This window comes from Talpa europaea (assembly GCF_964194135.1).
Source record: "Talpa europaea genome assembly, chromosome: 3".
NCBI lineage: Eukaryota > Metazoa > Chordata > Mammalia > Eulipotyphla > Talpidae > Talpa > Talpa europaea.
This window is the reverse complement of record NC_140069.1, coordinates 118,426,459-118,498,547: the sequence shown is the minus strand read 5'-3', so window position 1 is coordinate 118,498,547 and position 72,089 is coordinate 118,426,459. Positions and strand designations below refer to the sequence as shown.

Genomic DNA, 72,089 nt, shown 5'->3' with positions numbered 1-72,089 from the left:
CTTCTGAATTTCTCCTTTCTCCTTAGAAACCTGTTGAAAACTCCTCCTCTGCTAAATCCTGTGATTCCTGCATATAGCAGGATATGTATGTGGTCTTTGTGCAAGTTCCCTGGTTTTAAAATCTCCTCAAATTAATTAGTCCTTGTATAGCCAAGCTATATTGTGGCATTATCCAAAATTTTTTCATTTCATCTCCAAGAGTGTTTGAAATAGTACCTCTCTGTGAAAAGCATTATGTTGTGACAATGTGAAGAACTTTTTCTTTTGACAAAATGCACAAGCTTGCTTAACATAACTCACCCTTCATAAGTAAAGCACCATCAGTGGGAAATCAGCACAGATTTCCCACTAGACAGACTTTTTGTATACAGATAGGAAGATTAGTTATATCTTGTTATATATACCTTTGCATGTTGTGGGTAATTCTTTGTTCTCTTGAATTTCACAATTACTTGCAATTCTTACAAATGCTACAGTAAGCCATTTATTGGTAGAATCTGCTGACTCAATCTAGAGAAAGAAGCTGTGGTCTTTTTGTGTATTTCATAATACCTCTTCAAGATCATGTGAAAAGTCATTAATATTTCAACTTATCACACTGTTTGAAAGTGTGGAACCTTTTAAATTTTTTGTACTGTATCCTGTCTTAAAATTTGATTCACAATAATTGTGCATGATCACATTACTAGGATCTTACCAACTCTGACTTCCTGTTTTGGGCAATAAGTTCCTGGTCCTTTTCACTGAATGGACCTGATTTTAGCAATGTGTTTGCTGTTTATTTTGCAATTCTAATGGCCTTTTAAAGTAATTAGCCCCTGATGAGACTCAACAAAAACAAAGAAAATAATGCAGTCAAAAAATGGGCAGAAGAGCTAAAAAGAAATTTCTCTGAAGAGGAAAGGCAAATGGCCACCAGGCATATGAAAAAATGTTCAACATCACTTGTAATCAGGAAAATGCAAATCAAAACTACCATGAGATACCATCTCACACCAGTGAGAATGGCACATATTAAAAAACCTAGCAACAACAAATGTTGGCGAGGTTGTGGAGAAAAAGGAACTCTCCTGCACTGTTGGTGGGAGTGCAAACTGGTCCAACCACTGTGGAGAGCTGTGTGGAGATTTCTGGACCTACTAAACATAGAGCTTCCACATGATCCAGCAATTCCACTCCTAGGTATTTACCCAAAGGACACAGAAACATCAATTCCAAAGAGCACCTGCACCCCTATGTTTATAGCAGCACTGTTTACAATAGCTAAGCTTTGGAAACAACCCAAATGCCCAGAAATAGATGACTGGATCAAGAAGATGTGGTACATATACACCATGGAATATTACTCAGCATTCAAGAAAGATAAACACATGCAATTTGCAGCAACATGGATGGCGCTGGAAGGGATCATGCTCAGTGAAATAAGCCAGAAAGAAAAAGAAAAATACCGGATGGTCTCACTCGTAGCAGGAATCTAGAAAACTTAAATAAGGGACCAGGAAAAAGAACAACTATAAGAAAGAAAATATCAAAATCAACAAATAACTATGAACCAGAGACAATCTATGGGGTGGGGGGCAGGGAAAGGAGGGCTTGGGGTAAAAATAAGGGGGTTGTAATTGTATGGGGAATATAAAAATAAAATTTAAATTAAAAAAATTAATTAGCCCCTTGTCAGATGGCTTTGACTTTTGTTTAAGTGATTTTTTCCAATTTTGTTGTTGGAGTCATTGCTAGATCTGTAAGTTGCTCAACAGAGGGTGGCAAAGCACAGTCCATAGGCAAATCCTATCAGAGGTCTGTGTTTGTACAGCCCTTAGAACTCTGGTGAGTTTTCCACTTTTAAAGAGTTGTAAACAAGAAGAACAAGGAAGAATATTTCACAAAGACTATGTGGAAAACAAAGACTAAAATATTGTTTGCTATCTCTAGCTGAGATTTGTTTTGAACAACTGAAAGCGTGTATGTGTGTGTGTGTGTGTGAGTGTGTACCTCCAAGAATTCAACTTAATTCAGAGAGATAGCATCTCATTCCACAGGTAAAGGGCCCAGCCCCCCTAAGATTGCTCTTCACTTCAGATACTAAGTCCAGGTTTCCACCTGTGTTTCTGATTGATGGTCTGTGAGTCAGAGTTCTCACAACCCCCTCTCCTTATATTCAGTTTGTTAGAATGGCTGACAGAACTCAGGAAACCCATTAACTCACTAGATTATCAACTTATTACAAGGATACTAAAGGTTGTGAATCAACAGCCGAGGGGAGAGATGATTGGGCAAGGTATGTGGGCAGGGCCGAGTGCTCCTATGCCCTCTCCAGGTGTTCTCCCAGCACCTCATATCTTCACCACCCAAAGCTGTTTGAACCCTGTCCTTTGGTGTTTTTGCTTAAGAGTAATTGATTAAATCATTGGCTTTGGCAATTGATTCAACCTACAGGTCCTTTGCCCTCCCCAGATTTGGAAAAGAAAGATTAACTGGACTACAAATTCCAACCCTCCAATCTCATGGGTTGGTTCCTCAGGCAACTGACCCCCAAACTTAGCTCACCTAGGGGCATTTTAAAAGTCACCTCATTAACATAACAAAAGGCCGTTTATGGTGCTCCTCCCTGAGGAAATGCCAAAGGTTTTAGGAGTTCAGTGCCTGAAACATTTTGAAGACCAAATATGTATTTGTTATTTTAAATCACAATATCACTCTTTGTAAGACAGCTGGCAGGGTTAGACATATTGCCTCTTTCAGAAAAACAGAGTTTTTCTGTCTCAGAACAGATGAAAAGCATCACAGAAGTAGGAAGAGAATGAGGCCCACAGATGGCAGCGTGGTCAGGCTTAGCCAAATTCTCGTTAATGGCCCAAACCACACATGGATAAGAAAAGAGCTTTATATAACCTCTGTGCAGTTCTTCTATCTGTGCAGTCAGGATGAAAAAAACATGACATCCAAACACTGTGAAAGTAAAAATCACTTTCTCTGACAAAAGATAGTTTTTGGTCAAATGCCCAGGTTCCTTCTGAGATGAGCATCTCTGCTCTTGGCCCCAGTTTTCACCTGCAAAGCTGCCTGATCTTGCAGTTCCAATTCAGACTCAAATCCAACCATCCCTCATATTTGCCAACGTGGGAGAAAGATGTCATTTTGGAACTCTTGTGGTGGAGAAGATAAAGCATGAGAGTGGATAGTCAAAGACCCTGCATCGTCCTACTAACATCAAAATGCAGACAGTAAAAAGTTGAGTATCTGGAAATACAAGAATTTTTAAGGCTGGAGATTGTCATGGTAAATTTGGAAATTCAGAGTTAGGAACCTCAGTTGATGTTTGGATTTCGGGAGTCAGAGTGCAGGAAAGAACTGTGTGCTGACAGATGGGCCTTTTATTTAAATTCAAGGGTAAACAGTACATGATTCTTCAGTCTTTCTAGGTAGGTGCACTATGACAGTGCAAGAATACTACATTAAGACGGAAGACAGTTAAGGGCCAAGAGTTTGTCCCCACCTCTCCTGCCATGGGCCTAGAGCTCTACCTGGGCCCACTGTAGTCCCAGCCCTGCCATGCTGGCTACATCTTGGCCAAGAAGAATGGCGTCCCCATCGAGGCCAGCGCCTCAGCAGTGCAGGAGTGGCTTGCTCAAGGCCCCCTGCACCTCTGCTCCTGAGGCCAGGCCCTCCCGCTTACCTTCCATAGCTGCCTGGAAGCCACAATGTGAGCAGTGTACCCAGGCATTTTTTTTAACCACCGCATTCTCTTTCCAGTTTGGGAAATAAACCTGGGCTCAGCCTGAACCTCTACTTCTAAAACCTAGAGAGGAGAGCGAGGGTGATGAGTCCCACTGCTCCCCTGATCGCTGAGGGGCTTGATTGTCCCCCCAGTAGAGGTAGGGTTGTACCTGCTCATCCAAGGCAGTGACTTGAACTCACATGGGTAGTCCTCTCATGTTCCGAAAGCCGTGCTTTTCTTACTTACTGGCTAGTGTGCTTGAGAAATTAAATCAGCGTCTCTTGACAAGACTTTTAACAATTCTGCCACGGCCAGATTTGTTTGAAGGTGAGGAAGCCATTGTTAACCCAAGTTCCTGGCACAGTTTCTAGTTCAGATTGGCCCTCAATGAATGCCTCTCCATGCTAGTGAACAATTTATAAAAGCTACTTAATGATGATCTTGGCTTCATATACTGTGCCGTTACTTTGGAATCCCTGGAGAGTTCTTGTTCTGGCAAAGATATGCTATCTAAAATAGTCCCTTGAAAGAAGTAGTCACCACAAATAGACTAGAATACTTTATAAAGCCTAACTGGGCAAGTTTTTATTGTCTCAGTAATTTAATTTTTCATCTATAAAATACTACCACTAAGGTATTTTAAATATTGGATATAATAACTTAAAGTCCTTAACACAAAGCTTGACCTAATGGCAGCGCTCTGGAGCCATTTAAAATAGAACAAATAAGCTTCTTAAGTTATCATTAAGATTTTAATTGAATATAATTGAGCTTAGGAAGTCATTGTTTGACCTAACTATGAAATAAAATGATGTAATAACAGGTATCCAGGCACGAATCTCAGTGCAGAAACTTAAAAGTGAGAGCCAAAACATAGCTTTTTGTTTCTGTCAACCCACATAATTTTTCTTTCTGGGTTACATTTGACCAGGGTGGTAGAAGCTTAACTCTTGTGTTGAGTCCCTGTTTTCCAAGGTCTGACCTAAGTTCCAGGGACATCAAAGGAAGGAAGGCAGGGGAGATCTTGTCCTCCAGTCCTCTGCTCCCCATGTGTCTGCTCAGATGCCCACAGTTAGGCTCTCGGGTATGGCCCTCGTAGGTGGGGCTGAGAGGCCCCATTCCTGTCCTGCAACTGCTTTCATCCAGCTTTCCTCCATCCTCCTGCCCTGGCATGAGTGGGGCACAGCATCTTCCAGATGTTTGCTTGCCTCTCTGGAGCATGTAACTCTCCCCCAACACTGTCCATGGCTGCCTGTCACTGTCCATGGCTACCATTTCAGCATTTTTCACCTGGGGTCTTACCTGATAAACAGAATTTCTTCTGCTTCCCGATTTTTCAGAGTAGAATGGGCATTCCTCCCGCGCAGTCAGCACCCTCCCCCAGAGACCCTGAGCCTTGCTTCCTTGTGGGCTCAGGAGTTGGCACACCCAAGAATCAGGAGACTCTGTAACTTTTCTGTGAATACTGCTGAGGATTTGCCTGACTAGGAAAAGGGGAAATATTTAGAAAAAATAAAAATAAGTTAAAATCTCAACATTTTCCCTGCCACATAAGCACAGTATCAGCGGTAAATGTGAGTCAATATTTACTCAACTTGAGTAAAAGATTTAGTTAGGATATGATCCGAGGGAGGTGAGTTTTTGAAAAAGTACAAACTTTTTTTTTTAAAGATTTATTTATGTATACATACAAGAATTGGGGTACATGGCCAGAGTTGTGGGGGGTGAGAGGAATCACCAGAGACAGAGTGGGGAACAGAACAGGCAGACTGACCGAAATACACTGCTGAGGGGAGCAGCGGGCGAGTCAGGAGAGGTCTGCCACACCATGTGGGTTGCTCCCTGGCCGGCCGAAGATCGAACTCATGCTGTAGTGTCTGTGGATAGCTTCATAGGTTGCGTCTCAATCCCTTGTGCCACAAGGGAGGCCCTGAAAAAGTACAAACTTCTAAGTGGCAGAGGGAATTAAAAGAAAAAAACCATAGGGAGTTATGCTGGGCCTCAAAGCCTCTCCCAGCAGATTGAAGGACTAGCTGCTACTGCCGCGCCACTGTGTTTTTTAGACTTTGGTGGCAAGTAATGGAAAACCAATGGCTTATTCCAAGAGAAGACTGATGTGTCTAGGAAAGCAAGGGCAAAAACAGCTGGATCTGAGCACAGGAATAATACCGTCAGTAACTGTATCTCATCTCCTTACTTTTCTCTATTTCTTCAGAAAAAGCCTTTATTTCATACATCTTGAGAATGCCAGTGATAGTCCAAAGATCCTGAATTGTACATGTTAGTCATAGATCCAGCTATCCGGAAAGAGACTGACTTGAGTCTTAGATCAAAATCTAAATTACCTAGAAAAGAATAATTCTGGTCCATAAGATCTGGTATACACCCCTGTACCAATAAATTGTGGTTGGTACCTACATTTGAACTGAAATGACCACTCCCAAATTAGTCATGTTGATAAGCAAGGAGAAAGTTGTGAGGGGGAGGAAGCAATACACAGAAAAGGAAGTAGGGGAGTTCTAAGCTTACCGATATGGGAAGTCACTAAGCAACCCAGTAGTAAAATCCTTCTCTTAACTCCAATCTGCCCTCAAACCAGTTTAAGGACTTTGCCTTCAACCCTGGTGAGGAAAAAGTATGATGAGAAATGAAACAGAAACATCTCCTCTTAACAAGAATTAGGAGATCTGGTAGTGAACTTTCTCAAGGCAACATTCTTTCAAATTACAAGGAGAGGGGAAACAAGAAAGAGAAAAGAATTCACTAACTTGAGTGAGAGACAAACTAAGATTTTCATCTCTTGATATCTGGCCAGAGAAACATTTTTTTAGGGTGACTTTGAAGAAATGTATTTGAGAGAGGGATGGAAAATAACTCAGAGAGGTCCTGCCCCAATCCAATACTATTTGCTTTGTTGTGGCTTCATTTGAAAAGACTCAACTACATCGCTAGCTATGCGCTCCTGGAACAGAGGCTAGGAGTCTAATAGGAATGGGTCACTGCCTGCTCAGGGCTAATTTTACAAATTTTCAACATAGAAAATCATAAGAGGGAAGACAAGATTAATTCCTTTCTTATCACTCAAGCATGACTGCAAAAATAAGTGAACAACTTTAATCAGAAATACTAGTTGATATACAAACAACAGATTTGTCACATAAATGTTATGTTATTTTTACTGTTCCTCTATGAAGCTTATCTATTTATTGCCCTTAAAATTCAACAAAATGTAAAAACTTGGCTAATTATTATCTCCAATCATCTTCCTCTTTGATCTCTCCTCACTAGCATTTTCCTGGCTTAGGCAAAGAAATGTTTTCAGTTCACACTGGTATCTTCAGGATACTTCAGCCCAGGTTTTCAGCTCTACAATACATTTTTTAAATATAGCCTTCGGAAAATTCTCTCATTTATCCTTTTTATAAATACCCTATAAACTGTGGTCAATGATATATTTAAAAATGGCCGCACGGATATCCTAATCCATATGTTCTCACCATAATACAATGTTGCCACGCCATTGGGTGTGGGAGTTCCTATGGAAACTGGAGAGACCTGGGACCTTGCTCACATGACTCTGTGACTTCCACGGCTAGGACACAAAGGATGATAGAGCTTCTCCCCATCTCTTTCTCCCTTAGAATATGTGCCTTAGAGCCCTGAGCTCACATTTAAGAACTTCAGGTATCCTGAATTTTCATGCTGGAGAGATCAGAGGGAGAGAGGAGAGAAGAAAGATGTAAGAGAGAGCGAGAAAGAGGGGTGGCTGCAGACCAACAAACCTAAAGACCCCAGCTTCTCCAACCCAGCTGTTTGATTGTTTCTAGCCCAGATACCAGACATGTGAGTGAGCAAGACTTGAGATGATTCTAGCCTGCAGTCTTCAAATCACCATAGCTCATACTGAATAGCACCCAAATCCCTGCCCAAACTATGGCAAAAATACATGTTTTCTTGTTATGGACTATGGTATTTTCTAGTTTTTAACCGTAAAGTGTTGGCATCACTTGTTACATAGCCATACTAACTAGAATAGTAAGTATTGTCACTTTTATGATTCATCTCGGTACAGTTAATGAAGAAGCCAGTTTATACTTGTTTTACATGCTTGAAGGCAAATGTATTATTGACTGACATCCAGAGCTGGTGCTGGCACACTTTTAACAAGGCCCAGAAACTCTGCATCACTGGCCACCCGCTCAGGCTTCAATGTAGGCAAAAAGGTGGGGCAGCTCCAGACATTTAGCCCTGAAGACTGAATTCAGCAGCAGCTTCAACAATCTAACAAAGGTCTTACACTTAATCCCGGTTGCTAAATTTCACATATCCCCATGCTGGGCCATGGAATGTGTGCTCAGCCAACGCTAGTGGTGCAGACCAGACAACCAGGAATGAATGCAAATACACCCAAGTTTAGGAGCTGAGGAGATTTCCCACACAAAAATTTCTGAATACTGATATCAAAAGAAGGGTTAATGGACACCAGTTACACCAAAACCAAACACCCACTTCTCTCCAGACTGTGCATGAGAAGTCAGAGTTCAAAAGCTGTCCTCGGCTCCGGCCCTACAATTGGCTGCCAGCTTTGTCATTTGTTGCTCAACAGTGAGGTGAGTTAGGATTTTAACACATTTCTCTGATGCAGAAGTTCATTTTCCTTCCCCAAATGTGATGGAATAGTATTTCCATTCTCTTCCCTCTTTTCTGCTCATTTATCTTACCTCACAAAGCAGAAGTTAAGAAAATTAAGAAAGAATATCTTGCTGCTGAGACTAGAAAAATGTTGTGAAATCAGAAAGAGGTGGTTTTCAGGTATACTGATTTATTTACCCTTTCCCTTGAACTTTCTCCAGCAGTCTCGTGTTCTACCCACTGGTTCTTCACTGTCAGCCTGGTGTCACTAGCATTGGCTTGTGGGAAAACATCTTCAGAACTGGTTTTTAAGGGATTTATTCTCTATCAGTAGAACAGTGATTTTTCTTCTTTTTTTATAACAACTTTATAAAGCTATAATTCACATATGACAAAATCACCCACTTAAAGTGAATAATTCAATGGTTTTAGTATGTAAATAGAACTTTGCAACCATCACTACAATTTTAGAAATTTCATAACCATAGAAAGAAACCATGTACCAATTATCAGTTACTTCCCACTTCCCCTTCCTGCTCCAACCAATCCTACATCTCTATGGCTTTCCCTTTCCTGGATGTTTCATATAAATACATACAGTATGTGGTCCTTTTGACTGACTTTGTTCATATAGATGATGTTTTCATGTTATAGCTTGCATCAGTATGTCATTTCTTTATTGCCAAATAATATTCCATTATATGGATAAGCCATATTTTATCCATTATCAGTTGATGAACATTTGAGTTCTTTTTACTTTTGCAATGCTTCTATGAATATTCATGTAGAAGTTTTGGGTTGAACATATGTTTTCATTTCTCTTGGCTATATACTTAACACTGCAATGGCTGAGTTATATGGTAACTCTATATTTAACCCTTTGAGAAACTTTTCCAAAGGGCTGTTTTCCAAAGTGGTTGCACCATTTTACATCCCCACCAGCAGGGTAAGAGGTTTCCGATTTCTCCCCATCCTTGTCAATACTTGCTAATACTGTCATTTTAATTATAGCTATCCTAGGTGACAGGTAATATCTCATTGTGGTTTTTTATTTGCATTTTTTTACTGGCTAATGATGTCAAGCTTTTTTCATGTGCTATTGGCTATTTGGATATCTTCTTTTGAGAACTATCTATTCATATTTGCCCATTTTTAACCTGGATTTTTTTTATTATTGACTTGTAAAAGTTCTTTATGCATTCTAGTTATGACCCCCTTATCAGCTATATGATTTGCAAATATTTGTTCCTATTCTCCCAAATCTTTTCACTTTCTTGAAGGTGTCCTTTGAAGTACAAAAGTTTTAATTTTTGATGAACTCCAATATACTATTTTTTTGCTTTTATCACCAGTGCTTCTGGTGTCATATAAGAAACAATTATCTAGTTTAAGTTCACAAAGATTTACGCCTGTGTTTTCTTCTATGATATTTGAAGTGTTAGGCTCTTACATTTATGTGTTTGATCAGTTTTGAGTTAACTTTTCTATATATTGTTAGGTGAGAGATCAATTTCATTCTTTTGCTTGTAGCTATCCTGTTACCCCAGCACCATTTGTTGAAAAGATTATTCTTTACCCTGTTGAATAATCTTAGCATCCTTTTCAAAAATCAGCTGACACCATCATTTATTTCTGAACTGTATTCTTCTGTTGACTAAATGTCAATTCTTACACCAGTACCACTGTCATGATGGTTGTGGGTTAGTGATAACTTTTAAAATCAAGAAGTATGAGTCCTTCTTTTTCAAGATTATTTTGGCTATTTTGTATCCCTGGAATTTCCGCATGACTCTGCATTTTTTTCATCTTCTTCCATGTGTAATTCCTCTTCATAATAATGTAAACCATCATTGATGACTTCAGCAAGTCCAGATGTAATTTTTGCCTAAGACTTACGGTTGCCTATTAGAGCTCATCCAAGATATTTTCTCAGGTAAGATGGTATCTCAGTTATAATCAAAATCTAATTTCAATGTTGGTCACCAATTTCACAGTCTTAATCATTATCAGACTAATTGGTTTATGTGTTTTCTCATCATTCCATTTGTTGCATCAAAAAGAAAAATCAAGTTTTTCTTGTTTCTTTTCTTCTTGGAGGATGCACTTCATTTGGTGCTTCATTGAGTACAGATGTTGATTCTTTGAATTCACTAAGGATGGATGATGGCCTCTCCTTTTTCTTTAATTTCTGACTACGGTTTTGAGTCCAATTCAGCTGATCTAGTGGACAACCTCTACTCCTTGGAGAGTACTTGTTCAGTATTTTTCTTTGAACTTTTTCATTGTATTCCACTTCTTGGAGAATTTGGGATGACTCAGTATGTGAGCCAGAGCCTTGGTCTAACATTAACTCAGAACAGTATTAAAAAAAGAAACAATAACAACAACAACAACAAAAATCTCTTAAGTCAAATTTTAAGTAAATTCTATTGCAGTATATAAAATTACTATTAATTATGATAAAATGAATCTTGGCTCAGCCCTAACCCTTGCATCAAGCAAATGCATTACTCTGCAGCAGATGAGAAGTATTTGATCCCTTCCCATGGGCCATTCACATCTGGCCCCCAGAAGCACTCTGCTCACTGCTTACTAACTGATGGCCCATTCATCAACCGGCAGAATACTGCCTTAACCAAATTCATCTACTTCTGACCCATGAAGTAGAAGTTTTAGACTAGGAAATCTCACCAGTGACAAGAACTGCAGGTTAGAAATATCATATGCCAAGTGGTTGGTTGGCTAGTTGGTTGGTTGGTTGGTTGTTTGGTTTAGATCAAAAAAAATATGTCTGCTCTTTATTCCCTATATCACCCCTCTCCCTGAATATCAGAATAAGGGTAAAAGAAACAAGAATTTCCACTTACTTGGGAAATTCCCCTGGTCGATGTGATAACCACTGTTCTCTAGGATTTCATTGCTGACAGGAGCCGTGCCTCCAACCTTGAAGGAAGAAAAGAGGAGAGTAAGGGGATTAGGCTAAGTAAAGTCTTTAATTTGGAACCTACAGAAAATGAGAAGATGCAATAGACTACCAGTCTTGCCAACCAAATGGGCAGAAGCTCTTAAAGCACCAGAAGAGTAGAGCAGAAATGGTTGAAAAAAGCAAATGAACATAAAACAGAACCAATGATGTGGAAAATAAGAAATGAAGGAGAGCAAAAAGAGAAAGTAAAGAGCTTTAGTCTAGGAAGTCAGAGTTAGGGTGTGAGAAATTATGAGCAAGACTGCTGACTCAAAGTGGAATTACAGACACGGGACCAGGGAAGAACCCTTGGGGAATGACTCTAATCTTGGGTTTGAGGAAGTAAACAGATTGGAGAAGAAGAAGCGAAAAAGAATTGTTAGCAAGTTTAAGGAACTTTTTAAGAAAGAAAAAGAAACTTATAGAAAGAGGAATTAAATGAATAGCATAATATTTACAGATTGACAGGCCCTTTCAGTCTAAAACATCCTACTTCCTGAGGGAAAGCTCTCTGGAAGAGGTAGTTCAAAGCTCGATTTATTATATATCAGAACTGTGCTTGGCAGGGAAAATACGAGTTAAATAATTAGCCTCCACTGCTTTTATATCAATAATTTCCAGAATCTGCTGGGTAAACCATTTTTTAAGGAGCTGCTATAGGAGACTTTGTTACTATATCCATGAGGGAAGTGACACGTCAGGAAGGCAATACAACACAGACAATGGCCCTGCTGAGTTTTTGTGTGTGCTTTGTGTACCTTCAACTCAGATAAAATCATGAGTGTTGTGCTTCCAATTTTCTTGCTCGGTACTATTTGCAAAACTTGAAATTTTTTTCTCCACTTCCACAGAGCTCTATTATGCAATTAGCCGACATGGAGTGACTTTCATGGCATGCTTTGTTATTTCCATCATTGTTTGATTTCCTTTTGAAGTTTGGGTGAACTTGCTCATCACTGTATTGAGTGATCCGCATAGGAAATAGGGAGACTGCAGTGTAGGGAGGTGGAGTGATAGTTCTGACTTCAGGCCCCTGTCAGTCACTCACCGGATGTGTAATTCAAAACAAAGCCTCTGATCTCTGTTCTCATGAGGTCGTCCCCACCTCCCAATGTCGGTATAGTGAGTAAATCACGTAATTTTGGCAGAATGTTTGCTATAATGTGTTGCTCTTTAACTAATAGTTAGTAGAGATGATTATTGGGAATTCCCTCATTCTAAACAAACTAACCCGTTTTCCAAAAAGAAGGAAGGAAACAGACACAATACGCAGATTTAGCCTCTTGTTGTCAGGTGGAGATGAGAACACCAGCGCGGCCGTGCGTGTCATGGAACAGGATGGAGGAGGACAGTGCTCTGCGTGCCATTGATCAGAATCCTGAATGACCAGCCCCAGGGCAGTGCTGGGTAGCACTGGGCTCTCTAGATGCTCCAGGTGGAGAAAGATGATGATGCTGTGCCAGCGGCCCACAGTGGACCTGCCACACCCACACTGGGTTCAGATGGTGATTGCAGGAAAGGCTGAGCACATCGGAGGACAGCAAATAACACTTGTTCTTGGAACAGAGATTCAGATCAAATATAAATAATTGGAAAAAGTCCATTTAGGAGACCAAGTTTGCTTCCAAATGAAAAGATGCTGGGAACTTGGGAAAAGGGGGACCGAGGAAGGATGAAAGTACTCAGAACAGGGAGATTTGAAGCCCATCTTGCCCTTTTCATGACTGACTCACAGTTCCCTTGGGCATTTGAAGGCAGGCTGGGGAGAAACTTGGATGTGTGCTGTGTGATTGCTCTGAGTGAGTGAAGCAGGCAAGGAGGGCCTGACGCTGAGCAAGTGGGAGGAAGAATGGCAAACAGAAGGATCTGAAGTGAGGAGGAGGGGAAGGCAGTGCTCTTTGCCATCTGAACTCATCTAACACCAAGAGAGGTGTTTTCATGAAACAGTCAAATCGCCAATAAATGAGTCTTGTGCCTAAATTTAGGATTTTTTGAGATGTATTTGATGTCATGGAGAAACATCTGACAAGTCCCTTCTCATAACCCAGCACGGGAAAGGCAGATTGACTTCGGAGGTTGTGCTATAGTTTGGGGGCTCTTATTGAAAGTTCAACACTTCATTCCTAAAGTGCTTAAGATTGAATAGCTTCTCAGGATATCCAACATAACCAGTTTCTCCTGTGGCGTGTGAGCAGGCAGATCACTGCATGTGGCAGTGGAGGCTGTGTCTTCTCTACTCAAGGTCTCTAGAGGGTGAAGACAGCTCTAGTCTGATTTGTTTGCCAAGGTGCAGGAGAAGAGCTTTTCAGTAATCCTCATGGCAATTCTAAATGAGTTCGCAGTAGCTATGGGAATTGGTGTCTGTTTTTTCACTTAAGCCAAAGGTGGCATGTTTGCTTTTAGCAGTCATTTGTACATAATAAACACACGCTAGGATTCCAGTTGGCACAAGATGAGCACACATGACAGATGTGGACATGGGGCTCAGCCTGACAGAGGGAAGGAGACGGATTTCTGGCTTTCATCTCATCTCGCACAACCTCATAACCAGCCACCACCTCTGGGTAGAATTTTTTCTTTTCAAAGATTTATTTATTTATGCATACAAGAACTTGGGTGTAGGCCAGAAGTGTGGGGGCCATGGTGAGAGGATTCGCCATAGACAGAGTGGGGAACAGAACAGGCAGACTGACTGAAATACCCTGCTGAGGGGAGCAGCGGGCCAGACAGGAGAGGTCTGCTGTGCCATGTGGGTCACCTCCTGGCCTGGGATCAAATCATGTTGCAGTGGCTGGCAATAGCTTGATAGTGTTGTCTTTAACCCCTGCACCACTAGAGAGGCCCCTGAGTGGAATTTAAAGAGGATTTAAACTATCATCTCACTCTCTGTATCTTGCCATCAGGTACTAGCAGATAATCCCAGAAGAGGTAATTTAAAAGAGTTTAATAAAGGGACTTTATTCAAAAATGTAGGCAGGGTTAAGGGAAACCAGCAAAGGGTAGTTATTCCCCTTCCTCAGCAATTCCAGGGAAGCAGGTACCAGAGTTCAGGGAGAGCTGCGGGTGGCTGGCAGGTAAACTGCGCTTGGGGAGAGGGGCCTTCTGCAGAGTGGAAGCACAGTCACTGCAGAAAGTGCCTTTCTTCTGTGTTACATCAACAGCATACCATCCCCCTAAAAGGAGAATGTTTCAGAGTCAAGGTCAAATGGATTTTTCTTTCTTCTTCTTCATCAGTTATTGAAAAGCATTACATATTTTAGATTGCACGTTTGGACTCTGCCTTTCTTACATAGCCTTTTGTTTTTCTAGCATTCCATTTGCTTTTCATTTTCATTGTGGAAAATAAATACTTCCTTCTCCTCCATGTTATGAATGAACGCCAGCTTCTTATTCATACTAACTTGTAGGTAGAAGTAATTCCATTTTTCTTTTTGAAAGTCATTGATTTTCCCTTTTAATTTGGATTGTTGCTCTCTGGACCTACTGAACAAATGGCATTCTGAGATTTACGTTAAGAAAAAATGATTATAAGAATTGCACCTATTTCCGTCACTGGGTTTGGTCTCTTCTCTTATCCTACACTGTCTTTTTCTTAGGCTTTTCGGCCTTGTTTAGCTGAGTACGATCACTAAGAAACATGCAAAAAAAGATACGAGAGTTTTTAAAGTGCTATATTTTTCTTAATTCTAGAATGGCATCTCTGATTAATATGGACTACACCTTTATATTTCCTGCTAGCTGGTAAATGATGAGTTTCCAACCTTCCGTTGTACATTAGTTCCTTTTTGGATAGAATATATTTGAAAACCATGTCTTTATCTTGAGCTAAGATAAAGCCTTGACCATCACGTGTAGTACTCCAGCTGTTCGTGTGCTGTTGGCTTTTGCCATTTGGACCTGTGCAGAGACCACTGCCTGCAAAACAGCAGACATGTGAGGTACTGGTAGCAACTGAGCCAACAATAATGGTGAATAGTGAGAACTACCTGTACCCTTATCTTCCCCACGTAACTATACAGTCTGAACCACACTTCAGGCAAAACGTTGACTCCCGCAAACAGAGATAGGGAAGATAGAAAATCCCCTTGACAGAGAGCCCTTGGTAGTGAAGGAGTTCATCCCCTACACAGCACATGCCACAAATGTTTTTTTAAAAAGAAAAAGACTGTGTATGTAATGGTAACATAATGACGTCAAGAGCAAATGACCTAAATTTCATTACCATTCACTGGACAAAATGCTGTCATCAGTATACATCCACTTAAAGAGTGTTTCAGGAGATGCACTGTCCTGAGGGCTGGGACCATGAGGCTGGGAGGTCAGGGGTCTTCCAAAGCTCCCCAGATTCACTGTGTTCTGTCTCCCATCCCCTCCTATCTGTTTTAGGAAACTTAAAGTTTTTTATTATTTCTTTTATCTCCAGGAAATTTGCCTTATCGATGTCTCTCTTTAATCTTTCCATCTCCTTTATTTTTGTTAAAGATTTATTTATTTATTTGTTTAGTTATTTATACAAGAACCAGGGTACAGGCCAGAGGCGCGGGAGGGTGAGAGGATTCACCAGAGACAGAGTGAGGAACAGAACAGGCAGATGGATCAAAATACACTGCTGAGGGGAGCCGCAGGTGAGACAGGAGAGGTCTGCTGCCATGTGGGTTGCTCTGAGGCCGGCGGGGATCGAACTGGCACTACAGAGGCTGCGGACAGCTTCACAGCGCGGCGCTCAACCGCCTGCACCACCAGAGGAGGCCCTCCATTTTAAATATACTCTATTTTCTCACATTAAAAATAAAGAACGGAAGCAAAAGAAGACAATGTTTTAAACTGACTTCCCTTTCTAGCAACTCCTCTTTACCACGAATCTCATCAAAGAGATTGGCTACGTTGGCCAATGCTGTGTCCTCACTTCCCACCAATTTCCCAGGCTATTCCTAGCGAGCGTCTTCCTTTAATAAATATCAAACTGTTTTTATAAGGATCACTAATAATTTCCACATCCCCAAATTCAAGCAATATTTTGGTCATCCTCTTAACTCAGTGGCCACACTGAAGTCAATCCCTCCTTGAATCCTCTTCTCCTCGGCAGCTGTGATAGCATGCTCTTCTGGCTTGCCGCTTCCATTTGTGGTTGCTACTTCTGTGTCGTCTTTGTTGGCGCATCCTCTTCTGTGTCTGCAGATCTCTCAAGTCTCAGGTGAGGCCCTTCGACTACCTCTTAAGGCGGTCGCAAGCACCGCCACAGCTTAAGAGCCATATATCTCAAATAAGCATCTATCCTGCACCTTTTCCGTGAACTCTGAACCAAGATAGCTACATGAAATCTTTATGTGTTTCAGATTCACTTCCCATGACAGCTCCCCACAACTGAGTTCTTCTGCAGTGTTTTCATTTCAGTAAATACCAGCACAGTCCATTCAGCTAAGCAAAAGAAAGGCTTGGGAGTTGTCCTTGCTCATCCACCAATCCAAACCATCACAAAATGTGCTCACAGTCGACCTCCTGAGCACCTCTTAAAAGAATCATTCCTTTATGTTCTCTCATCGCGCCATAACCCAGCCTACCCCAAACTCTCAACCTGGACCCCTGTAACTGCCTCGTACGCACTTACCTCATATCCTTCAGACAATTGTCTACTCTTTGGTAAGCTGATTTTTTTGAAATGTAAACTGTAGTATACAATCTAGTCATTTCTCAGCTCAGAAAGATTGTCAATGGATTCTAATTGCTGTAAAACCTAGGCCCAAAATTCACATCATATATTTAAATATTGCTTCTGCCCACTGCTTTCCAGCCATGTATTTCAGTATTCTCCCTCAAGAGAGTGACTAGAAGACCTCTGGTCACTGTGACCTTCTTCCAGTTCTCAGAATATGCTTTGTTTTGTCCTGTCCCAAGACATTGTTTTTTCTCCCCAAATATATAACTCTCCAAGTTGACCTGGTTGATTCCTGTTCTTCTTGCACATTTCAACTCAAGAGTCACTTTCTCAGGGAAGCATTCCAGACCTACCGGCCCAGATCCGGGCCACATTTAGCGATTATTGCAGCCTCTTGTAGCTTGCTTTCCACCATTAACCATGGTTTATAATTCAATTTTTTCACAAGACCTCACTTTCCCACTAGATTATAAACTCCGGAGAGTTTTCCCATCACCACGGTAGCCCAGAACCTAGCACCACACTTGGCACAATATAGATGCTGAATAATAAGTCAGTAATATGGGTTTTATTGTGCAAGGTGGGAAGTTATAGGTAAAGAAAAGATATTAATTATATGCCTCGTGTAATGAATATTAAAGTACTCAGAGAAGGAAAAAATCAATGTGAATAAAATTCTAGTGACATATTTATGAACCTTTTAGGAACTTAACCAAAAAGTGGTTGGGAAAGGAGATATAATTCTATGTCATGTCCATATTTCATGTGAAAAGGCAGACCTCCCAATAATAGAGCCTATACAAAAAACTGGGGGGAGGGGAATGAAGAACTATAAAAATTGCTGTTTCTGTTACAATGCTATATTTTAGACTGATTTGTCCTCCCTCTTACCCAAAATACCTAGGAATGTAAAAAATAATGTAAAAAAAATGTAAAAAATAATGAATTACAAAATAAAAGGCATGTGTGATTCGATTGACAGCAGGAAGTCGAAAACCATGGGCCTTGTCATGTGCAGAAGCAAACTACTTCAGAAATACAAATAAGTTCAGAGACTCCTAACGTGAGGGAGCAATTTCTGCTAAGAGCCATGTGTCAGGTGTTTAGGAGGGTTGGACCAGAGTGAGGGTAGGGAAGCAGCTAGCAAGGAAGACTTAAGACATAGTGTTGATTCCTAATCCCAACTAAGTAAAATTAAAAAATGATACAAAAATTAAAAAAAAAATTTAAATGTGTCTAAATAAGTTTTTTTTTTTAAGATTTATTTATTTATACAAGCACTGGGGTACAGGCCAGAGGTGCGGGAAGGTGAAAGGATTCACCAGAGACAGAGCAGGGAGCAGAACAGGCAGAAGGACCAAAATGCACTGCTGAGGGGAGTAGCAGGTGAGACAGGAGAGGTCTGCTGCATCGTGTGGGATTCTCCCTGGCTGGCCGGGAATTGAACTAGCGCTGTAGAGGCTGCGGACATCTTCACAGTGCTTTGCTCAACCCAGTGTACCACCGGGGAGGCCCTGTCTAAATAACTTTTAAAGAGGCAACTGAAATTAAAATTACCAGCTTTTAAAAATACTTTGTTGCAGTAATGTTGGTTTACAACATTGAATGTTTTAGCCTTGTAGGTCCACACAGCAAATGTTTTAGCCTTATAGATCTGCACAGCAAATTTATGTTATGAGTTGTTCTTTAATAAACTAAAAATGAGAATTAATTATGTAAAAGTTAAGTGATATATCCAAAGTAGTTCTTGGGGAATAATGTATTATTGACTTAAATATTATATTAAAAAACAAAGAAGCTTAAAACATCTTAAGAAATTAGAAAATGAAAATAATTCAATGAAAGTAAAAGTGAGTAATAAAGCATTAATATAAAAAATATTAAATAGAAAGCATGACATTCACTAAAATTACAGATTATGTCCTGGAAGATAGCAATGAAGTGGCAATGATTACATTGGCATATCTGATTATGATGAAAGAGAAATAAACAGATAAACCACCTTAGGAAAGGAGATAACTATAGCAATGGAGATTTGTCTTAACTTTCTGAGTTTCAGTATTTCTATGAAATGAATGATCTTGTTGCAAAATATACATGACAAAGCTTATAAATAGAGAAAAGAGAGAGCAGCCAAAAGATGGAAAAAAACATCTAAGAAGTTGCTGAAAAACCACACAAAAAATTGCTGCCAAAAAAAAAAAAATGCTCTGGGGAAAGATGACAGTGGCAGATAATTTTAAATCTCCCCAAACCCTTCCCAAGAAACAGAGCAAATAGGTTAGAAGTAATCTTTCTTTACCTCTCAATTGTCTGCCTTGCACAGTAAGACACCATGTCACAGATTGGTTTATTAATCACCATCTACTTTGTGTCAACTGCTGTGCTAGGTGCTGGGCTACCGTGGTGACTCTCTGAAGTTTACAGTCTAATGGGAGAGACAGAGCTTGATCAAAAATTGAATTGTAGACCATGGTTAGCAGTGCGAAGGAAAGCTACGAAGGAGGCTGCAAAAATGACTCAATGTGGTCCGGATCTGGGCTCGTAGTTCTGGGAGCGCTTACCTGAGAAAGTGACTCTTGAGTTGAAATGTGCAGGAGTAGGAGGCATTAACCAGGTCAACTTGGAGAGAAGAGCTTTGCAAATGTCTTGAGAGAGAAAGAACTCTTTATGCAAATGTCTTTAGGCAGGACAGAGCATGGCACAGTCTAGGAACTAGAAGGCCAAAGTGGCCTTGGGTGCTCCCTCTGCCTTGAATGTGGGTGGAAATGGACTAGCTTCCAACTAATAAATAGGTGACACGATGCACTGATTACATGTGCCTGATACGTTTCACAAGATTGCAACCTCTCTTGTTAGGAGACTCTCTCCTTTGCTGGCTTTGAGGAAACCAGCAGCCTTATGGGAAGGTCTCTGTGACAGGAGATAGGGAGGCATCCAGTCAATGGCAGCAAGAAAGTCCCAATCCAACAGTCAGTTCACAAAAATGAACAGCTGTCAGCTGCCATATGAGTTTGAAAGCAGATCCTTCTTCATTCGAGCCTCTAGTGAGACCACAACTCTGGTTGATTTCTTAATTACAATACTGTGAGCCCCTGACAGAGGGCCCAGTTAGGCTATGCCCAGACTTTTGACCCACAGAAGCCACAAGATCATGTGAAAGTGTTGTTTCAAGCCGCCAAATTCATGGTGCTATTATTATATAGCAATAAATGAATAATACACAGAGGGTTAATAATCCCTCTCTGAAGGAGACAGTGGTGATAGTGTGTGCCCTCCAAAGCTAGATCATAAAAACTAAGGCAGGGCCTTCCCTGGTGGCCCAGGCAGTTGAGCGCAGCGCTGTGAAGCTGTCCACAGCCTCTGCAGGGCCGGTTCGATCCCAGCTGGCCGGCGAGGGTCCCACATGGTGCAGCAGACCTCTCCTGTCTCTCCTACTGCTCCCCTCAGCAATGTATTTCAGTCAGCCTGCCTGTTCTGCTCCCCACTCTGTCTCTGGTGAATCCTCTCACCCTCCCGCATATCTGGCCTGTACCCTGGTTGTGGTATAAAATAAATAAATAAATCTTTAAAAAATAAATAAAAACTAAGGCAGCTTTTCACCTGGGTCTCTAAAATATTTGTTCTAGAAGGCTTCGGCCACTAGGTAGGCAGTTTGGCTAACTTACAGCTGACATGTTGTGAGTACTCACTCATGTTGCGTGACCATGTGGAAAGTCCCTGAGGCTACAAGAAAAGAGAGGGGTATCCAACCAGGGCTGTGGATTCAGCCTCCAGCCTCTAACTGCACACAGCAGGAACCCTCAGGGCAAAGCACACAGCTAAGTCCTTCCTGAATTCCTGACCCCAGAAACTGATGGGGAGAGATTTTTTTCCAAGATCTGGGGTGGTTAATAGCAATATACGCAGCAATGAATAAGTAGAAGATGATAGGGTGATAACAACAATACAACATTGATCAATTTTGGAAGTTATTAGAACATAAGCTCTTTATTTTGAAAACAAACTAAGGGAAAGAATGAAGCGTGCCTTCTGCTTTTCTGGTATAAGTGCCCCAGATAATTGTAACGAGCTGCAGTTTCCATAGCCTTACAGCTGGCCGGCAGCCTTAGTGGCTTGTGGCGATCCACTGAGGCCTCAGGCACATACATCCAAATTGGCTTTCTTTAATTGTGTGTAAAAAATATAGCATAAAGTTACAGTTTGGCCTTTAATAATAATGCTTAAAATAACATTTAGCAAGATGGTCCCTGAGTAGTCAGTGTTGAGGCTGGGTGATGGGTGCATCCAATTCCTTATGTCACACTCTAGTTTTTATATATGTTTTAAATTCCCAATAATAAAAAAGGTATTAAAAAGAAAGAAGCAAACAAACAAACAAAAAAAAAACCACACCAGGCCAAGGCCTCTCTCAGGAGCATTCTAACAAGTGACTGTTATGTTAAATGAACTTCTCCAGAAAAGGAAAAAATGCAAAACTTCTCAACTTATTCTCAAAACCAGACGAGGATATAGTATCAAAACAAGAAAAACTCTAGGTTAATCTCATCCCTGACCACACCTGAGCATGTCCTAAGGATAATAGGATTCTCCATTTCTTTTTCTGTCAGCACAGCCTTTGTCACAAGATCAAAAAGAATGCAGTATTTTTCTAGACATGTAAAAATAATTGCAATGAATAAGTATGATCTTTATAAATTTACTTCCTCTTTGATTTTTAACACATACCCACATGCTAATTACAATTCAGGACCCATGGAGCATTTATGCCCGCCCAAATTATGTAAGTCATCACATTTCAGTAGATTCACATACAGCAGTAATTATTTTGAATAATTACATTGTGAAGAACCGTGTGAGTTTTTGGTAAATATAATGGTTCTGGCACACAACTTTAAAGTCACTCTTAAAACTTGAATATCATTGGCACATGAAGGATGGCACTGGAATATCCAGAACGTGAGATCTTCCTGCAAAAGTGACAACATAGAGCAGTGTAATCATGACACAACACTGAAGAAAGGGCTTATGAAAGTGTTGTTGGTAGAACTGGAAAATGATCAGTCCTGTGTCAGGAAGAGAGGCCTGACATGTCCCTAACGTAAAATGAAACTCCCGGGCCTCCCCAGTGGCGCAGGTGGGTTGAATGCTATAGCGTGGGTTCGATCTCAGCCGGCTGGGGAGAATCCCACATGGTGCAGCAGACCTCTCTGGACTCACCCGCTGCTCCCCTCAGCAGTGTATTTTGTCAGTCTGCCTGTTCTGTTTCCCGCTCTGGCTCTGGATAATCCTGTCACCCTCCCGCACATCTGGCCTGTACACTGGTTCTTGTATGAAAATAAATAAATCTTTAAAAAAAAAAAAAAAAAGAAAAGAAATTCTCCCCCGCCTCCAGTTGCACAGTCACGTGTCTGTTACACTGAATTTATAACTATGCAATTTGTTGGTGTTTTCTGATGCTGTCCAGGAAGAGGCTTTGGATTCTCAGAGACCAACAGCCCTAACCTTGTCAGAAATATCCCAAAATTTAAGAGAATTTTCCAGACTTAGATGGCTTCTTAGAGATATCTTTTGAGACCATCTAAGTAAATTAATGCTGTGTGAACTGGTTTTCAGAGGGAATCTGATGTACCGATAACAGGGCCTTATTGTCAAGACAGATTCATTTCACTTTGCAGTTTATTAAATTTGTCCCCAGGGACCAGTCAGCTACTTGTCAGTTCAGGGAGTGGTTCCCTGTCCTCCATAGCCTGATCGCTCCTTTGAGCAACCTGATTAGAACTATTTCTGTTTCTGACAAACTACAAACCAGCTCTTCAATCATGGGGACACCCTCACATCAAAATACAGTTTCACCTGAAGAAATACAGTAGCTTCTCTCTCCTCTCTTTTTTTTGTGATAGATACTTATTCTCAAAGTGGAAAACTATTTATCACAGCCAACTTACTAATACTTACTTAGCGTTTAGCCAGTTTCTAAAAAACATATTTTATTTCCTTGATTTTACCCAATAAATGCCAAAAGGAGGAAGTTACACAAGATAAAAATTTCCAAGATACTTTCTCTTGAAAAAAATGATTTGCCTGGAACCAGGCATCCATTTAGGCATCAGGACGTAGGAAAGAAAATTCCAGAGAGTAGTCATCTACTCAGGGGGTAGGCAGATAATCGCATCATTATCTAATAGAAATCTCAAGCATCAGCTGCCCAAACTGAACTTCTAACTTGATCCCCTAAATTTTTCTTTCCACGGTTGTCCATGCCTCATGTAAATAGAATGTTCTTTGTTAGCGCATATAATGAATTAGGCCAGTCCTAATTCATGCCAAAGTCTGAGAATTGCTATGGACTCTGCTTTTTTTTAACCACATAACCCTTACGTATCCCCCTACTTCTTGCCTTTCAGCAAATACTGTTAACTGTGCTTCCGAATATATCTCAGTATGCCCATTTCTTTCTCTTCCACTCCTGCCATCTTAAGCCAAGCCACCCCAGCTCTCGCGTGGACCACAATGTCACCTAGCTGCTTCCTGTGCTTCCTCTCAGCCCCTGCAGTTCATTCTGCGAGCACAGCCGTATGAATGCAAACTCAGTGACCAGAATTGGAGAAGCCAACGAGACGGCAGCGTCCAGGCTTGGCCTCGAGGATGGCTAAACGAGAAGACTTGAAAGAGCCCGGGCCCTGGACTGTTAGCTGGTCCCAGCACTGCTGCTTCTCATTGAAAGAAGTAAACTTAATTCTTCCTTAAGCCATTGTTTTTTGGGTTTTGTTACAGCCAGATAAGTCTAACCGCATCCTAATGCAGACATTATATGGGACAATATGCGCTAACGAAGGCCATGGTTTTTAAAAAGGGAAAGTGTGTGCCGTTTTCTCTTCCTTCCACAGGCCCTTACACACAGGACACCGGCTCGAGCAGATGTGCAGGGGCCAGGTGGGATGCAAGTGGAGAGTCTGCAGTACCATTATGGAGGGGAAGTACAGTGTCCTTCAGGAGACGGGAAAACTAGGGTTTCTCCATAAGATTATCTGCAGAGATTATAAAGCAGACATTCTATCATGTTAATCCCTGCAGGACCAACAAGATTTTGAGTGTAGCAGATGCTCAAGAAGCATTAATGCATTAATGAAGGGCCCTTCTGAGGCGCAGTGTCCCTCTGAGCCCAACCTGACCTTGGCTTCCCTCTGTGTCAGTGAAAATTATGAATATTTAATCATTCACTCTTCTTGTGATTAATCTTAAGCCTCTAGGCAAAATGTGTTGCATTGTTTTGTATATATACCAGCTGGAATAGTATTGCATGGAATTAAGTGTGTAATAAATGCTTTGGGGTGGTAGTGATGATAATTTATTGAGCAGATTTTCATTAATTTTTAAATTTTTAAAGTCTCAGCATTAATACATTAAAAGGTCTCTCAACTGTACCTCACAGTTATTGATGGCCTGAGAGCCAATACTGTGTTAGAGTCCAGATTATCTCATGGGCACATGATTTAAGATCACAAAGTAATGAGATTAGTTGAATAGATGCATATGAGAATAAGGCATTGTTTTGTAATTATTCCTCAGAGCTATTAATGATCACTCTAGGAAAAAAAGTGTAAACATTTTTGCTAGCCCACACACATTTTTCTGAGCCTACATAAAGAGTGAGTGCGGCCTTCTGTTACTGTAAATTAACAAAAGCAGGAGGGGAGGGGAGGTGGCAAGGGTGGGACTAAATCTATCCATTTGTGTCCCACACAATTGATTCCGCAACACCAGGAGGGCTAGTAGGAATTCTGTGTCCATGGACTGCCTTGAGCTGTTAGAAGAAAGCATGGAGCTATTTTGGGGAGTGATGGAACTATCTGGAAAGGTGAGATTATTACACTTAACAAAGGAGTAAACAGAAGAGGCCAAGTCTGGGGTCAGATTCCTTCATGTAGAGAGAGAATACACGGCAAGATGGGAGACACCTGTGGCATCTGGGCTTCTGGTTGGTAGTGGCGTGGTGATTACCGTTGCTATATCCATGCAACAGCCATTTCCAATCATTTCCAATGCCCCTCTTCCTTGCAGGTGGAGATGCCTTCCCATTCTAGAAACTGAATATGTCAGCAGTGTCACTTTTTCAGCCTCTCTTGCAGCAAGGGTTTGGGCATACATCCAGTTGAATCCCAGGGAAGTTTTCTGGGGGCTTCTGGAAAAGTTTTCCACATCTAAGAGAGGGGTGTGGGGCAGAGAATGAAGTATCTGTGGGGAATCCATCCATGTTCCCAAACTCCAGAATTCTGAATTACAGAGCAGGCCCCAGGGAGTTCTCTTTACTTGACGAGTCCTATGAAAAATAAGGAGAAATACTTTGAGATAACAGTTGACCCCCAAATGGTACAATCAACACCCCTGTACAAAGATAAGATACAAAATCACCCCTAGCCTCTTTTTAACAGGTACTAAAAGTGGGCAGGAAATTAACCACTGGGAAAGAGAAAGGTACCTGTTTCAGGCCTAGGACTCCACCCTGTGTATGTCAGATGATAAATTTTGAGGGAGATAGCAAGTGGTTTCTTTCTGCCATGTTGCATGGCAGATGGAACTATGGAATAACCGATTCAGCCTTCCTTTGGCGAAAACACACTCTCACCTCAGTGTCACAAGGGAAAACAAAAGGGATAATCGTTAAATGAAGCAAAGATAAGCTACTTTATTTTCCGCGGTGTATCAACTGAGTGAGTCTGTGGAGTAGTGTTGTTGGGCCTACCAGCTGCTATGGCCGAAGTGTCAATGCCACACAAGCTGAAGTAGGTAACATGGGAAAGTCGAGATGGAGACCTCTGTTTTTGAATATGGAGAGAAATTGTGATAACTGAAAAAGGAAGTTTGTTTCCTTGGCTTTGTTCTTTCAGATAGGAGAGATTCCAATATGTTTATATGCCAAGGGAAAGAGAACAGAAAGAAGTGTTTGAAGGTTCAGAAGGAAGGGGTGACTAATAGAGCAGGACCTCAGGGGACTGGGCAGCGGTGGAGGGTCAGCTGGATCCAGAAAATGGGTAAAGGAGATTAACCTTGAACTCAGGTCCCCTGAGGCTGGAGAAAAGAAGAAAATGTGTGTGGAAGCCTGCATCTGCCACAGTCCCCAGGTTATCACCTCCTGAATTGCATGGCCTAGAACAGAAAGGCTTATTCCTCGATCCCCAGTGCCGGTTTGCTCTGCTCCGGTTCTGTGTTGTCCACATCTCAAGACTTAGGCACATGCATCAGCCCCTCTCTGGAATACTGCAGTTGTTGTGGCAAAAGGAAAAGCTCAAGCGGCAAATCCTGCATGAGCTCTCCCAGCTGCTGCTGGGCAGTGGTGCGTGTCACCTCCGCTCATGTTTCATAGCCAAAGCATCTGCCACAGTGATGCCCGAGTGTGGCAGAACAGGGTGTAGACGAGGAACCGCAAACATGAGCAAAGAATACAGCCTACCAAGGCCCGTCACACTTGCGTGCCCATGGAAGTTGCTGCTGCTTTGTTCATTCAATTAACATTTCCTAAGCCGCTGCTCTGTGGCTGGCCCTGCTCTTGCTCTGAGACTGAGACCTCTGAATAAGACAGACCTCTGCCCTCGTGGGTGTTAGAGCCAGGCACTTCCCACCTGATGGGCTTGGTTTTCCTTACTGACAGAAAGGCCTCTGTCCTCTGCTGACAGTGAGGGCGTTGTTCGGAGGTGAGGAGTTTGAGAAGTGAACATTTCAAATGACTGCTGAGCACAATGGGAAATAATGCTGAATGGGGAGAAGGAAAAGATTGCCAGGCAGCAGGGCACGTCCCCTGGGGATGGCCTGTCATGGCTGTGTGATGTGTCGGTAACCTGCATACTCTGCAAGCAAAAAAAGCAAGAAAAGATAAGACTCTGGGGATCTGCTGGGAGATGTGGGGACCAGACAGGCTGTTGACAATATGACGCTAAGGGAGAAGCAGAGTCATGTGGGCAAATACTGGGCAATAGACACAAGGCTTGAGAGCTGAGGTGAGGTGTGTTAGGAGAGTGAGAGAACTTACAGGGCACAATCTGCTGACTGAAGAATGAGTCTGCAGTGTAAGGTGCACAGGAGGAGCAGCAGGTCTTGGTGTAAAGTCCAGCGTGGGACCCTGGGTGGGGAGCTGGGTGATCTTCATCCAGGCTTGATAGTTCCTCGAAGTTCCCTGCAACAAAGGGTTATATCCCCACACGGCTTTCTAGTGATCTCACAGCCAGATGCTGAACTGATGGGGGACTGTGCATTAACCACCTGTATCGTTCTGTGTCCCCCATCCCAGATCCCAGCCCCTCCACAGCTTTGGAAAAGGACTGAAGATAATTATGACGTTTCTTTTATCACTCCTCTGATGCTTCTTTACCACCCTATCATGTGCTTAAACATTTTTATTGAACTGAATCGTCTTAGGATCGATTCCTTGTCCTGCTTCCTACTCAACAGCAGGAAATTCTGTTAGGATTCCTTACATGTTCAACAACTTTCCTTTCTCTGAGGAAGGTAAAGGGGTGCTCATCTCCAAATAATGTAAAGTAAGATGGGAACAGTAGAACATGGAAATGGAAGCATAAGGCAACAGAATAGGAAAAGAGAAGAAAATATTTTAAATGATTTTCAGAAAACCAGGGATTTTGAATTCAGTTTTATTGAGATACCATTTTTATACAAGAAAGTTCACCAATTTTAAGTTCAAATTTAAGGAATTTTGAAAAATGCTTCCCATTCTACAATCACTGCCACATATATCATTTCCATCACCAAAGTTTCCTAGTGCCTCTGCAGTAAATCTGCTTCTCTTAACCCCAGGCTCTGACTACCACGGATTTCCTATCTTTCACTATAGCTTGCCTGTCCAGGATTTCATGTAAGTGAAATCAAACAATGTGTTGTGTCTTCAAGAAAACAAATCTTACTTTGAAGATATAAATAACAGCTTTTAGGTGAAAAAAGAATTTATCAGCATAGGTGCCCATTTACTTCAGTTTCATCCTAAGTAGTAATTACCAAGAAAAGTTGAGTTTTATGTTCTAGTTATATTTTTCTAAAATTCATTAAAAATATTTATCCGGGGCCTCCCTGATGGCGCAAGGGGTTAAGACACAACCTATGAAGTTAACCGCAGCCACTGCAGCATGAGTTCAATCCCCTGCCAGGGAGCAACCCTCATGGCGCAGCAGACCTCTCCTGTCTCACCCGCTGCTCCCCTCAGCAGTGTATTTCAGTCAGTCTGCCTGTTCTGTTCCCCACTCTGGCTCTGGTGAATCCTCTCATTCCCCCCACCCCCACCCCACACACACACCTCTGGCTTGTAACCCTGTTCTTGTATGCATAAATAAATAAATCTTAAAAAAAAAGGTTAATTATAAAAATATATATATTTATCCGAGTGCCAATGATAATCATTCCATGTTCCAGTAATCTGTACCACCTGGAGAGGAGGAAGTGAAGAATTTCTTCTGTTTCCACAATCCCAAGTAGAAGATCTTGACAATTCTTTTTTTAAAGATTTATTTATTCATGCATGCAAGAACCAGGGTACAGGCCAGATGCGCAGGAGGGTGACAGGATGCACCAGAGACAGAGCAGGGAACAGAACAGGCAGACTGACTGAAATACACTGCTGAGGGAAGCAGCTGGCGAGACAGGAGAGGCCTGCGGCGCCATGTGGGATTCTCGCCCACAGGCCTGGATCAAACCCACACTGCAGAGGCTGCAGAGAGTGCTGTGCTTCACAGTGCTGTGCTCAAACACCTGCGCCTCCAGGGGAGGCCCTTGACAATTTTTTAATAACTGGGAAGTTTTTTAATTATTAAATTTATGTAATAAGTTTTAATAAAGACTAACAGTCTTAATTTTTCAGTCAGTCATTGATTTTGGCCACTGAATCTTTAAAAAGTGGCTATAGCACATTTGTCAGTAATTATGACACCTAAATCCCCACACATATTATAAATGTGCACATTTACCTTTTAAAAATGAATTCAAACTTTCTTTTTGCTTTTTAATCTCTATTTCCCATTTTATTTGGCTGGAATTAGAAAAATTTCTCTTTGATACAATGGAAAACAAAAACACAAGTAGTAAAGAAGGGAAAATTGAGATTGGCCATGCAGCATATACATAGATTGAGAAGACTTCCTGCAGGATAGCAGATTTGAAGAGAGTTTAACATCAGAGAGATGATCAACCCAGGATAGCCCAAGCAGGGTCAGGAGATGTAGCACAGTCAGACCTGGAGAAATCATAGGAAGTGTTCAAGAATATTTTGCAACAGAATGTCTTTGCACCATCTATGTGTGTGCTCACGCTCATCCTGTGCATGAGTCAGTTACTCTGTCATTTCTGCCCTTCTAGACTAAGATTCAGTCGTTTCGTGTAAGTCTGTGTGATTGGAGAAGACCTGGCAAATAACCATGGAGTGTTTCAAAACTGAGTAGAACAGATGTCTTTCTGTAGAAGAGGCTGAGGCAGTGTCCTTAGGAAATTAGAGGTCCCTGCGGGGCCATGGAAGTTTGAATAAGAAAAAGGTTTAATTTACATGTATCTCTGTGGCAATTATTGCCGACCTGGAAGGCTAAAGAAAGTTGTGAAGGGTGATGGCTAGAACCACTCTCAGACATTGCAGGTGAGGCCCTCCTTCTGCATTGTTTTTTTACTGAGGGGAAATGAGGTCAGATTGGAGTATCTGAGGTCATTTGAAATACAAAAGTGTCCCAGAGGCTGTCTGGAAGGGTGTGTGGAAAAAAGGAGTGGTGCAGAAACACCCATTTTTGTCCCACAAATACATGACTTGCAAAAGCTCTCAGGGACATTAAAAAGGAGCTGGATGGGCCTCCCCAGTGGCGCAGCTGGATTGCAAAGCTGCCCGCAGCCTCTGCAGCGCCGGTTCGATCCCCGGCTGCTCCCCGGCCACCGGAGGAGGGTCCCGCATGGCGCGCAGACCTCTCCTGCCGCCCGCTGCTCTCCTCAGCAGTGTACTTCAGTCCTTCTGCCTGCTCTGCTCCCCGCTCTGGCTCTGGTGAATTCTCTCACCCTCCCGCGCTTCTGACTATACCCAGTCCTTGTATAAATAAATAAATAAATCTTAAAAAAAAAAGTAGTTTCTCCCTCTTAAAAAAAAAAAAAAAAAAGATTAAAAAGGAGCTGGATGCTCAATTCACCCTCCTTGACTGGCTATTTGGTAGGAATAGTACCAAATTAGTAGTACCAAATAGTACCAAATTAATGCAGGGTTTTGATGAAAGGGGCATATTTGCGTCTTTGTGTTAGTCATCATCTGTCACATTGTGACCAATGAGCAGTTTTTCAGCTCTATTGCAATGCTACTGGATAAATATACTAAATGGTAGCTGCAATATTGTCTTTCTTTGAAGACCATTTCAAAATGAAAATTTGACTCGGCATTTGGTGGTACTTTCATACTTCCAAATCCCTATTACTTCAAAACTGGTCCTGCTCAACCATGTCGTTCCAATGCATAGAGACTATCCCTAATTCTGTCTTCGGCAAAGGGCCAATTTTCTGTTGGTAATGATGGAAACTTGGAGTGGAAAAATTTAGGATGGAAGGTCTCACAAGGACAAACACCAGAGGTGGGAACAGGGGTGATTAATGAATCAGACCAAAACCCATCTATGGAAGTTTCCAGGAATATGAGATGGGGGGTCAGAAAAGAGTATCAGCCTGAGAGGGGGCAGAGAGGATTACCCGTTTTAGACCAACCCAACCTGACCCCAATAATTTCCACAATAATTCCATCAAAGAACACTGTAAAAGAATACCCCTTGCAAACTGCAGTTCTTGTCCTTTAAGAATGCCCGCCTGTGTTTGTGCAGGTGTCTCTCTCTCCTCTTCTCCTTTCCTCAAAAAGCTTGCAGTGTACTGATGTATGGGAATGTCTGCTGAAATTTTTCTCAGAGGAAACAAGAACCCCACACACGCAACCTCATCATCTGAACTCCAACATCAACTTTACTTCCTTTTTAAAAGTCATAAATATCCGTGCAAATCTTAAGGATGATTCTGTGCTTTCGATGTCAGTGCAATGCTAATATGTTTTACTTGCACCAACATTAAACTTTTTCATCTTAAAAAATGCAAATTCAACTCAAAGACTGCAAGATCAAATTTTATTTTGCTTTTTAGAAATGTGACCATAAACAAAGCCTATTTTGTAATCAAAATCCCTTTCCCCCCCCTCTACATAAAGCAGTGTAGAACAATGGTCAGTTATAGATACATGGATTCCAGGAAACTGAGCAAAAAATTTGTCCTTTCAGTAAAGCAGGTTATGGAAATTTTAAATGAACAGAGGCCCCAAGAGAGGCAAAAAGGATGATTTTTCTTCTTTGAATTGCACTGCTTGAACTAAGGTAACAAAATTCCCCCTCCCAAATCTAAAATTAAATTGACATGTTTTTAAAAGTAATTTTCTCAAGTAAACACAGGGAGAGTCAGCCAAAAACAAGTCTCCTGTTTTAAACCTTGTTGCAGAAAATAATTCCGAGTGTATTAGTGGTGACTACTTTGGTGAGTTCCTAGGTATATCCCCACTTCTGTGATCTTGGCCTGTATCGATATCGAGGCGATTGTCTGGAAACCCTACTGATTCCAAGACCTAGTCTAGAGAGAATGTGCTTTAAATTGAAGAGGTCTCAATATTCTTGTGAAAATGTGTCTTGCGGGAGCATCACTAAATTGAAGGGAAGTTATATAAAATCCCTTTTGCAGGTTTTATTAAGCCTTTTTCCCCCCGCCTACCTGTGTCTTGTATAAACCCAAATCTTAAAAGAGCCTATTATAGAGAACGTGTGGACAAAGGCGATCCGAGTTTGATGCAAAAATGCAATCGCACAGTGAAATTCATCCGACGTCGTTCCATTGGCTGAATTTCTTCAGGGGTTGCCGACCGACCGGTTCCCCAAGATCGAACCATCATAGCGGTCAAAGTGGTTCGCTCCCTGTCGAAGACCTGGCCCGCTGTCGTTTACTTCTCGGCAATATGAGATTCCGTTAGGGCTGGTCCTCGCGTCACTGAGGACTGAATCAGCCCCCACCTTTCCGCACAGGCTGTTTTCTCCAGGAAGGTCGGGACACCCCTCCAGGGGTCAAGGCGCGCAGCCAGAGGCGAAGGAACGCGGAGGCGATGCGTCAGGCTAAGGGGCCCCTCAGCCCCATTCCTCGCCGCGGTTCCTCGGATTTGGGCGGCGAGGGAGGGACGCGAGGGATGGAGGCAAAAGGCTCGGCCCGCGATACGGGCCGGAGACAAAGGTGAGTAGCTGCGCGAGGGGAGGCCGACGGGAGGCGGCTCTGGGCCCCCGGGCGGGTGGCGTGACTTCTGGAGGACTCAGAAAACGGGCCAGGACTGGGTAGGGCGGGAAGGTGCCGGCGGGACGAGCGAACCGGCTAATCGCAGGAGTGGCGAGGCTGGGAACGCCTCTTCCCGGGCCCGCCCCGCCGGGCTGGGCGGGGAAATGCGGCCGCGGCGGGCGCTGGGGTCACGGGCTGGGGCGGCCCCGCAGCCTCCGGCGTCCCGGGGTGGGCGTCTCCGAGGCGCGCGCGTGCCTCACGTCCTCCCCGCCCAGCCCCGCCCCCCGCGCGCTGCGCACGCGCGGCCGCGCCCCCGCGGCGTCCCCGCCGGGGTGCTGGGACGGGGGCGGGGATGCGGGGACTGCGCGGAGGTGAGGCGGCCGCCAGCCTGGGCTCCCGGCGCACGAGTCGCCGCCGCCGCCGCGTCACTGCCGCCGCGCCCGCCCTCCTCTGGCCCCTCCCCGCGCTCCGTTCCCCTCGCTCCCCCTCCGCCGTCCGAGCGGTGACTTAAGCAACGGAGCGCGGTGAAGCCCATTTTTCTCCTTCCTCGTAGCGGCGCCGGGGAGTCCGCGGCGCGCGGCCCCCACGCTCCGGCCCGAGATGAACGCTGCCGCAGAAGCCGAGTTCAACATCCTCCTGGCCACCGACTCCTACAAGGTGAGGCTCAGCACGGGGGCAGGTGACGGGGCCGGGGGCGCGTCGGGGACGGGAGCGAAGCCGCGGGGCGGGGGGCGGCCCCGAGGGAAGGCGCGGGCGCCGGCGAGACCGGGCAGGTGAAGCCGGCTCCGCAGCGGCGAGGTGAATGGAGGAGGGACGGTGGGATGGACGGCTGGGGGCGGGGCCTGCGGGGGGTGCTCGGTGGGGGGGGCGCGGCGAGGGGCTGAGGCGGGCCGAGCCGGCGCCTCGGGGTCCCCGAGCCTCGGGGCTGAGGCTGGGGCGCCCGGGGCCGGGGCGGCTTGGGCGTCGCGGGCGTCACCGGCCGAGCCCACGCCTTCCCCGAGAGCGCGGCCTTTTGGCCCCGGGCTGGTGGGCCTGGGCGTAGCGCAGGTCGTTTAGGTAACGGCCCTTGGGGCTTGGCGGTGGAGAGCGGCCCCGGGGCTTGAGAAGTGTGCGCGCTCCCCTCGCCGGCCAGGTGCGTCCCATCGTGAGGAAGGAGTGGGCGAGGTCGTAGTGGGTGCCGGAGCCGCCGGCCGCGGCGCGGGGGACACCTCTGTCTCCCCGTCGCGGCGCAGGAGTCTCCCGCTGCACTGCTCTGGGCTCTGCTTCCAACTCCCCTGCTCCTGCTGATCGCTCTTGCTCCTTATCCCTCGTTGCAAAGGCCCTTAATCCATTAGGGCCGCTACGGGATTTCTGTGAAAAGGAAAGTGAAACACGAGGAGTTAAAAGAACTGTAGTTTCAATCCTGGAGAACTTGTATAAAGAGAAGTGACACAACATTGTGTTCCTATGCCTGTTAGACATTTGCATGTATAGCTGCCCCGTTAACTTTATTTGAAACGCCCACGTTAGGAAAGACTAGAGAAAAACCTGGCAAATGTTCTGTCCCCTAGTTTCCAAATTATGTGAAGTATACTACACTTTGTAAGCTTGTTAGCCAAGACACTAAGAAGATGAAATGTCAGACTACAAACCCACTTGCACAAAGTGAGTTTTGGTTTTTACTTGAGCATATTCTCTTAAATTCCTTTCATCCCAGCTGGCTTAGGTTTCTCCTTACGGTAATTAGATGGGTTGTTATTTAAAGTGGAACCAAGTTTCATTAACCAGTGGTCTTTTAGGTGGGATTTTGACGTGGAAATCTACACTACTTCCAGATAATCAAGTATGTTTACCTGATTCCTTAAACCTCCTCATATCAATTGTAGTGTTTCAAGTCTCTTATGATAGTGATTTTATAAGGTTCGATTTTATCGTTTCCTAGAATTTTTAGTCTTAACTAATCTTTGAAATAATTTTCAGATTTTTTTAATGTAGCAACTTATAATTGGATTGAAATGAGAACTGTAAACAGAGGTTAGTGCAAGTTCTTTTACTTTTTTAGTTTCTCTAGCCATTATACATAAGAATGTAAAATTGCTTTAACATCAGTTTTCTGGGATGCTTTTAATTAGAAAAATGAATTACAAGGTATATTTAACTGCACTATAGAATATGCATCTCTTCAGTAACGTTTATTCCTGCCCATTTTCAAGTTATACTGGTATACCAATGGTTTACAACATTACAGTAAAGTAGGTTGTATATTTCACAAATTTTACTCCTTAAGTTTCATTTGTCTTACATTTTTAGTGGTCCTTGTAGCCTTTTTTAAATTTGTTTTGGCCTTTTTTATCATCTTAGGTGAAAAAGTGATAATCATGAGGTTAGAATTGGATTTTTCATTTGAAAAATTACACGAGAATGTTGCATGTCCTACCACAAACTTACACACTATTGGCCAATTAAAGTCTTTAGATATGTCTTTAGATAGTCTTTATAGTCTTTAGATAGTCTTTGGATATGTTGCTAGAAGAAAGCAGAGTATTGTTGATTTCTTTGTCTAGGCACTACAAAGAGGTGTCTTGCAAGTAGGTCTGATAGTGTAAGCACCTGAAATGTGGCAGTTTTGATTTTACTTGTATCCTCAAAAGAGTTCAAGATTATTTGGACCAAAGGAGGAGGATTTAAAATATATGTTTGTCATTATAGACATAACAAGCTAAGTAAATGTGGTTTTTTTTTTTTCATTTTCATCCACATAAGTATTCTTTTTAAAAATAAAAAGGACACTATGTTAGTCATTTTTAAAACAGCTTAATGCAAAATTATTTACTGAATTGTATCTACTCTGCTAAAACAACAAGGAAAAGGTGGATTTGGGCGGGCGTTAGCTATTGCATTCTTGTGTTCCCTACACAGCACTTGGAATTTCATATAAAGGAGACAGGTCATTTGTTTGTTTCCACTTATCTCTGGGATAACCATTGCTCAATTTCCAAATAACTGTGGATCACTAAAAGATGTTTTCCGTTCCATTCTTCCTTTCCCTTTATGTATAGATAATGTTTGTAACAAACTGCAGCAAATAATAAACTTTTTACCTGTCACAGGTTAGTGGAAGATGTCAGTGAGCGTAATTGGGAAAAATAATGTATAGCTCACAAAAAGTAGTCACTAAGCCATCTAAAGTTTATATCACATCACACGTTAGTGACAAAACATGCTATGCGGTATAGGTTGTTTCTCAAAAGATCGTTTGTGAAGTAGTTATCTAGAATTCAGTGCATTTTTATCCCCTCATTTAATAAATATTAAAGGCCTGTTAGGGTATTGTAAAAGATGACAGATGTCTCTTGCAATCCAGGATGAGTAAAAGTTGATTTTAGAGAAGTTGCAAAAAGCTTTAGAATTGGAAATTGGTGATAAGGCACCCAGGACAGCTTTTTGGAAAAAAGAAAATTTTGCTTCCTCATTGGTGGCAGAAAAACAAATTTTTAAATTTTTGACTCCTTGGAGGAAAAGATTTAGGGATAGATGAGAATCACTGTACAGAAAAATTATTCCTGCCTGGAACTTGGCCACCTACCTAGTGCGTTCCTCTGAGCTGTTATATTTGTAATAGTTGCTTCTCTTTTACTGCTTCCAAGTGGATACTTAAATATTGTCCCATGGCAGCCTGAGCCTTGTGAGGATCTGATTACTGCCACATGTTGTGTGCTAGAGACTATCAGTGTATTCTTAGGATGCAATTTTTCCAGGAGGTTTTATGTTCTAAATTGTAGGAAAAACTTGGGCAACATTTGCATATGAATCATGAGTATACCTCATGGCAAGATTACTACAGTTAGCTAATAATTGTATAATATCTGGCAAAACAAAAGTACTAGAAGCTGGTCTTAGTGAGTTGATGAAATCTCTCTTCAAGGTATGGCCAGAAAAGGTACAAGTTGTCAGAACTTGGTGTCTGCCAGAAGGCTTAAGGAAGAGGCCACTATGAGTGCAGCTCATTTTACAGTTCCTCCCTTTCCCCAAAATAATATAATCCAAAAATCCTTAAACTGCCTTTTTAAAGTTAACTACTTCAAAAGCCAAGTCACAATGAATTATTTTCTAGGACAGTGCATTTCCAGGTTTTGAGAAATCTTAAATAATATTAAAAAAGGGAGACAGAACCAGATAAGCTGTTTCTCACATATCATTGTTGAAGAGGTAGAACTTGTTAGCCAGTGTAAGGCTGAGTGGATCCTATTCTACTGCCCTTAGATACTACAGGGATAAAAGACCTTTGTGGCTTTGAGTGTTATGTGCTGTAATATATACATATATTGTTAAAATGTTGCTTTGTGATTACTTCTTAGCAGTTACACATAAAATTATTACTGGAAAAATTAGGTAGCAATAATAGTAATAGCCACCAGCCAACAGGTGCCTATAGTCATGTGATACTGATGTGGGAGGACAGCTCTAGGAAAGATCTCAGATCAACCTTCGAGGAAATCTAGAGAAACTCTGGAGAAAAGTAGACTTTGCTGTCACAGAAAAAATTGTAAAGTTGTAGGAACTTTAAATATTTGTCATATTTTTCAACTGTCGCTTGGGACAAGATACTTAGCCGTGGGATTAGAGTTCGTGGAAGCTTATCTCTTCATGAAATAAATCAACCATATTATTGTGAAATTGAGTTTAAGTAAAAGCTACATTTTCCCGTGTGTCTGTGTTCTTTACCACACACATTTATGTACTGGCAGTGCTCAGTTAGTTGCAGGAAGGCCATGCCAGTTTAGGAACCATTTTTTAGGGATAAGGTTTGCTGAGAATATTACAAGAAATTTGCTTATTTTCTCTTTATCTTGTGTTTTTAAATTTATTATAGAACCATTTTCTGTAGTGATAGGACTCAGAGCAGTGCTAAAAAGTAGTAACATGATATAAGAGCTCCCTTTTTGTAGCTCACTTTAATTTTGAATACTATGAAAATTTTTTGTTAATATATAACATATTTAAAAATTGAGCTTTTGGTTGCCCTAATCCCTCCTTCCATGACCTTCATCTCAGTGAAGGGCACTGTTATTTCCCCCAGTTATTCAACCAGAAAACCTAGAAGACATTCTTAATTCCTCCCCTCCCCCCCCCCCAATCTAATCTGTCAGTTTAGTCTCCTTTACTTCAAAATACTGAACCTGGGGGCCTCCCTGGTGGTGCAGGGGTTAAAATCTCAGTTCTATCACCAGCCACTGCAGCATGAGTTGGAATCCCGGCCAGGGAGTTAACCCACATGGCACAGCAGACCTCTCTTGTCTCCCCTGCTGCTCCCCTCAGCTTCCCCTCAAAAGTATATTTCAGTAGATCTGCTTGTTTTGCTCATCACTTTGTCTCTGGTGAGTCCTCACCCCCTGCACCTCTGGCCTACACCCCAGTTCTTATATGCATAAATAAAAAAAATAAATCTTTTTTAAAAAAGCAGATACTGAGCCTGTCCTGTTACCTAATCTAATCTTTGACAGTAGCCTCTTAACTGATGCTCCTGCTTCACTCTGGTCACCCTGTAATCCATTCTCTGCCTCACTGCCAGGCTAAGTCTTGTAATGTGTGAATCCAATCACCTCCACCCAGTTTGTCATACTTAGTGCTAGTTTCCCACTACATTTGATAGAAAACCCAAACTCCTTGTAGTAGCCTTTAAGCCTTTACATAATCTCGTCCCTGCCTTTCTACTTGACCTTGTTCTATAGCTCTTCCTCCCATACTCTAAGCACCAGGAACACTGGTCTTCATTTTCTTCTGTTGCTTAAGCAAAGTGTTTCCTACTTAGTTGCATTTAAGCCTTCCTCACATATCACCACTCAATGAAGCCTTCCTTCATTGGTAGGGCCTCTAGCCTACCTTTCTCATTTTTCATAGTATCCATCTAGATTCTGAAACAGTTTGGTTTATGAATTATTCTCATTGACATATCAGCCCACTTTAGCCCTATGAGATTGGGGACCATGTGTCAGTCTACTTTAGTTACTCATCCTCACTATTTGAAACAATGCCTGATACATAGCAGGTACGGAGTACATATTTGCGAATGAATGACTATAAAATAGCAATTTGTTGATTTGAATTTCTGCTATATCTCATTTTCTGATGGAAGTTCCAAAGGGTGCAGAATGACCAGTTTGGCATAAAATAGAGGAAAATAAATCTAGTAAAATGGCTATTTTTTGTTCCCCATTAAGACAATGTATATATGCTCCTATAAATAATTCTGAAGACCATTTTATTCTATAAACATACTGGGTATTGGTAAGTGGTTGCTTTCATGGTTAATTAAGAGTTTGTCTGGATGACTTAAATTCTTTCATTTTGTCGAGATGACTTAAAAGATTTATTAAGTTTCTCCAAAAGTTTAAAGTCATTTAATTTCTAATTAAGCAGCCTAGATATGTTGTATTTGTAGTGACTTTTGTTTTCAGAAGAGGCATTCTGAATATTTATGCAAAGGTTTTAAAGTACTGTAATGAAAGAACACAAAGTAAAGTTTTAAAATTATAAGCATTTAATTATTGTCCAGAACTGGAACTGTATTTGTATGGTGAAAATTTTTAGCATACTTAAGGACAGAAGATGGAGTAAGTATTTTAGCCACTCAGTTCTTTGTTTGATCTACTCAGAAGATGAAAATAGTTTGCCTTCTAATACTTTTAAATCTGATATAGAAAAAGCAAATTTATAAAGTATCTGAACTGTTAAGAAAGTAAAATCAACTACTGAGTCACAGCTATGAATCTATAAACTTGCATGATGTGATCCAGATCTTAATTCACGTCTTACTTGATTATAGGTGACCTTTTTTTTACTTCATCACTTTATGTCTAGTAAACTTAATTGCAGCTAATTTAGATTGTAAACTGGACATGTGTCCTGTATATGTTTTTAGGGAGTTGTAGCATTCTCATCAGTTTTAGTTGAAGTTGTAATCCTTTCTAGCATTCATATATTCATATACAAAATATAAATATTCAAAAAATATATAAAACCTATATATATAGGTTTTGAATATACTTGTAGGTTTTTATGAGGCCTCCCTATACTTTTGTAGTATATAGCTACTCTTGTAATTGACAAAATCAGTAAGTTCCAACTTCTTGCCTGACTTACCCTCTCAGACCACATACTAATAAACAATTCACCCCCCAAAGTTGCCTATGAGCAGCAAAGGGTAGTATCTTAATAGTGTTGTAAGAGGAAACCTCTTTTAAACTTGTGATTTTTTTTTTTCTATATTTAGTGTATTCATTTTAGAATTTCCTTTAAGCTACAAAGATCCTTCAGGTTAAAACCAGGTTTTACTGGAATCGAGATTGTAACAGCAAGCAAGGAAAACATTGATATTCCTAAACTTGATGTTAGAGCTAAGTGGTTGTCCATGAAACTTGGTCTGCAAGGATTTAAAAATGCCCCCGTGACCCTTATTCTCTACTCTATATCTTAGGATTTAAGGTGTTTTCAACTGGGTAAATACACACAGGTTTTTCCAATTATTTTTTATTGTGGTTAGAACATGAAAATAAAATTATAATGAACATTCACTTTTTTCCTTCTTGGAACAACAACAGGTAAACTTTCAACAGTGGCTCTTATCCAGACTCATGAAAAAGAAATTTGTGATAATCTTCATATTTTAAACACAAAGATTTGATATTGCATTGTATAGACATTTCCCAATTTGGAGGAGTTGAGAAAAAGATTAGGAAAAAAAATCTTTTTTTCCTGCTGCTACTTCCATCCAGGTTTTCATTGTGTCACTGTGAAAACTAAGAGGGATCATTTTTATTGTGATTTATATTTTGTTTATCTGGTGTTTTTAACTCAAGTTTTATCTTTCACATAGGTTACTCACTATAAACAATACCCACCCAACACAAGCAAAGTTTATTCCTACTTTGAATGCCGTGAAAAGAAGACAGAAAACTCCAAATTAAGGAAGGTGAAATATGAGGAAACAGTATTTTATGGGTTGCAGTACATTCTTAATAAGTACTTAAAAGGTATTATTTTTCCTAGTACATTTAAAACATTCCTTTTCCATAACACTGCATTATTTTTCTCCTATATTGTTATATTCTGCCACTTGAAGTAACTTTTTGAATGGTCTAATTTTGGAATGTATTTAATCACTCTTGCTACTATAGGGAATCTTGGGATTTTAAAAAATACTAATTGGAAGAATTAAATCTTAAAATTTAGTGTATGTAGTGTATGTGTTTGATGTCCTAGTTATAAGAATGATTTTCTAAAACTAGTAAGCTTGGGAATAAGTTTAGAAAGTCAGTTTTCTGAGTCTAATCTAGTTGTTAAACTTTAGTCATTAATTCAAAACAAAGGATTTATGATTGCTGTGAAGACTCAATTTCAATTACTATAGCAATTACAATTAGATTACTTTTATAGAAGTAAGTTTTACCTTAAAAGCCTATTTTTTAACTATAGGCTTAGTCTCAAATTCATTTTAAAGCAGAAAAATCCCCCAAATTATTTTTTTCTTATTTGAAAGCCCATTTCTAGACTATTTGCTAATAATAGTAATAATGCTCGGGGGAAACTTCCTAGGGTTTTCATATTTCTTGGAAAATTTCATCCCTAACTATTCCAAATAGAATCTCAGAATTTAATATGGGGTAAGTTAAATTTTATACAGATAATAACCTTTCTCTATAATCTTGGTAATTTTAAAATTCAGAAAGTTCAGATATGTTATTGTATTGACAACCTACTTTGCAGCAGAACTACCGAAGATATTTTAAATGAGTTCACTAATGATGTTATGTAGAGAAACTTACCAAAGACTTTTGTCACACTTCAAGTCTACAGCGTAAAAACTTGGTACAATATTATAACAGATTGATTGCTTACTCTCCGTCAGTCATTATTATCCTAAGTTAGAAATCCTGTTAGCCTCATTTTTCAAGTAAAGAAAGTTAACTAAAAGTGTATTGGGGGAGAAAAATAAATAATTATGAAAATCACTGGATTATCAGTCCTGAAGACACTTTTTCTGAATGAAGTGAGACGGCTCAGCAGAAAAACCATCTGACTCCAAGGATTACTCTCTCAAATTTGTAGAGTTTATGAATTAAATCATCTTGTAATTTATGCTACTGTGTATCTGCTTTTAAAATAAGAAATTAACATTTATGCTTAAATCGAGTGGTTCTCCTGGCTCTACTGTTGACTCTGGTGAATCATTTAACCTCTCAGTTTTTATTTTTTCTGACTCATATAATGGGTGAAAAAATAGACATTAATCTTTTGAGAGCCATTCAGCAGTTAACAGAATATTTCAGAAATGTAAATAGAAACATTTAACCTTCTAGGTAAAGTAGTGACCAAAGAGAAGATCCAGGAAGCCAAAGAGGTGTACAAAGAGCATTTCCAAGATGATGTCTTTAATGAAAAGGGATGGAACTACATTCTCGAGGTAAAATGTGGTTTCATGTTTTGATCTATTTTGGTTTTACTTTTAATTCAAAATTTCTTGGTAGTAAATTTGAATAGGATCTTAGTCTACAATCACATCTTCCTGTTTGTGACCAAAACTAATGACTATTTTAGACATTCTTGTAAAAAATTTCCACTTGCAAATCATTAGCGTCTAGGATCTCTTGGTCTGAGTAATTAAGTTAAAATATAAATGAATTAAAATAACTGAAAATTTTTCAGAAAGATGATTCTGTGAAAGTATACTCTGATAAAGAAATGCAGTGGTTACGTGGCAGTTTCAAAGTTTAGGTCTATTCACTGCAGACTGACAAGGCTTACAGCATTCATTTTCTATCACTACACAATAATTCTAGCTCCATGAAGTTAACTTTTATTCTTTCCTATACTATAATACTCATACCTAGCATGTTCGGATCCATTGTTTAAATTTTGGGGCATCCAAAGACATGGGAATTGAGTTGTGAGAGTTCGATGTCCTCTAAGTGGTTTTCTTCTATTAGGAAGATAGGGTGGGAATAGATCCTGTTGATGTCTTGTGATGTTAAATGTTAACTTATGCCTTTAAAATGATAGTTCTTGTAAACTAGCAAACAAAATAATTAGGAATACTTTGACTCTTATGCCTATATCTTAATATTTATTATTTATGGTTCTTTGAAGAAGTCAGGTAAACAATCTGTGCTGTAGTTTTCCCACAGCTTAGTAGTACTTACCCCATTTGTTTTGTGGTAAGGATAACAGTTATAGATTAAGTTGGGTGCCATGCTGAATAGTATAATTTCCAATGGCCAGGGGGATAAATCTTTTGATTTTATGTTCAGAGAATCTTAGGGATTCATAGGTTCTCAAGAGATGATCTTGTCTAACCCCATTTTACAAAGATAGAGTATGACACCGAGAGATGCTAAATGCTTGTTCAAGGTCTTGACCTGCCTGCTTTTGAATCCAAGCAAGGGGGCTTCGAAAGCAGTATTCTGCTCTGTCACGAGGCCTCCAGTGCTTCTCATTAAACAGGTTTTTCTTTTGTTACTTTGTCCCAAATTATAAAATAAACTCTTAGGATTGTTAACAACTTGCCCTTCAAGCCAAAAATTAGGCACAGCTTTTAGCTTTAAAAGGACTGAGGGGGCCTCCCCGGTGGCGCAGCGGTTGAGCGCTGGGTTGCGAAGCTGCCCGCAGCCTCTGCGGCGCCGGTTCGATTCCCGGCTGCTCCCTGGCCACCATAGGAGGGTCCCGCATGGCGCGCAGACCTCTCCTGCCGCCCGCTGCTCCCCTCAGCAGTGTGCTTCGGTCCTTCTGCCTGCTCTGCTCCCCGCTCTGGCTCTGGTGAATTCTCTCACCCTCCCGCGCTTCTGACTGTACCCAGTGCATGTATAAAACGAACAAACAAATAAATAAAAACATGCCTCTATAAAAGAAAAAAAATTAAAAAAAAAAAATAAAATAAAAGGACTGAGGAATGATTACATGTCTAGTAATGTGCTATATGTGGCACATGTGTTCTTAGCCTACTGTTGGAGAGAAGTGTTGCACTTGGATATTGATTTGCCAAAGCTGTAGAAAGTATACTTTCTGGATTGGTCTGTTTGTTACCAAAATGATTGGTTGCAGGTCTATCAAAATAAAAAGAAAACCTCTCAAGTTTATCTAGTGACAGAATTACTGAGATTTTATCTGAGTAGAATTATTAATAAACTTTTTTGCGTTTGGTGGTGGTTTTTCTCTGCAGTCCCTTATTTTATCTTTCAGGCTTCAGCTCTCATTTTGAAAATAACCTACTTAAAAGAAAGTATTCTTATAATATGTTGGAATAAACTCTCCTTTAAAAAAAAGAATGAGGGAGAAACATTTTTTTGATCAGTTTGAAATTCTCTTTTAGTGATAAAGTGCTTCTGCTAAGAACACTTAACAACAAAATTTAAAAATTAATATCCTCTAAACTGCTAACAATTTTTAGCCAATTTTATTTTTAGGAAGAGACGGCTATGCCAAAGAAATTATTAGCAACATAATATCTACAAGTGTAGTTTCTGTAACAGTAAACTTAACTTGAAATAAAGAACTATATTCAAATAGGTAATTGCTGTTGAATAAATTCATTGTCTTCTTACCAGAAATATGATGGGCATCTTCCAATAGAAGTAAAAGCTGTTCCTGAAGGCTCTGTCATTCCCAGAGGAAATGTTCTCTTCACAGTAGAAAACACAGATCCAGAGTGTTACTGGCTTACAAATTGGATTGAGGTAAATTGTTTTGTTGTTTGTAGTTTTTATTTAAGATATAAAAACCCTTCAATTGGGTTTTTAGTTTAAAAATTGCTGCTAAAAGATGTGTGTGACCTACAATCTACTTAACTTTTCCAGGCCTCAATTTCCACGTCTATAAAATGATAATTGGGCTAAATAATCTTTACGTTTCCTTCCAAGGAAATCTAATGTATTTTAGGATTTTATCTAAGTAAAATTATTAATGAATTTTGCTGTTAAAGTTCAGTTGTGAGAGAAAATATCCAAGGAAGTGACAATAGCAATATCATCTAGACTGTATCAGAGTGGTGTCTGCGTAGTGCTTAGAACTGAGTTTATTGGTTAAACTAATTTGTTACACTGTCAAATAATGTTTGAATTCATTTATAAAAACCGGGAAAAAAATGTAGAAAAAGAGGCTCAATGATATTTCAAACACATTTTTGTGAGGTTGACAGGAAATTTAAAACTCTTACTTGATTCTTGAGGGTCCACCAACTAATAGGAGGCTAATAAGTTTGGAAAAAAACATGCAATTAACTAAGATAAAGATTTTAAGTAGTACACTGCTAGGTTTTGAAAATGAATTCAGCTGAATTCAAAGTGAAAGAAAACATTTTATTGCCTTTTGTATATTATACTGGCACATATTTGACTTTGACAGGATGCCATTATAAAAACACAAGAGTGAAAGAGTTGTTAACAATATCATCTATCCTTTTACCGTCGATGCCAAAAGATAAATCTTATTTTGAAAAACATTGTGGATAACCTTTTTCATTTTATTTTTCCCATTAAGAATTTAGTAAGTACTCTTCCCTTATGTCAAATTGAACTATCATAAATCAACTCGTCTCCAGTCCACCTTGCTTTATCCTCGTCTGAAAGTGCAATGGAACTAGCCTCACTACAAGGAGAGGGGAGTTGGGGGTAGAAACAAAAAAGAGGAGGTGGTGAAGCGACCCAGTGGTCTGGGGTAAAAGATGATGGGTGGAGGGGGAGAGTGTGGTATGTGATAGACATCTGTGGAGGTGTTAACTTATTACCCTAAATCATATACAGGGTTATAAAACTGTTCTCTCAATAAAGAAAAAAGAGCTAGCTTTTAAAAAAACCAATTTTTATATCTGACATCTTAGAATTTTTAATTAAAAAATTATTAAATGTAAAATCCAGTGTGCAAGTGCTAAATTTCAGGGTGGAAAGTACATAGCTCTTGTTCTTACAAGCTTAATAACCTGACACAGAAGTTATATCAAATTTACTTTGCATTAACACATAATATTTTAAATAATTTTAGTCCTAGATATGGATATTTTAATCTAAAGCACACAAATTTATGGTCTGACACTAATCTTACGGTAGTTTTTGACCCAAGCCTGTGTTTTATGGAAGAGTATGCATTGTGCTTACCTTGTAACCGGGACCTGTGGAGCTCTGCTGCCCGGTCATTTTGCAGCCCTCGTGTGTTGCTGTGTGGCGTTAGGAGGTTCGCTGTGAACTTTATTCTCCCCATCCAAGTTTATCATCTTATTTAGGAAATCTGTTGCCAAATCTAACACATTATTTACAAACTGAAAGTCTTTAGGCAGAACATTTTAAATAATAGTATTCCTTCCAGTTTTTTAGGATTTTTCCAGAAAGGAATAGTATTCCTTTCCCCATGTCTGTTCAAAGTTATTAATAACATTCTTTGCCTATTTACCATACATATTATTCACCCTGCACTGAATTATAATCAACTAAATTGTTAAATTGCTTTTTCAGTTTCAATATTGGTGCTAGAAAAACCTTGCTCGAGCCCAAATCAGATTTCAAAACATGTTTTAAGAATGCATACGTGTTCTGATGTGTGTCTCAGACTTAGCACTGTGAAAAACTTAAACACCTCCTCCAGCCAAAAAAACATGTGCTTTTCCTGTTAAGAAGTAAAGGTGATTTTAAAAACCATTATATTAATCAAATGCCCTCATTTCACAGATGGGGAAATTGAGCCTTAAGTGGTGAGCAGACTACGTAAGAGTTGGTCCAGGCTCTTCTCTACCACAGTTCTTCTATATGGCTTTCTTTTTCTTTAAAATTCTTTATACTACACAGTAACAAAATAAACAGTTGAGGTTTGCAGATTCATTTAGTTTTCTGCTAAAAATTTTGTCTTGATTTGTATGGGCAAATTGCTGTTTTGGAAAAATTTCCAACAAGGCATACTTTATTAGACCTTGGATTAACCCAAGCTAACTGCCTTTTTCCCCTTGCTTACACCTACAGTGATCCTTTTTAAAGGGAAGTGATTTTATTAAGAGTATAATTTAAGCTGATTTTGTTGGACTATGGAAAGGAAATGGTGATGTGAAGGATCACTGTCTGATAGTTATTTCTCTCCTTCCCTGGCATTTTTCAAGGGGTAAGGTCAATCTTCTACCTTTATAACTCAACTAGAATCTCACATTATGTTTTATATCTCATACTCCTCCTAGATAAGATCAGTCTAAGTTAAAATGTGATAGCTCATCAAATTAAACTGAGTAAGTATTGATTATCAGCTATTTTATTTTTAATCCTGGACACACATTTAGACTAAGATATATATCTTAAGAGGTTTTAGGGGAGGAAAAATTCCTAACTAATTCTTTACCATGAATATGAATGGTAAATTGGTAGCAGAAAAACAGGTAATTCTAAGGAATCATGAACTGGAAAATAAAGAAGCTTTTATTAGGAAAAAAACGGCTAAAGAAATGGCAGTGTTATTAGAATAGCAAAAAGCTTTGTAGGGGATTATAGTGTAAAAGTGGATAAGATGGTCAGAGAATAAACCTTTAGATGGTAAACAAGGCAAGGTTATGGAAGGCTTCAAATTTTGTATGAAGTGACTTTTTCTCCCTACGAGTAGCCATTAAAGTGTTTTAAGGAATGACACAACCTGAATAAAACTCTTGCATTAGAATAACTGGTAACAGTTTGAATTTGGTAAATTAGACTTGCTAAAGATTTAAGTTAACAGTTGAATCAGTTTTCTATTGCTATGTAACAGATTACCCCCCCCCATAAAGTAACTTGCTTATAATCTGTGATTGATTAGATGGTCCTCTGCTGGTTTTGCTTGGATTTATCAGTCTGTATTGAACTAAGGATTCTGCTAGGACAGGATTTTCTAAAATGGTCTGGGACTACTGGTCCTTTCTCTGTAACTTCAACTTCTTCACAGCATGATAGTCTTGGGGATCTAAGAAAATGAGAGTAGAAGTGCAAAATCTCTTGAAACAGGCAACACTATGACTTCTAATACATTCTGTGGTCAAAAGCAAATGATAGGACAACGTAGAACCAAGGGGTAAAAAATGACCATCTCTTGAGGAGAGGAACTGCGAAGATCTGGGGCCATACTTAGTAGGAGTCTAATACTATAGTTTGGTTATTGCTTTGTTTTTTTGTTTTAGGTGGTCAAGCTGGGGGGTTCAGAGTTAATTTATTGATTACTTAGCTGGTATTAAATAAAAGCTTATTTTGTAAAATTTAAGAAATATCTTTTTGAAAGGGCTCTGACATTGTTGTAATATTAGTAGCTTTTTATAAAATAAATTTGAGACTTCTAATAATAGACTATCTGGTTTGTAAAATAAAAATAGGAAAGTATGATCCTAGAATGAAGAAGGAGTGAATTCCCATGCCATCATAATTAATATTGTTGCTATGCAATGATTAAACATCAGACTTTGGGGTTTCCTGGCAGCCAGGGGGGAAAAGGAGTCAACGAATAGTTATTACCAGAGAATAGGACCCTAGCAGTTTTTCCTTTCTTCATTTGGGAACTTGTATAATGGGCACTGATTTGTAAAAATAGCGATCTTGCAATAAGCATGGTGGAAATGTTTCATGTGGCTTATGACTTTTGACAAAGCCAAGGCTATAAATAGTGAATAGAGTTCTCTACTGATAAGCAAAAGGACCTCAGGGATATAACCTACCAGCAGTCATGTTAGATCTATGTAGAGGATTAAGTGAATACTTCTGTAAGACCAATACTATTCAAAATGTAATCCACTATTTGATGCAGGTCCACATTAAATATAGAAATTGATGATAAACATGTAAACCTTAATGGCAATTGCTTAAATTTTTTTAAATTAGTCTTTGAAAATATCATTTGTTTCTTTGGAGCTTTTGACAGGAACTAGGAAATTTGACATTCTCTATTAAGGGCCTGACATACTTATCCTTTTTGTTGCTGACTGTGAAATGTATCTGGAATGCACTTGGTAGCAATCTGCTCTACAGTTGAAATGTCTAATTGGTATTTCTAGTAATGTAAAAAAAAGCCCAGGACATCCCTCGGGATTTTCTGATATTAATATTTGTGGTTAATTTTATTACTACAGACTATTCTTGTTCAGTCCTGGTATCCAATCACAGTGGCCACAAATTCTAGAGAACAGAAGAAAATATTGGCTAAATATTTGTTAGAAACATCTGGTAACTTGGATGGTCTGGAGTATAAGTTACATGATTTTGGCTACAGAGGAGTCTCTTCCCAAGAGGTAAGAATCTGCCAAATGAACCTCATTTAATAAAATGTGATTGTCAATTAGAATATTTCGGGACGTTATTACAGTTGTATTTGTTCTAAGTCCGCATTTTGAAATTTCAGAGGTTCAGTCAACAGATATATGTTGAGCACCTATTCAGCCTCTGTTCAAAGTGTTTGGAATACAGCCTTCAACAAACGCTTTCAAAGTGCTTGTAATATATGTTCTTATATGGTGGATGGATGGGCTGACATATAGACAGTCCTAATAAGTGTAACAGATACCAGATTATGCTACAGAGAAGCACAAGGTGCAGAGTAAGGGAAAGAGGGTGATGTGAAATGGCGGTGGGTCACTATTAAAGACATCTCTTTAAGGAGGTAATAGGTGAAGTCTTAACTGTTCAGGAAACTCTTTGGGAAAAACTGGGTCTTTCTCATAAAGAACTATTATCTCTGATAATAGTTAAATCTCTCTAAGAAAACCTGAAGACAATTTGGGAGCTATGATCTATACAACTCAAGTATGGGTCTTTCTTGAGTTTTGGTTTATGGTTTTGTTTTTTTCCAGACTGCTGGCATAGGAGCATCTGCTCATTTGGTTAACTTCAAAGGAACAGATACAGTGGCAGGAATTGCTTTAATTAAAAAATACTATGGAACAAAAGATCCTGTTCCAGGCTATTCTGTGCCAGCAGCAGAACACAGGTAGGAATTCTGTTTGTTTTCATCCTCCTATTGTCTAAATATGTGCTATGTAAAACTACTAAATTTCTTCGCTCTTGTATTTATAATTCAGAGGTGTTTTATTTAGCTACAGAGCAAGGAACTACGGTAAATCTTCATGAATCTAAGCAATATAAATCCATTTTTATACTTTGTATAAAGGTTAGTATCAGGGAGGTAAAGAACTTTTAACCATCCTGATGGGAAAAAATTCTCAAGTTGTTTCTAACTCTCACATTGTCATATCCAGATAGTTTAATGAAGCCTAAGTTTAGAAATATTCACTGTAAAACCTGGTCACTGTTTCCCATCTGTATGCCTTCACACCTCTTTGTCCTGGAAATTATCATCAGAACCCAGTACCTTCAGTTGTAGATGAGCAAGCAAACACCTTTGATGAAAAGAACAGCATTCAGTTTCTTCTTATGCTTTCTTCCTACTAAATCATCTCACGTTCAACCAGAAGGAAATCATAACCTAGACTGTAGCCACTCCAGTCCTAGAATTAGTTTTATTCAAAGTCAGTGGAGTTTTCACAATGTATAGCAAACCTTATTTCTGGTTCTTAGAAATTATTCACTGTATTCAGTTTGGGGGATTTTGCAGGGTGCTAAAACAAAAACTGAATGTAAACTAAAACTGAGTTTTTATGCGAGCAGTCTACTGGGTGCTCTAAGGAATACATATATATGTATATGTATATATAAAAACTCGCCCGTTCTTCAGCATAAAGATAGCACACTACCAATAATCTGCTGTTAGTGCTTTTAAAGCAGAAACATTAAAGCAATGTGGTGGTGCAGGGGAAGAACAGGAAGGATTATCACTGGCAGGATCAAGAAAGGTTTTAGAGAACAGTTTATAAACTCTTCACTCTTGAAGGAACAGTAAAAGTTAATGGCAAATATTGTGAAATTAATTCTGAGCAAATGTTTATTGTATACTACTGTATGTCAAGCATTGTGCTGTAAGAGCAAAGAATAAGAGGAGAATATGGATATGTTTATGGAATTAAAGGCCGAGACATGTTTTGTAGAGAACATAGGATGAGGATAGGCTAGGGAAGCAGTTCAGTAAAGGCTGTCAAATTTATCTTATATTGAATGTTATACACAGCATTCTAAATTATTCTAATTCCATTTTCAAATGGGCGTGAGCATTGAGGTTTTTGAACAAAGTAGCAATGCCATCAGAAATATTTTAGGAAGATTTGGGATAATAGGATATCCTAGAAGTTGGAAAAATGAAATTAGAAGCCTTTATAGGAAGCTACTGAAATAGTTCTGAGAGATGACAAGGTCCAGAACCAAATATCTAAGTGAATGGAAAGAAGTGAATAAACATGAGCAGTGATTTGGGAAATGGAGGTGATAGAATTTCATTTGAGTTAGGGCATAGAGGATGGATTCAGTTAAAGTTGATGTGCATTGCTGTAAAGTCTTTTTGAATATTCATCTACAATTTCAAGATTAGTAAAACTGGCTAAATTAGGGTGTCCTAAGCACCCTTATTAGGAATAGTTTTTCCCCTCCTAGGGGTAAATCTAGGTAAATTTGAGACTTTAAAATGGTTAAAAAAAAAACAATCAGAAATGGTTAGCTTGGGACTTAGGTGTCAATCTTTAAAAACCAATGTAGTCCATATAATTCACTGTTCACTTAATGGTATTATAAATCTGAGAATAAAGATATCTTCTTTAGGGCTTTCTTTTTAAAATGGTGAAAATTGTTCTTTTTTTAATGGTTTCATGATATTTATTACTTTTGTAAATTTGATGCCTTGTGAGATATTGTAGGTTTTCTTAAATAGAAAAATCTTTTAAACAGTAGCTTAGTATAATGAAGTGATCTTTGGACTGAAAGTTGGAAAACCTTAGTAATCTTACAGGTGACAGTATATACTGAGTGGCCTTGGGCAAGTCACTTACTTCTCTGTTCTTCAGATCCTCCAGACGATAGGTTGAGCTAAGATTCTTAACAGCTCTAACATCAAAATGATAAATGAGCTAACATCTAAACTTACTTTAAAGTAAGAAAACTGTAATTGAAAAGCATTGCCATTAAGGTTATAAATATTTTCTTTAAAAAATATGTGAATCTGGACTCAAATACTCAGAATTTCCCTCAAACTTTGCAAGGTATCCAATTTAATTTGATGATGGAAATTGAGATGATACTATGAGTTGAATCATTGAACAAATATTAGACTGTATGTTAAATACTATATTAGAAGAGTAGGGATTATATAGAGGGTACTGTAGGAAATGTCAGTGTGTTGAGATTAAGATACTCATTTTTTTTCTACCTAAGTGTTTCTGGAGTGCAGAAGACGAACAAGCCAGGAGTACAGTTTTTAGAAACCATCACCACAAGAGTATTTTTGGAAAACTTGGGAGTGTTTTTCATGCAGGGTGGCATATAGAGGGAGACAAGGGCCATGTCCACAGCCTTTGGTTATATTGAAGAAGAGAATTTATTATTATTATTATATATATATTCTCCCAAAATATGTTGTATTCTGAGAGAATAGAGGAACCTTGGAAACAGAAAGGAATCAAAATTTGAGCAATGTCATCAAAGTCATGGGGGAAAAGCTTCAGTAAAGTTCAATTGTATAGAGGAAACAGACTAATAATGAACAACGTACACAAATAGTAGATGACTGTGTTCATTCAACACTAGTTTTTAAAAAAAAGTGATGACCTGTACCTGCAGTATTACACTGCAGAGCTCTCCAGTGTTGGTTGGTTTTCACTGAGCATAATTCTCTCCAATAAAGGGAACACTGGCAATTCTTGATAGGAAGAAGGTGCTTCTCTTCATGTCTTTTTTCCCTTTAGCCTGCAGATGATTGCATGAAGCAGAGAATTGGCATCACGACTACTGCAACCTCTTTACTTAAAAGAATATTGACTATGAGTTTGATATGAATATGCAATCTCTCAGTCAGACAAAAGTAGTCCCTGGGTAGCTAAGTGTTTACAACCCTGACGTGTACGTGCTCCTCTCTTCAGCGTACCATTGACAATATGGGAACAGTTGTTTACTCCAAATGAGTGCGTTATCTTTATAATTTTACTTAGTAAAATGGAGTAGAGGCAAAAACTAGAAACTTGGAAAGAAAACTATTCTGTGTTAATTAACCAACAAGTAATGAAATTAACATATTAAGAAGTAATCTGTTCAGTGAGAATCATTGTGGACACCATAAAATCACTGTCTAATATAAATGCATACTTTATTTCCCTTTTTAATTATGTTTTCCTCAAGCAAAATTTTTAATTTCTTATTTAATGATCATGTATAGTTGTCTATTCTATAAATGAAATAAATGATTACCATTTACTAGCCACTTAAACGTGTAACAGGTAAAGAGTTAGTTGACCAATAATACATGTACGGCCTAGTATAAATAATTGCCAAAGAAAGAAGTTGAAAGGTGCAAAAGATAAAATGTATGTCCCTGCTATTACTGGCTTCCATGAATTTTCAAAACCATATACCAAATGTTTGCATCATCCACCAAAATAATGGGAGTATGTGCTTTGTAACATCTTGGCATAACTTACAGCATTCGTTCAGCAGTACTTTTTTTAGCTCACTGATTTTAAATGAGGAGGGTCAGGCTTACCAAAAAATAGTTTATAATCGGTTCACTATAACCTAAGGTTCTTATCCCTCTTATTCTTAGCCATAAAAAATTTGGCTAGGAGATGGTTTGTCCCAAATACTCAATTAACCATATGATGTGCATTTATTAAACTAAGTCACATGCCTTTTCTGCAGTGTTGATGATACAGTAAACATGAGGTATGACTAAGAGGTGATTCAGGAACAGATAATGTGTCTGCCTAAGTAAATCTGTATTTTCATTTTGTCTTCTAGTACCATAACAGCTTGGGGGAAAGACCATGAAAAAGATGCTTTTGAACACATAGTAACACAGTTTTCATCAGTGCCTGTATCTGTGGTCAGCGATAGCTATGATATTTATAATGCATGTGAGAAAATATGGGGTGAAGACCTAAGACATTTAATAGTATCAAGAAGTACAGAGGCACCACTAATTATCAGACCTGATTCTGGAAATCCTCTTGATACTGTATTAAAGGTAAATTCAAATATGTAACTTGATTATTAAAATGCCTATAGGCCAACTGCATCAACACTGCTTTTAACTTCATTTATATATGTACCACTCAGAGCTTTCTGGACCGAGCCCCTTGATCCCCTTGTTTTAGAGTTGCAGCAAGGACAGTAATAGATTTGCTACAAAACTTTCAGTAGTTAATGAGTGGGATGACTTATGTATTATGCAATTTGGCTTTTTTAAAAAATGGGTGTCACCATTTAGTAGAACCTCAAAAACTGAGCTTTATTTTCAACTTTGTGTATCATAATTTCTGTGAACTTTATAATTCAAATGGATTTGAGTTAGATAAACCAAACCAAATTGTTAGGCATAAGGAGAATAAACTCAAAAGCTTATTGAAGCTTTGTATGCTTTTTAAAAATGTTATTTTAATCTCATAACATTAAAAGATTTTTTTTCCCCTGATGCTACATAATTTAAAAGATAAGAGGGGAAAAAAACTTTTATGATATAAATTGCCTTGATAGGAAGTTGAGTATGTTTATTTCTAACATAATCAGAAGGAATTTGAACTAAATTTTAGGTTTATAATGTTATATTTAATTTTTACATTCCCAATATTATGTAGCAAAGCCAAGTCATTTTTTTTTTTAATTCTGAAAAGTTTTTAACTTTTTCAATTTCAGTTATTTTTACGTTTTATGTTTCAATTTCAGTTTTTTGTTTCCATACAGGTTTTGGATATTTTAGGTAAGAAGTTCCCTGTTACTGAGAATGCAAAGGGCTACAAGTTGCTACCACCTTATCTTAGAGTTATTCAAGGGGATGGAGTAGATATTAACACCTTGCAGGAGGTATGTATTTTATATTAAAAGTTCCAATAAGGCAGTCCTTGTAATTTATTATAATAAACTTTAAGTTCCTCTACTTTTCTAGGAAATTTCCCATGATCCTTACAACTTTGGCCCAAAGACTTTATAAAAGATACTCATTTTCAGTAAATCTTAATGATAGTAATGAAAAAAATAAATTTCTTCCTATGTAACATTATGAAAGCACATGAAGATTGTGGTACATGATTCAAACATGTGGTCATAAGAAAAAAGCACTTCAATACATACTAATGGCATAAGACTTTTCTCATTTAACAATGAAATATGAAAAGTAGTGTCAAAGAATCATATTTTGCCAATTTATATCTAATACAAATTGGAAGGAAATCTATTTTTTAATTCTGTAATATTCACTTTAATTTGTCTTAACTTTGTAATTTCTGGTAAAGCTAGATGGGAAGACTATCTTAGAGGAATTGGGCCTGAAATAGTGATGTATTTGGTGATGCTTTTTCTTTTTGCTTATTTTCTTGATCTTGTGCTTCTGAGACAAACCTAAAACCAGGTGTAAAGCTATTTTCTCTGGCGTTTACTCAATCTATCTTACCCTCCATGTAGATTTCCCTTTCTAGTCCTCTCATTTTCTGTTACACTCTCTGCATTTCTTGCACATTGAAATTCACTCTTTTTGGAACATGCCTTAATTTCATATTAGGTCTTTGTTGCCATTGTACTTAACTTTAACCATTATTTCAGTGAAAAATAATTCTGAATTCAGGACCTGTGTGTTCAGGTATACTAATGGCAAACTGATTCCCTAACAGTTTAAAATGGATTGTGCTATGTTTCTCTATGTTGGTTTTTATGTAGCAGGAAAATTAGGAGGTTGGAATTTTAACAGAAAGTTGCATTTTTAAATATGGGTATGTTAAAAGATGAAGGTCCAATAAAGGAGCTTGTATATTTTTATATTTGTAATGTTGAAAATACAGACTAGATTGAAAGTCAATTTGAGATTATTAGTATATGGGGAGAATATGATGAATTATGTTTATGATTTACATGTGACTATCACAGTCATTCATAGTGTCTAGTAATAGGGCAAATGTCTAGGCTCTACTGCTTTTTGGGCTATAACTTTAGGTGGCATGTAAGAGTCTATTCACATTACTTCAATAGTTTACAACCAACTTTTTTTCTTTTATACTTTCATTTTCTTGATTCCCTCGGACTGCCATTTTGGGGTGGATGTTTTGGGGAAAAAATGTAGAATATAATTTTGTTTAGACCTTATTCTCTCATTTATGTTTATAAAACATGTTGTATCTAGGATTGTCTAATCATCCATATTGCACATGGAAAATTTTCCAAATTTTTGATTTCCTTTTGTTTTATAAACTTCTAGATTGTAGAAGGCATGAAGAAAAAAAAATGGAGTATTGAAAATATTTCTTTTGGTTCTGGTGGAGCTTTGCTACAGAAGTTAACAAGAGATCTCTTGAATTGTTCTTTCAAGTGTAGTTATGTTGTAACCAATGGTCTTGGGGTATGTCCTTTAACCTTTACTCCTGTGTTAGTCTCTTCTTTATGTATCTAAGTAGAATGCTGTTGTTGAAAGCTACCTGTCAAAGAATAATGTGTTCCTGAACTATTAAGATGTTGTCAGGTACTACTGATGCTGATTCAGAAACAGGGAAAGAAATCAACATTTAGGTAATAAAATGACTAGAGAAAAAGACTTGGGAAAAAAAAAATAATAATGCAAGTCAATCATTTCCCACTGCTTCAGTTTCAGTATATACCTTTGAATAAAAAATTTAGCTATACTTGAGTTCAAATGGCAGCTATCCTAGTCATAAAAGTCTAAACACTGTCAAAAAGTGGTTTTGGAAGGAGTTTGAGGTGTGGTGTCAAGATCATGTTCTAGTACCCTTAGAACAGGAACCTAAACTGCTAGACAACTGAATATCAAGCCCCCTAGCACTTCATCTGCTCTTGAGAGTCTGGAGCAAAGGGTAAGGAACACCTGAGTTGGTTCACAACCTTCCTTTTTTAACAGTTCTAGTACTGATTTATCTGCTTCATTAGGTTTTATTTCCTACCTTTCTGATCCTGAAACATTCTTTCCTTATAGGCTTCTCCACCACCTTTTACTGTCAAAAGCAAAAAAAAAAATAAAATAAAAATTAATTAAAGGGAAAGATTTTGAAAGGAAAGCCCTTTATCTTAGTAAGAGCCTAGTCTCCCTTGACAGATTATATAGTTAGTGCCTTTTTTTCCCCAATAGCATGTATTAAGCAATACTTAATATTCGCTTAAAGGCAATTTATAACATAAAAGGAGATACTTAAGGCATCACCTCAAAGACTTCCTACATACGGAGTATTACATGTTCTGCATGGTGAGAAAAGATAGATGTGTATTGGTTTAGTTATAACTAATACCTTGAAATTTATATATAAATTATGTATATACTTTTCTTTAAAATGGGAGTCAAGTGAACAATTCTGACAGTTTTCTATTTTTCTTAATTTGCATTCCAGATTAATGTCTTCAAGGACCCAGTTGCTGATCCCAACAAAAGGTCCAAAAAGGGCCGATTATCTTTACATAGGACACCAGCAGGGAATTTTGTTACACTTGAGGAAGGAAAAGGAGACCTTGAAGAATATGGTCATGTATGTATCTTTTTTTTCTTTTTTAATAGTAGGTTGGGTCTCCAAATTAAGATAGGAGGCTTTTATGTTGTATTTCATTTTTAAATTATTTTCAGAACATTTTTTCTTGGAGGACAAAGTAATTTTATTATAAAGTATAACAGTTACTGACCTAGCCTGCCAAAATAAGATGGAAAGCAAGAAGCGGCTAGATCCTAGGTATGAGCACAGTATATATAGTATTCCCCAAAAAAGTAAGTAAAAGTTTTTTCCACATTGTGACCAACAGGGTAGTGATTGAGGATGAGCTTCAATAAGTTTGTGTAAATTGATCTTACTGTTAAGTATACTTCAGGGATACTGTCTCAGATTTCTTATAGCTATTTATGTTATAGTAAAATTTTGCTGGAATATGGGCTATCCAAGTCTAAATTGAATCGAGTTCAGATGCTTTTCTTTTTGTCTCCTTTGTTACTCCCAGCAATTATATGCGCTAACAAAAAGCAAAATATGTGATCTAGTAGTGTAAGGTGTCATGACTTGATTTTGACTACATAGCTTTACAGGTGGTACAATCTTGAATCAGAAAACTGGTTAAGTCAGCCAATTTATAGTATGCCAAAGATAGCCTACATTAACTCAAAGTCTAAAAAACACAAGTCTAGAAAATACAAAACTAATATTTATGAACTCAAAGATACAAAATTTCTGAGTTTTAAGTTACTAGATTAAACCCATTTTTATTCATATTCTGAGAAAATCTTGCAATAAACAAACACTAACTTATTTATACCATATCAGATTTACTGCTTATAGTGTTATTTCACTGTATTAAGATTTTGAGTGAAAATTAGTAGTAGCATTTTTCACTAAACAGAATAAGTTCTAAGCCAAACTTTTACATCTCTTTATAGAGCCTGTTATACAGTATTTGAGTTGCTTCACTTAACTCTTAGTTACCAAGACTTTGAATTAGTTTATCCCAGATGGATTATGTCACTTTAGACTAAGGGTAAAAACAGTGGGGGGGGGGGGGGCATTGATCTAAAGAGTATGTGAATGATGCTCATAAAATATTTGAAGCAATAATCTATAATTATCTAAGCATTCCTTGATAGATTACATTTAACTTTGTGACAGAAAATGCTACGGCTGGAGCAGTATGATTTGAAACAACACAATTACAAAAATACTAGATACCATATCAACCTAGAGACTAGAAGGAAAACTTAGGCACAACAGATTACTTCCATGGATATTTCAGGTTGAAAGTAGAGGCAAATAATTCCTTAGTGACACTGGAGTGGTTTTACCAGATTCAAAAGGAAATTTTGTCCTAATTCTCTTAATTTATCTTTGTCACTCCTGCATAGATAGGTCAAATGGATTAGATTTGTTAGTGGCTTTTGGAATACAGAGAGCTTTAATTTAGTCACTTATGCATTGGTTAAAAAAAAAAAATCAATACTTACTTAGGGGTTGGTTTCTTGCTTTCTAGGGTTTTTTTTGGGGATGGTTTTAAGGCCAAAACTCAGTTACTACCAGATTACATTCCAGGTATTGTCTACTGGCCAGGAACAAGAGGTCTGTCAGGCTTGCCTGGCTACAGTGTCAGTCATAGTTGTTCTGGGCCACCAAGGAATAAGCATCTTCCACCTGGGAAAAAAAAAAATGGGTCAAGTAAGATTTGTTTTTCCTTTAAGGGAAACTGTTTTCAGAATGTTACACTTAGATCATTCCTTTTCATAAAAGTTAAGATAGAACCTTGCTCTCAGCCTGCTCCACTAGCATTCTTTGAACACTATCAACATCTCTATTTGACTAGGCAGTCTGCTTCATCAAAGGCATGATATACCTGCTTCACTGGATAATTATTAAATTTCAGTATTGTTTTATTTGTGCAGGATCTTCTCCATACTGTCTTCAAGAATGGGAAGGTGACAAAAAGCTATTCATTTGATGAAGTAAGAAAAAATGCAAAGCTGAATATAGAACTGGAAGCAGCACCTCATTAGGCTTTGTTCTATGACTGGGAGTATGTGTGTGTGTATGTAATTCATAATGTTAATTGTACAGATGTTTGGGGTTTGTGTTTTATGATACATTACAGCCAAGTTATTTGTTGGTTTATGGACATACTGCCCTTTCATTTTTTTCTTTTTTTCCAGTGTTTAGGTGATCTCAAATTAGGAAATGCACTTAATTAACCATGTAAAAAGATTAATGCTTAAAGTAAGCTTTTTAGGGCCCTTTGCCAATAGAGAGTACTTCAATCTGGTATTGATCTTTTCACAAATAACAGAACTGAGAAACTTTTATATATAACTGAAGATCACATAAAACAGATTTGCATAAAATTATCATGATTGCTTTATGTTTATATTTAACTTGTATTTTTGTACAAACAAGATTGTGTAAGATATATTTAAAGTTTCAGTGATTTAACAGTCTTTCCAACTTTTCATGATTTTTATGAGCACAGACTTTCAAGAAATACTTGAAAATAAATTACATTGCCTTTTGTCCATTAATCAGCAAATAAAACATGGCCTTAACAAAGTTGTGTTATTGTACAATTTGAAAACTGTCAGGAGATACCCTATAGAATTACTAACCTCACTGCCCCTTGTAGAATATGTATTAATCATTCTACATTAAAGAAAATGATGGTTCTTACTGAAAATGTCTAGGCACTGTACAGTGATTATATACTTTGGTCATTGTATTGTACTAGTGAAATGCCAAATTTGAAAGGCCTGTACTGCAATTTTATATGTCAGACATTGCCTGCGGCTCTAATATGCACCTCAAGATTTTAAGGAGATAATGTTTTTAGAGAGAATTTCTGCTTCCACTAGAGAGTATATACATAAATGTAAAATATTGACAGAAGTGGAAGCAGTGTATTTTAAGGTAATTACAGTTCTGAATTTATTTTTCCTATTCTATAGTTGATATGACTTAAATGAATTTCTGGAATGGGTAGTGAGTATACTTATCTTAAATGTTTTGATTCTGTTATTTTTTCATTAAGTTTTTAAAAATTAAATTGGATAATAAATTGTATGGACATCATTTATTAATTTTAAATGGAATCTCTCAATAAATACTAAAGTTCTTTAATGAAGATAAATAACCCCCAATGAGAAATATGATAGGAGGTTCAACAGAATCTTAAAAGCAGACAGTTGGCCAAATTCGAAATATTCTAGTGATTATTCTCTGCTAGATCCTAAGTGGTCATCACATCTGACTAGAGACCAGTTTTGTTTCTTTTAAGTCTGTTCTTCTAAGGCAGGGATCAGCTATGACCCACAGCCCACATTTGGATTGTTGGTTTTTTTTTGTAAATACATCTTGTGTGTGTGTGACTGCTTTCTTGTGACAACAGCAGAAACAGTAGGTGCAATAGTGACCCACAAAGCCTGAAATGTTTATTATCTGGCCATTTACAGGAAAAGTTTTGTGAATCCTTGTTCTGAAAAAAGGAATGTGCCTTCAATTCTAAGAGCAAGGCTGGAGAGAGGAGGCCAAGTTGATAAGAGTTTCTCTTACGTTCTTATTTAAGAAACTGATATTGGAAGACTAATTGAGAAAACCTTTAACAACATGGATATTAAATATGAAATTTTAAAAACTGAAAGCCATAAATCATCTGCCCTAAAGTTACATGAAAGTTTTATCAGTAGAATAATCTAGTTAACAGTTGAATTATCTTTTATAAGCATCATTAAAAGAATGTTTTTTGCAGATGAAACTAAACATTTGTTTAATGAGAACAGGAAACATTAATCACTTTTAATAAGAGTTTTCATCCTATAATCCCTATAGAAAATAAGGTTTTTTGTTTTTTTTTAATTGTACCAAGAACGCACCTTTCACAAAAAAAAATGCTAAGGGGCTTATAGAAAATTAAAAAATATTTAGTAACAACTTTGATAGCTGCCCATAAAATTTGTTTAAACATTGGAGTTGTGCTACAGACAATATTCTTAGTGCTCTCTGAAAACTAATCATGTACCTTTGTACATGGCAATAGATTCAGGGTTGGAGTGGTAATTCTATAAAGCTCTTAGCCACTTGGAACTGATTAATCCTTAACTTCTATTAATAAGCACTTAATATTTGGTCATTCCTATTCTGAATAGCAAATGGTTAAAATAGACAAATAGAAATCTGCTGTGTGTCACCCTTAAGTCAGCCTAACTATTATAGACAAAAGCAAATGGCATGTATGGATTTGCTTAAGTCATTCAGCAGCTGACATCAATTATTAATACCCCTCAATTGGTAATACCATGAAGTATTTGTATTTTAAATAGGAGTTATGTGTTAAGATTCTTAATTTATTTGTACTCTATACTTAAAATGGTTTTAATGATTATCCCTTATTTCTTTTCTTGAAATTGCTATGAAAAAAATTTTATAATGAATTTCCATCTTGGGAAACTAGAAAGAGAAAAATGGCAAGGTATTTATTGTTCTGTTTGCCATAATTTAGAATTTAGCACTTAAACAAGTATTTTGTAGTTTTACATTCCTTTTTAACCCATTCAGTGGAGAATGCCAGCTTTTCTCCCAAGTTGTATGGTAAATCAATTCTAATGTATTCAGCATCAAAGATAAACATGTAATAAACATGAAAATAAAGTTTAGCTCTATTAGTGAAATGTTAAATTTGACTCTGTGCTTCAAGTAATGATATTTCTAGACTTTATCAGGTATTCCTCCAGTTCAGAGAAATAGATATTGAGAGAGGGAGAGCTGTTAAGGATGACTCCTATTTTCTACCTCAGTAATTTTATGAAGGGCAGTGCCTCTTACCAAGGGAAAACCTTAGAGGGAGACCAGTTTTGGAGGGGGATGGGGGTAGCAATTCCTGTTTTAAGATTTGAAATACTTTTAAGACACTTAAATGTTAAGTGCAGGTAGCTGTATATACAAATTTTTAGACAAAGATCTCAAGGTATGAATTTGATACACAGATAGTTATTAGACACAGAAGAGGACACTTTTCTAGGGAGATTGGAGAGTATGGTCTGGCAAACCAAGGCCATAGGCCAAATTCAGCCCACTGTTTTTATCTAGTTTTATTGGAGATACTGCCATGCCCATTAATATAATTATTATCTATGGCTCTTTCATGCCATAGAGTTGTGTAATTGTGACAGATGTTATGACCTTCAAAACCTGTAATAGTCTACTGTAGAGCCTTTCAAAGAAAAAAATGTGCTAATCTCTGCAATTGAATTTTTAAAAAGAGGGCCTATGGCAAAACCATAGGAATTCTTGAAAGTGGGAGAAGATGAGTAGGCAAATGAGACTTGAGAAGTAAGTGGTAGTAGCTAAAGAGATGGAAGGAAAACTGAGTAGTCAAGAAAGCCCAAAGGAGGAAGTTTCTTTAGCACAGGTGTTGAATGTTGCTGAGAGATCAAAGAGTGAGGAATTAAAGCATCTATTTCCTTTAACCTCCCGGAAATAATTGGTTGCTTGGAAACATTCTCTTCCATGTAGTAGAGGAGGGAGATGTGAGAAAGAAGCTACCTTCCCAACTCTGAATTCTGGATGTGAAAAGGAGAGAATGGAGCATTAGTGTGTCTTCCTTTCCCTTTTTTTAGCCATGGTTTTCTCTCTCAGAAGGACCCAGGAGAGAGGGAAAAATTGAAGAGAGAGCCAAATGATGGTGTTGGGTTCCAGAGGTGGTGAAGGAGGAAGGGGTGCCTTCATTCTAGAAGAAAGGAGAAAAGGATAGGTGCGTATAAAGACTTTGATTTGCCCTGTGACCTAAAAGACCAGGTCCCACTTCCAGAGGAAAGAGATTGGAGGTTTTTCATTATTATGGAGAAAAGAGTAACCAGAGTTGTAGAGGACCCAGCTACCTTGTGTATGAGAATTTATAGTGAAAATTTGCCTGTTGTGATTTGTCTTGTTCCCTTTCATAGTAGCAACCTCATGCCTGGGTCCAGATACAAAGAAAATGGAGATAGGTGGGGTTTTGCCAGGTAAGTCTGATTGAACAAAGAGACGATAATTGAATAAATGAGTCGTTAGTTTCCTCCACGATCTAAATTGTATAGGTAAAGGACATGACGCCAACACGAAGCATTAACAAGACAGTAGAGTCTACTGGACAATCTAATAGAACTATGATCTCTTGGGAATTGTTGAACAAGCAGGTTTGAAAGGGCAGGAAACGCTAGTCTGAGACTAGGAAGCTTAGATTAGTGATGTGATGAATAGGAGCAAGTTCATGGTGTAGAATGACACAAGGTATAACACACTGTCATGGCTAAATGAAGTAAAGGAGATCACTGGAGGCAGAACAAGGTCAAAAATCCTACCAGTGGGTTGGACCAGTGGACATTAAAGTAATCCAGGAAGATAGCAGAGGAAAATGCTAAAATGTTGAGTAAATGAAGAGAAGGGACTACAAGGTCAGTACCAAGGAGGAGTGTGGATGTGTACCTCAGAGGGTGAGACCACTAATACAGGCAAGTCTTCAAAGATGGAGCTCAACCTCTTGAAAGGATCTGGACATGCATGATGCACACTGATTCAAAAATATTTTGTATATTGCCAAAGTCTTATGTCCTTCACTCTAAGATTTGTTGAATTGGTAAACAGAGGGAAGGAATAATCTAGATCAAAATCATCTTGTTTTTATTGGCTTGCTACAGACACCCTTCACTGACACACCCAAGAGTTCAAGTCTAAATGCACTTCTGAATTTTTGTTTCAATTGTTTTGAAGACCAGCCAAAGCATTCTGCATCCAGTTAAGTCACTTCTCATGCATCAAGGTTTTCTCACTGAAAATTTTCACAAAAATTTTCCTTTTATTGCATTCAAAAGTTCCTCTAATTGTTACCTGTTCCCCATAGACAACTGTCTGGTTCACAGTTACTCATCCCATTTAAAGCTATTAAAATATTTAGGTTATCATAGCCAAAAAAAAAAAAATGTTGCATTTTAGAATCATCTAAATTACTGAGTTCACCAAAATTTTGTGGCTCACAAGAAAATGAGTCCCGATAATCAGAAATTGTGCCTGCATGCTATCACTTGGCAGACTGACCCCCCTCATCTTACTGGTGTATAGGCTCTTATGACTTAATTGGTACATTCACAAGGGACCAGAGGCTTTATCCCCGAGCAGAACTCATGCTCTCTTATAGGTGCTATAGGCGGACAGCTACACTATTAGCTTTTCTACCAGCTTATAATAATCTCTACAGGAAAGTAAAATTTTATCTTACATTGATTTATGTGCATCCCAGGAAAAAAGCATTGTTTTTGGATGGCAACAAATTTAAATTTTATATATAATTGTCTTGATTCTTATTTTTTATTTAGTTCTTTGGATGCTGATATATTACTTCTCTGATTTAAACTGGGGAGTATATTCTGTAATTTTATTAAGGTTAGCCATTGTGCTTATGATCTGGTTTTTTTTTTTTTTTTAAAGATTTATTAATTTATTTATACAAGCACTGGGTACAGTCAGAAGCGCGGGAGGGTGAGAGAATTCACCAGAGCCAGAGCGGGGAACAGAACAGGCAGACTGACGAAATACACTGCTGAGGGGAGCAGCGGGCAGCAGGAGAGGTCTGCGCACCATGTGGGACCCTCGCCAACAGCCGGGGATCGAACCTGCGCTGCAGAGGCTGCGGGCAGCTTCGTAGCCCAGCGCTCAACCACTGCGTCACCAGGGGAGGCGCCTTATGATCTGTTTTAATGAATCAACAAGTTGTATTCTGGTAAGTTCTTGATTAGCCTAAAGATTTCTACTAGATTTAGGATCCTAGAAAGAACAATTCTTATCTCCAGCCTCTCCCTTTCTAATCCTTCCTCCTCAGCAAGTAAAAGGAACTTGTTCTTCTTTCTCCCATTCTTTTTTTTTTTTTAAGATTTATTTTATTTATGCGTACAAGAGTTGGGGTGCAGGCCAGAGGTGGGGGGGGTGAGAGGATTCACCAGAGACAGAGCGGGGAACAACAGGCAGATGGACTGAAGTACACTGAGGGGAGCAGCGGGCAAGTCAGGAGAGGTCTGCTGCGCCATGCGGGTTAGCTCCCTGGTTGCAGTGGCTGCGTACAACATCCTGGTGCTGAGTCTTAACCCCTTGTGCCACAAAGTAGGCCCTGTTTCTCCCCTTCTTAAGGAAAAATGGTAACGCCCTTGATAATACCAGCTCTGATCTCCCTTCTCCCATTCATAGCCAGACTTCTGAAGCTGTGCTGTGTACATTTTCTCCATTACAGCCTCCTTCCTTATTCATCTCCCATCTGGTTCTCATCCCTCATTAAACAAAACAGACCTCTGGACTGCCAAAAGAACGTTTAGTTCTTTCTAGAGGATCTCGCCTGTATTGTCCACTGCTAATGATTCATTCCTTGAAACTACCTTTATCTTCCATGTAGTAAAATCTTGGTTCATTTTTCTCTCTGGGGTTCTTAACAAATTTACCCTTTAAATGTTAGCATGTTCCATTTATCTCCATCTTCTTTGTGACTGATCTTAATCATTCACATGATCTCAGCTTTCACCTACCTGTGTACTAAAGTGCCCATACATTTATAACTCTAGCCCAGATATCTGAATTTCTCTACCCATTATGCATTTCCTCCCAGATACCCATGATTCAGATTCAAATGCAACAAATTCAAGCTTATATTCCTCCTGATTCTCTGCTTGCAAAGGTTCAGCCAACCACCCAAGTGAGATCATGTTGATCTTCTCACCAACTCCTATTTCAGGCTTGCATATCTCTGTCCTTGAAATTGTATAAAAATTATTTAACTAGTTTTCCTACCCTCAAGCTACCTCTTTTCCTCCCACTCTGCTACCAGAGAATTCTAATAAAATCTAATAGTTTCAGTCCCTCACTGAAAGCATTTGGTGCTCCCTTTGACAGGATAATAAGCAGAATCCAACCTACCCCACAAAACCTCCTTGATCTACACAGATCCTCAAGTCTTGCCCTTCATTTCCTGTGGCAGTGGCATAGACTTGCTATACCTTACACACACACACACACACCCCACCCCACAATACTGTTTTCTCTGCCTTTGCTAATGCCAGGAATCCTTCCCTTTGACCAACTCATTTTAGGGGATTTAGATGGTAGTGCCTCCAAGAACCATTCAACAACCATTGCCATTCTACATGCCCTTCCTCTGGCATCCATACAGGTTGAGTATATTTCTACAATAGGCCCATAGTCCATGGGTATGTCTTGTACAAGACAGTCTAGTGTTTTATTAATACATATCTCCTGCTTTCAGCAAATACTACACATTCCAATGTTGAATATTTAGACATTTCCAAAGTGTTTATTATTTTTTAAAATAGGTGAGTAGCTATTTTCATATATTGTCTTTTTAAAAAATCCTTACAGCAAATTCATGAAATAAAGTATTTCAGCAGATAGAGGTTAGAAAAATGAGGTATGAAAAGGATAAATTATGATTACCAAGTATATAGTTCCATAGTTTGTGGGTTTTGATGCATTTATATCTCTCAGAATTTGCTGAAATATACTGACCCTCTTCCCAGAAAAATTCTTACATGCATATCAAGAAGAATAAATTGGACATAATTTAAAGGGTTTCATTCCAAACTACATTGAGAACTCTAGTTGCAGAGCAGAGATTAGAATTCAGGACTCTACCACATGGCTTTCCCTCTCTTTGAACCTTAGTGGTACTTTAAGGAATTTGAGTATTTTAATCACCTTAAATTATTTTTGGAACAAAGCAAAGCAAATAAACATTTCAATTCAGCTCTCAAGGGGTTCTACAGACTTCACTGATGTAGATTCCAAAATTGGTGGCTATTTTAAATGCCTTTTTACAGATGGAAACTTGGGGAGTAAACTTCAGAAGTTGGCCACATGATAAGGGAAGATGAGGAAAATGGGCATCAACATCAAACTTAATGAAAGCTTTCTTTGTACAATAACTACAAGATTCTGCTTCCATAAACGTAAGCAGTCTGGATAATTCTCACTACCATACCACTAAAAAAAAAAAAAAAAAAAAAAGTGGATTTTTTTTTTTTTTTAACATTTTATAAGTACTGAACCAAGAGAAATAAGATATAACCAGATCAATATCCAAATGAAAATGGGACCCTAGAAAGAGAAATAGCCAAGCACTGAAGTTGCATCTGTCCTGGGACATTTACCAAACCTGGGAACCCTATGAGTTTTAGTTTTTAGGGCCTCCTAGGGCATGATGAACAGAATTCAAAGACCTTACCACTATAAAGCATGACATCAGAGGACTACACTGCAGGCTGAGGATGAACCAGGACTTAAGTCCATATCCACACCAGTAGGACATTGCAAGAAAAACTGCTTTTGCAATGGGCAGACCAAATTAAGAAAAATCTCTATAAGCTTTTCTTTATAAACTAGACCTAGCACCTAATTGCAGTCCAAATTCACATGCCCACATAAAATTTCAAGCTATAGATTCAGATTAAACTAAACTGGTAGGTTCTCTTAAATGTTTGACATAATGCAAGTCCTCTCTGAAAAGATATCCTTCCATCCTAAGCTTTAAAGAATTCCCAAACTAGGGCCTCCCCGGTGGCGCAGCGGTTGAGCGCTGGGTTGCGAAGCTGCCCGCGGCCTCTGTGGCGCCGGTTCGATCCCCAACTGCTCCCCGGCCTCCGGAGGAGGGTCCCACATGGCGCACAGACCTCTCCTGCCGCCCGCTGCTCCCCTCAGCAGTGTACTTCGGTCCTTCTGCCTGCTCTGCTCCCCGCTCTGGCTCTGGTGAATTCTCTCACCCTGCTGCGCTTCTGACTGTACCCAGTGCATGTATAAACAAAAGAAACAAACAAATAAATAAATAAATAACATGTCTCTATTAAAAAAAAAGAATTCCCAAACTAATTTTCTAAGGAAAATGAACAACTCAGAGTCAAAGAACTGATCACACAAGGAAACACCACCATGAATAAGGGTGGCAATAAAAGAGTTCATGAAAGGTTCAGGTATTCAAGTTAATGAGACATTATAAAATAACTGCCTAGTATTTTTCTTAAAAACAATAGTTTGATAAAAGAGCAAAGAATAGGAAATTTTTAATGACCTAACATTTGAAAATGGGATTAAAAGAATGTGTGGAAATATAGTAACAAATTAACCAGATTATATGGCTGTAGAGGTAACCAAATGGAAAACAGCTCACAAAAAAAAAAAAATTATTCAGAATGTGACACAAAGCAAATGGACAAAATGAAAAAAGTTTGGCCACATGGGACAATGTGTATGAAAAGAGCAAATGAAATGGGGTAAAAGGCTTATTTCAAGAACTAGGGTCCAGATTTACCTGATTACAGCAGCTCAATGAATCCCAAGCAGGATTAAATTTTAAAAATATGGACCCAGACACATTACAGGGAAACTGTAAATCAGTAGCAAAGGACGTGTCTTAAAAGAAGCCTGAGAAAAAGTGTTCTGTTCTGTTAGCAAATCACATTTTAAGGGAAAAGATTGACAGCTGTCTTTCAACATTAGAAGACAATGTGACTTCCTAAATAAAAAGACAATGTCCTAAAAGGAAGTGACTGCCAACATTAAAAAAAAAAAGTGGGTAAAATAGACATCTTTAGACCAACAAACATTGAATGTTTGCAATTAGCATAGCTTCATTAAAGGAAATTAAGAGATGAAGGAATAAATGCAGTAAATATGTATGGATAAGCTAGATAAAACTATAAGAAACAATCATGATGTAGAAATTTTGTTTAAATCCATAAGACAAGTATAACAAGTATAGAAAATCAGGAGCAGGGTAAATGGAGTTAAAGGTGTTCTAAGACACCTTTTTGAATTGTCCACGATTAAAACATTAATTTTATACTTACTGTAGCAGTACTTATGCTGAACTAATAGGAACAAAGAATTTTACTTTCAAACTAACAGGAAAATTTTTAAAAGGCCAGAAATGAGAGAAAGAAACAAGTGGGATAATAGTAAAAATTATAAAAGATGAATGATACACATATTCTATGTACATGTCAATACATACATACATCCTGAATAAAATCAAAGAATGGTTTGGGTTTCTTTGTTTCCTGTGCATCCTACATACAAGAAACCTCTAAAATAGAAGATGCAAAAAGGTGAAAACTTTTTTTAATTACTAATTTGCTGAAAATGCTGCAAATTTCCTTTCAGTCAGATTACTTGTTTGGGGTTTCTGATCAAGGCAGGCTAAAGCAACACATTTGTATCACTTGGCTGCAGAATGGTGCCAACAAAATATGGCACTCAAAAGGAACATTCCAGGTAGGTACTCAGAGCTTTATTTACCAAGCTTTGGAATAATATGTACCTCTGGCAAAGAGCTGTCTCTCTGTCTCCAAATTATAGTGATGCCCAGGAAGTCACATTTAGGAATGTCAGGGGACACTTTAGTACAGAGGAAGATACATTCTGAGAACTGGTACCTGCTGGGATTCTTTTTCTGGCCCCTCTTCCAATTTTTTTTTTTTTTTTTTTTTACAACCATTCTTGTATCAGTGGTTGAGAGGGAAAGAAATAATCAGAACAACCTGTGGGGCTTTTCTGAATCACATACGTTATACTCCTGGAAATCTGATTTGTGCCAAGAAAAAAGCTTGCGTAGTTTGGTCAACCCATCAAAGAATTCTGAAACACCCTTCACCTGTAGTCAAGAGCCACTGTTCTATAGAAACCACTACCCAAATATTGATGCAGGACCTTCTCCTTAGTGCATTCCAAACCATATTACCTCCATCTGCACCTTCAGCAGCAGTGTTTTCCTTTCTGCTTGAAGAGCAAAGGCAGAAGACAAGATGGCCAAGAACACAATTCTATGAGGTTTATCCTGTCATCACCCTGCCTGAAGGAGGAAAGGTTGCTATTTTTCCTACAGGGAGCAAAGAGGAGAATGACTAAGCTCTGAGAAAAGGAAACACTTAAATTGTTTCCAGGCCCTGCAAATCTATTAACATGTCATGACAAGTCCTCACCTCTTCACATATGATAAACTGGAAAAATAAATCCCAAGGAGGCCACTATCAACAAATTCCACATACAAAAGAAATTGTTCTAGTACAAAATTTTCTGTATCATCCAGGTGTATCCAGTTCCCCCTCTCCACAAGGGGGAGTATTATTTTTATTATCAAGAAATCAGCATTTTTGACAAATGGAATTACAAATGTTAGTCCCTTAAGTCAGAAAGGAGAAATTTTACTATTGTAGGAAGTGGGTGGCGAGAGCTTTCTGCTATTGAAGGCCACATACTAAAAAGCAACTTCTCTAGCACAATGTATGGGACGTGTGTGTGTGCGCATGTAGGTGCATGTGTGTATGCACATACTTGCATATAGACAGAAATACCTCATTCCTAACTCAGCTAGTTTTGAAACTAGCAACAGAACAAAATCCCATATTATGCACCCAAGTATACTTTAAGTCTGGATGAGCCAAAAATACATATAACTCATTGGATAAAACTACTTCTCTGGCAGGTCCAGCTCTATTTCCCCCACTGTAGGGGCAGGAAAACACCCGACCTTCTCGTAAAACCCAAGCTAGGGTCTGGACCATAACATACATTTGACAATTACATGTTGAGCAAATGAAGCTTCATCATCCTACCAGTCTCACTTCCATGTCACACCACCTATCCGCTATCCAGCCGCCTCTCACTCTCCACCTGCCTCTTCTACTCCATAGCTCCCAGGTCCTCACTGCCTGGAAATTAAGGCAAAAGATGCGCTCTGGGAACTGTCCACCATTTAAGTAGCCCACAATCCTTGCATCTTCTGGGGAATACTAGCGTAGCATTTCCATCTGCTTTATCCAGAAAAGGTCAAATTAGATCATTCCCCAACAGATCCCCCTAACTACGAGTGGTATGAAGCCCTCCTCAATAATTCACTGTTCAAAAGAGCTGAACTCCCAACATCATCAAAACGCTGAACAAAATCTGATTCTTGACCATAATTTTATTTGTTTTATTTTTTGACCACAACCCTCTTTGAGAAACATGTTTCACACTGCAACCCAGTCTCTCATACACACATGCTATTAAAATCTTTACTCTGTGTCAGGCACTGCATCTATTCTAATTGTTCTAATAAAATAACCTTAAGTTTATAAAAGTGGAGTAATTTAATTAAAATAGATTAAGAACAGACTGTCAAAAAGAATTAGGATGCTCAATAATTTACCACTATTTACATTAGCAAATGTTGGCCATTAGCAGGCACTGTGATAATTCTGTTCTGTTTTTTTAAATGCTGGTTCTGGTCCACAAAGCTGATTTCTTGAGCCACTGTCAGGACCTGCACTTAAACACTGACCCAGATATGTAGTACAGCATCACCCACCCAGGTCTTACAAGATCACACAAGCCCCACATCAAGCAGGCTCCTAAGCCATACTTAGAGGTTCCAAGTATAACCAGATGGGCTTCTGGAAGGTGGTGAGTGAACTGACTCATCCACAGTGCCATTTTCTATGGGAAGGAAAGCAAGCAACATTTTTGCTTCCAACTCTTGCGAGGCATACTAGGTGCTCTACATGAATGTCCTTCTTTAATCTCCCCAACAACTCTATGGTATGCATTATATCCCCTCTTTACAGGTGAAAACACAGATGAGCAAAGACAGAAAGTAAAACAGCCAAGGCCACCAGCTAGTAAGGAACAAAACCATACTTCCAGGCAGGACAGTGTGACTCCCCCACGCACAGGCTCACCCACCTTGTGCGTGCCCATGTGCAGCATCCCACTCCAGGTCTGGCCTTCTACCACTCTCAACCTCTCGATACAACTGGTGCTTTATTCTCCAAGAGGTTCTGCAGTGCTTGCTCACTGCACACACAGTATGTGCAGTGTCCAGCGAGTATGAGAGTGCACGATCATGCCTATCTGCTGGGCTGCTGCTGCCCAAACATGGGATTTCAGTAAAGAGGTGCGTGCCGTGCTTGAGGCTACACATCAGGTTCCACCATCTCTTTTCTGCCACCTTGTCTGACCTAACCACTTGAGAAGGCTAGAGGGAGCACCTCCAGTTATTTTTAGTTCCTTTAGACTCTGACCTGGGGTGTTCATGGAGGCGGCAGTAGGATCTGGGAAGGGCTGGACCAGCCTCGTCAGAATAACCGCTTAGGGGAGTGGGAACCCACCACCGGGGGCAGACTGGGAGCACAGGGAGTGCGTCCCCGCATCGCCACTTTAGAACAGGGACATTTCTTCAGTAAAGACTGTTTGA

At 39.0% G+C, this 72,089-nt stretch overlaps 1 protein-coding gene across 1 annotated transcript; it reads left to right on the top strand.

The window, feature by feature from the left end:
* Nucleotides 1-32,886: 32,886 nt before the first annotated feature.
* Nucleotides 32,887-58,845, top strand: NAMPT (nicotinamide phosphoribosyltransferase; the record flags this gene model as incomplete). The annotated part of the gene is made up of 11 exons (XM_084230361.1): nt 32,887-32,943; nt 40,142-40,298; nt 41,625-41,728; nt 43,866-43,994; nt 48,377-48,535; nt 49,094-49,230; nt 53,133-53,358; nt 54,075-54,194; nt 55,579-55,719; nt 56,717-56,851; nt 58,735-58,845. The coding sequence occupies 11 exons, from the start codon at nt 32,887-32,889 to the stop codon at nt 58,843-58,845; spliced, it is 1,476 nt and encodes a 491-aa protein (XP_084086487.1).
* Nucleotides 58,846-72,089: the final 13,244 nt, after the last annotated feature.